The sequence below is a fragment of the Diceros bicornis genome, chromosome 1 (assembly GCF_020826845.1).
Source record: "Diceros bicornis minor isolate mBicDic1 chromosome 1, mDicBic1.mat.cur, whole genome shotgun sequence".
Taxonomy (NCBI): Eukaryota; Metazoa; Chordata; class Mammalia; order Perissodactyla; family Rhinocerotidae; genus Diceros; species Diceros bicornis.
Genome location: NC_080740.1, coordinates 340,403 through 407,163, shown reverse-complemented (window position 1 = coordinate 407,163; position 66,761 = coordinate 340,403). Strand labels below are relative to the sequence as shown.

Sequence of the window (66,761 nt, the reverse complement as noted above, 5' to 3'; positions counted from 1 at the left end):
CACTCCTGGGGGCAGGTCATGGACGCCCTCGGGAACGCCTGTCGGGGCGGGAGGGGAGGCTCAGTGAGAGCTGAGGTGTTCTCCAGAACCGAAGCGCTCAACCGGGGTGCTGGGTGTGCAGCCCCTCCCGCCGCAGGTGGGAGCCCCATCCTTCGCCCCCATTTTCCGGGCCCCCCATCCTCTGGTCCCCGGGTGAGCACCTCGGTCCGGCCTTGCCGTAGACAGTAGAGGAGATGACCCCTCGCCCCGACCCCTGTTCTCTTCGCTCCTCCCGCGCCTGGCCCACCACGCGGCTTCCCCAGGGCTGTAGTCCTGCCCTGCCCCCTCACTGCCCCCCCAGCCACGGTCCAGCCCCCACATGCCCGCCCCTCCCTCCCTGCCCCTCTCCGCAAGTCCAGCACCGCCCAGACCAGCCCTGCTCCCATACCTTGCCGGTACCGGTGCCGGTGATAATCCCGGAGGTCCCCAAGCCGGCCCCCAGGCACCAAGGCCGGGCCCTCGTCCTGGGCGAGGAGCCGCCAACCCATGCGGGCGGTCCGGGGGTCGCGGGCGAGGATGGCGGCGCCCCGGGCCTGCTCCTGCAGCGGCGCGGCCCCGCCCGCCTCCTCCGGGGCGTGGGGCAGCACGGCCCACACGCGCAGCTCGGGGCGCGGCTCCACAGTGACCTTCCGCCGGATCCTGTGCAGTGCCAGGTGCCTCTGCAGCGCGCCCAGCACCGAGCTGTCGCACTCCAGGAGGAAGGCGGGCGCCTGGTCCGTGCGCTCCAGGAGCCTGCGGGGAGAGGCAGGGGCGCGTGGGACGCGTGGGTGCGGACTGGGCGCACCACTGGGGCCAGTGCGCTGAGCCGAGCCACCGCTACAGGGATGCACCGCTCCCGGACCACCGGAACCGCTGCGCAGCACGGAGCGCTGGAGACGCAGTGGGCCCCGCAGGACCCTTCCGCAGGGGCGCAAGCAGAACCACGCGCGTGACAGGGGCGTCACGCCAGCCGGGCAGAAACCACACGGGGTAGTCCGCTCGGTGGAAGAGAGGCCGCCGCACGGCAGGTGGGGAGCAGGCTGGGGGTGCCCACAGTGGTGTCCTTCGCTCCAGGTGAGGCGGAAAGGTGCGGACGGCCACACTAAGGACCTGGGAAACCAAGGGTCCTAAGGCCGGGCGCATGCAGATTTCAGGAGGGATGTGGGTGGGAGGAGCTGGGGACAGCAGATATGCCAGAGATGAGGGACGCAATAAGGCCACACCCTGGCCATGCCCACCACCCACCTCCTCCCCAAGGTGAGCCCCAGAACCGACCAGAGCCCCAGACCATCCTAACCCGCAGGCCAGATGACCTGGGATCCTGGTGTAGTGACCAGATGGCCGTCCGGGCCCTTACGGAGAGATGACCACAGAAGAGACGGAGAAGAGGCCGCTGCAGGGTTAGACGTGAAAGGGGGACTAAGTGGGGACCTCCAGGACCCACACGAGTACATGGTGCGAGTCCTGGTTGTACATGTGGATTAAGAACCCGAGATGGTGCGAGTTGAGACAGCGAAGTAAGACCCTCCAGGAGGAGGTCCAGGAGAGAAAGCCTGCCAGCCGATGTCCCCACTTCATCCCAAGAGCCCATCAGCCAGTGTCCCCCCCTCACTCCAGGGGCCCATCAGCCAGCGCCACCCCCAACCCCAGAGGAAAGAGCTGTGGAGGCACGATGAGTGTGCCGTGTGTGTGGGCTCACCCTGGAGCGTGCACCTGTTGTCCACTCCCTGGCTACATCACCAGCAGCCCTGTGTCCTCAGGACGGGAACAAGGTGTAAGGAGAGGGGAGGGGAAGGCCGGCTCCTCACATTCCAGTCCCCGCAGAATGTCACAGATGAGGCCGAGGGGTGGGCGTGACCATCACAGAGATGGGTTCCCACGCTAGAAGACACGGCTGGAAGGGTTCAAAGGCGCCGTGGCAAGTGAGCACCGTTTGTCAGGGGCAAACACAATGACAGCAGCTGTGAGACAGCACTGCTGCACCAGGGCGGGAGTGGACACAGCAAGGCCTCGGAGGCCGGTCACTCAGCGTCTCGGAGGGGGTAGAAATGGTTCCTCATAAAACCCCAGTGTGGCCACCATGTGACACAGCACCCGCGCTCCCGGCACTGACCCCAGAGAGAGGCCAACACGTCCACGAGGACCCGACCTCCAGCGCCAGAGGGCACATTCCTAACGGCCGAAGCACGAGAGCAAGCTGTGGCCGTCCCGATGGGACACCACGCGGCAGGGGAAGGACCACCGCCAGCGAATGGTCTGAAGGGCATCAAGGGGAATGAAACACCCCATCTCAGACTCGTTTGTCAACGTTCCCCAAGTGACACGACGGAGACGAGGGAGAGCAGGCTCGTGACCTGTGGAGCACAGGGGGCCTGGTGTGACAGCACAACTGTCCTGATGGGGTGACACGGGTCCACACGCGTGATCAGCCGCACTGATGCACGCACACAGGCCCGTGAGCACCTGGAGTCTGGAGGCACCTGCATCCACTCCCTGGGTGGCCAGTGTCCATCCCCCGAGTGTGGGGAACTGGGTGAGGGTCCCTGGGACCTCCCTGTTCATTTTTTTCGCAGCTTCCTGTGAATCCATCATTATTTCAAAATAAAAAGTTAATTAGAAAAAAGGAGCTGCCTCTGGGTAGGATGGGTCCACGCCAGTGAGAAGGGAGGCAAGACGGTCATTTTCCATCATAAACCTTTTAACATTGTCGGGTTTTTAAGCCACGTGCAGGTATACTTCTATTTCTTAAGACTTTGGTAGAGACAGCAAAAACAGTATGAAATACTGGCGAGGGAAGAGTCGGGCGTGGGGGTGCAGAATGTGAGGTCACGGGGGAGAGCGAACATCAGAGGGTCCTGGCCAGGGAGGGAGGTGACCCAGCCAGGGGACAGGCCCCAGGAAGGGCTGGTGAAGAGGCCACCAGAGTGCATGGTGGATGGGCCCGGGCTGACACCTGTCTCACTTGCCAGGCGGATGTTCCACAGGGTTTGAGGCAGGCTGGGGTAGACAGGGCCAGGTGCTGGGCGCAGGCACTTTCTGAGCCACGTGTGCCCGCACTTGGCAACCCCTCAGGACTGACAGGGCTGCAGTGCACCCCTGTCCCCCCAACCCCTGCCACAGCTGAGTAACAGGGCACAGGTCAGCCAAAGGGGTGAGTCAGGGTGAGCCTGTGCCCAGGGCAGCTTTCTTGGCCTGGCACAGCCGACGTTTGGGCCTAGCATTCTCCGTGGGGCCGTCCTGGGCGCTGAAGGGAGCCAAGAGCACCCCTGGGCCTGGCCCACTCAATGCCAGGAGCAGCCACATCCCCAACCCCCGAGTGACAACCACAAATGTCCCCAGATGTCGCCCAGGGCCCCTTGGCAGGGCTGCCAGATAAACTACAGGATGCCCAGCCAAATCTGAATTTCAGATAAACAGCAGATAATGTTTTTAGTCTAAGTATTTCCCAAACACTGTGCAGGACATCCTTCCCTAAAAAGCCACTGCCGGTCTGAGACTGACCTGGGTGTCCTGCCTTCTCTCTGTTAAGCCCGGCGGCCCCTCCTGGGGGCACAACGGTAGCCACAGGAAGAGGGAGGTCGAGAGGCAGCTGTGGCCTCACCAGCCGGTCTGGCCAGGCAGGACCTGGATGCAACACGTGGCAGCAGAGTGACCCCAGGCGTCCACCCTCACCCACCCTCCAGTCCAGGGTGCAAGCTGTGTGAAAACCCATAAAGGGAGGTTCAAGCCCACCCAACCCCTCACCTGGAGGCATAAAGCACCCTCCTCCAGGAGTGCCTGCCATCCTGGTATCCACCACCCCCATATGCGCAGGGACGCCTCTCCCGAGTGCAGCCCTGGACCCCGCTCTGCCTGGGGCCAGGGACTTCAGAAATAAACAGGCCCAGGAGGACCTGGGCAGTGCCAGGCGTGGGCAGGCTCGGGACACAGGTGCCCGGAGACAGACGCGCACACCCTGCCGAGGAGTGGGGGCACTCGCCAGGGCACTGGGCTGCAGGATGATACGAGGAAGATCCCAGCAGCCTCCCGTCAGGCTGCTATGCTCCGAGTCCCCTGGGAGAGCAGCCTGCAGGGTGCCTGTGGAGGACTCAGGACGCAGCCCCTGCACGCTCCCACGAGGCCGGAAGCAGTCAGCCACGGCAGGAGCATGGGGGAGATTCGGGTCAGACAGCAGCTGAGTACGGTCCTGCGCAGAAGCACACCCAGCCCCACTCCCCACCCTCCCTCTGCTGGGGGTGCCCAGGGACCATGGTGGCCTGTGCCAAGGGAACCAGACATGGAGGCAAGGGTGTGCACCCCGCCTGGAAACAAGGGAGCAGTGGACCATCCCATCCTCAGGGGGCAGCCCCAGTGGGACGGCCCCCAGAGACCAGCAGATGCAGACTTGAGGGCACCCCACAGAAGGCAGCGCAGCCAGGACCAGAACCGAAGCATCTGCTTCAGCGCCAGCACGTGAGGAAGGTCTGCAGTGTGAAGACAGAGGCCCAGGAAACACATGGTCAGAATGACAAAAGACTTTCAAAAACTACAGTCTGAGGGGATGAAAAGACAAGCCAGGGAAGGGAGAAAAGACTTCAGACACATGAACAAAACACCATCATCCAAAACAGACCAAGACCACCTAAAACTCAACAACAAGGTAACAAACAACCCGATTAAAAAATGGGCCACGATTTTAACAGACACCTCACCAAAGAAAATACACAGATGGCGAATGAGCACGTGAAAAGATGCTCCACATCACTTGTCCTCAGGGAAACGCAGACTGAAACAACATGCCACCACCACACACCTACTAGAATGGCCCAAAACACCAAATGCCGGCAAGGATGCAGAGCAACAGAACTCGCCTTCACTGATGCTGGAAATGCAAAAGGCTGAAACTACTTTGGAAGACAGTTTGGCAGTTTTTTACAAAACTAAACATATTCTCACCATATATCCCAGCAATCATGCCCTTTGGCATTTACCCAAAGGAGCTAAAAACTTATGTCCACACAAAAACCTGCACACGGATGTTTACAGCAGCTTTGTTCATAACTGCCAAAACTTGGAAGCAACCAAGGTGTCCTTCAGAAGCCACCGAAGTGTCCTTCAGTAGGCGAATGGATACGTACATAAACTGTGGGACAGCCACTGAAGACAGTGGACTGTTCTTCAGCATGATAAAGAAATGAGCTATCAAGCCACGAAAAGACACGGAGGATCCTTAAGTGCATATGACTAAGTGAAATAAGCCAACCTGAAACGGCTCCATACTGTATGATTCCAACCATATGGCATTCTGGAAAAGGCGGAACTCTGGAGACCGGGAGAGATCCTTTCAGTGATAGTCAGGGGTTAGGGGAGGGAGGGGTAAGTGGGAGGAGCACAGAGGATTTTCAGGACAGTGAAACTACACTGTATGATACTGCGATGGTGGATCCACATCACTGTACGTTTGTTCATACCCACAGAATGCACAACACCAAGTGTGAACCCTACTATGGACTCCCCACTATGGACTCTGGATGATGAGGTGCCCGTGTCGGTTCATCAACTGTACAAATGCACCACTCTGGTGGGGTGTGGATACTGGGGGAGGCTGTGGGTGCGTGAGAAATCTCTGTGCCTTCCCGTCAATTATGCTGGGCACCTAAAACTGCTTCAAAAAGTCTACTCTAAAAACAAACAACTAAAGTTTCCTCTGAGAGAAGGTGCTGCATCCACGAAACGAGAAGAGGGTGCCTTGAGGAAGAAACAACTCGAAGATGGGAAACCAGGAGCACAAGAGTTGAACTAAAAGATCCCAGAGAGAGAGCCTGCGGAGAAGACGCCCACAGGGAGGGAGCCGGCAGAGAGCAGGAAGGCCAGGCTTCCAGGCAGGCGGCGGCTCCCCAGAGTATGGAACTCTGTGAGATCAGACATAAGAAAACAGCCAACAGCAAGCAGGCAGGGCAAGAGTGCGCCCATGAACTAACCGAGGCGTCAGGCCAGAAAAGGGGCTCGGACGGTGTGGAAGGCCCGCAGGCTCGGCCCCCAGCACCCCACGCCACAGAGCAGAACTGGGAGAGATCTGGACGCCGCCCACCAACCCCCCAGGGCCACCAATCACCCAGGCCAGGGAACAGCCATCCGAGGGGGTGTCCTGCCCTCCTCCCTCCTCCCTGCTCAGAAGTGGGGCCTCTAACTCGGGGACGTCTCTCTCTGGCGGAATGACACCCCATCCCTCCGGGCAGTGCTCCCCGCACACAACTTTGAGTTGGAATCTCAGCAGGGAGACTGCGGTCGGGGGCGTCACCCTCGGTGGCCCCCCATTCTCTCAGCACACTGAACAGCGAGTGGCACCACGGTTCCTCATTCTCAGGAATCAGCTGGCGAGGAAAACAACTCCTCTCCAGGACACATCGGGGCCCACGCCACGTCTGGAAAGGGCTGTCAAGAGCATGCGTGGGGACACGAACTGCAGCCTAGCAGCCAGGCAGACGCTCCAGACCAGAGGGAAAGCACGAGAGGGAAACCAAAAACAAAAAGAAATTGCTTGACGCTGGAGAGCGAAATAAAAATTAATAAAGGGAAACCTCATTTAAAATGGAGTCAGGAGGGGCCGGCCCGGTAGCGTATAGGTTAAGTGCCTGAACTCCTGCTGGCGGCCCGGGTTCGGATGCCGGGTGCGCACCGACGCACCACTTGTCAGGCCATGCTGTGGCGGCGTCCCATAGAAAGTGGAGGAAGATGGGCATGGATGTTAGCCCAGGGCTGATCTTCTTCACAATAAAAAAAAAAAAAAAAATGGAGCCAGGAGGCCAGAAGGGGGAGCTCCCACGCCATACTGCTCGAGGTCAATTACAGACCCCAACAGAAAGTCATCCATAAGAAAGACAGTCGATTAGAGGAAGAAATGTACATTGCATCCCAAACGACCCCAGCAACTCAGCCCATGAGAAACCATCACCACCCTGAACTCTTGCTTTTCTCCAATGGACTTCTGTTCAAAACAACCCCTCCCAACTTTCTCCTTTTTCCCTGTAAAATAATTTGTTGGATTTGCCTATGGTCTGCCACAGCCTGCACGTCCTGAATTGGAATTCTTCGGCTACTGCTCAATAAACTCATTTTGCTGGTAAGATAACTGGCTGGTTTTTTTGACAGTTAAGGAAAATTTACAAGAATATAAACTTATTATAACAAGAATGAAAAGGCAAAAAGATGTAAAGGCAGATTGTAGACACAAGGAAAGAAATTTGAGGATCAAAACAGCATCATTACAATGCTGATAAATTCAAACCAGTAATGATCAGAACAGATGCTACTGAAAATTACTGACAGAAAGTTCAAGATATTCAGAGAACGCAGTTTGTAAGACAAAGACACTACAGCACCGGAGGGAAGGGAATCCATACGTGAGACAGACGATGATGACAGCATCTTGGAAACAGGACACAGCAGGGGTCACAAAGGTTTTCTGCAGAGGGCCAGTCAATAATTTAGGCTTGGGCCACACGGTCCCTATCAGTTCTGCGACCGAGGCAAAGTTGCCGCGGACAGTATGCAAACGGCCCTGGCAGCGTTCCAGCAAAACTACATTTATGAAAACAGGCATCGGGCTGTATCTGCCCGAGGCCAAACTTTACGGAGCCTGTTCCAGAGTCATAGAGCCCACCAAGTGCGCGGCCACAAAACTCAGACGACCCAGAACTCGACACAGCATCATGAGGCACCAGCCCACCAAGATGAAGACCCCCCCCCCCCCCCCCGAAGAGCTTCCAGGGAAAAAGCAGCACACCCAAAGGCCAGCAGGGAGGCACCAGACCGCTCAAAAGAGACAGAGCGGAGCAGGGCAGTCAGGTATCAGCTTCAACTTCTCGGGGACAGTTTCCAGCCCAGAGTTTGATGCCCAGCCCCGCTGGCAGGTAGAACCATTTGCAGAGACGCAACGAGTCAAAGGCGCACCTGAAGTATCCCACTTCACAACGAGCCACTAAAGAACGCGCTCCTCCAGAAGACAGAGTAAACAGCGGAAGAGGCGGGCGGACCCACGACGGAGAGGGACCCACGACAGGAGAGGGCGGCCGTGTTCTCAGGCAGGCGGAGGCGGGAGAGGGATGGTCAGGTCAGAGGGGAGCCTAGCATGTGGCTTCCCGACACACGACTGCCTGGAACTGCAGAGGGCGACAGGGAACCCGGTGCAACGACCACCAAGTACAGCCATGATGGCATCCGCACGGAACACCGCTATCGCTGGGCACCGGGAGATGTGGGGGAAATGCGGCGTACACGGAGAACCAGGGAGGGCGTGGCACAGCTGGTCACACAGAGGCAGTTCTCTGAGTCGTGGACCGGGAGCCACGGACCCCTTTTCCATGCACTGGGGAGAGGGTGACCTAGGCAGGGCTGAGCAGGAGCGGAGGGTGCGCGCGAGAGTGCGAGTCCATGGCCCGTCCCTGGGGACCACTCTGGCCCACCTATGACCGCCCCGCCCAGGTGCCCCTCCCCCGGGGGTCAGCCCCTCCCCCCGGGGTGCCCCTTCCTCTGAGTGCCCCCCCCCCCGGGTGCCCCTCCCCTGGATGTCCTCTCCTCCCCCCTGGTGCCTGCCCTGTCCCAGATGTCCCCCTCTCTCCCTGGGTGTCCTCCCCTACCCCAGGTGCACGCCCTCTCCCGGGTGCGCCCCTCCCCTGAGTATCCCTCCCCTGGGTGCCCCCTCCCCCGGGTGTCCTCCCCTCCCCCCGGGTGCCACCCCTTCCCCGGATGCCCCCTCCCCCTGGGCTCCCCCCATGCCCTCCCCCGGGTGGCCCCCACTCCTCCCCGCCCGCCCTCACCCGTAAAGAATGACGTCATAGAGCGTGCGACCGTGGACGTTGAGGAAGTGGGCGTAGCCCGCACGCGCCGCGGGCGGGCCTGCGCCGTCCGCGGGACCCGGAAGCGGCAGCTCATTGGTCAGCAGCCCCAGGAGGAAGGGCGCCGAGTCCGGCCCGCGCACGCGCACCAGGGCGCGCTCCCCCAGCAGGAAACAGGCCCAGGCCACGCCGCCCGCGGGGTCGCCGCCGTGGAGGCTGGAGCCGTGGGTCAGGCGGCGTCTCGGGGCCGCGCGCAGCCGCCAGCGCCAGGCCGGGCCGCCGCGTCCCGCAGCCGTGCCCCGGAGCAGCACCGCGGCCGCCATCTTGTGCACGAGTAAGGCGGCGGGAAGGCGCGGCCCGAGCGGCGGCGCAGGGGCGGGCACATGCCACAGCGGCCCCTGGCGGCGGGCGGGGCGGGGCGGGGGCGGGGCATCGGGCCGTCCGTCAGCCGCCCGCCCGCCCCGGCCCGGCTGGCCGGCGGTCCCCCTGCGGGCCGGGGCGCGGCTTCTGGCTGCCACGCCGGCTGAGTGCACGTCACGCGGACTGCCCGGTCTGACCGTCTCCAGCGCACAGTGCAGGGCGTGCAGCGCCTTCACGTCGTTTGCCGCTTCCCCAGTGTCTGCAACGTCTCGTCTTCCCACAGTCAGGCTGCTCGCCCGCCGGACGCCGATCCCGGCCCCGGCCCGGCCCGCGGCCCCTCTGCCCGAGAACCCGGCTCCTCCAGGGCTCGAGCGCTGGACTCCGGCGGCGGCTGCGCTTCCATGGGCGGCCCGTGTCACCTCCCCGTGAGGATGAGTGACGTCCCGTAGTGCGGGTGGACCAGCTGCCTGTCCGCCCCGTGGCGCTCGTGTGCTTCCCCCCGGCTGTTGTGCGTGGTGCTGCCGTGAGCACCGGGGCTTGGGGGGTCCCTCGGAGACCCTGCTTCCGGTCCCTTGGGGTGTTGTGCAAGGAGACCACTCGCTTTCGCTCTGACAGGTGATCTCCATACGTGTGTGTCTGGGGGCCCCACACCATGCACTTCTGCGCCTCCCGCCGGGGGTCCCACAGTTCAACTCCATCCTGACACCGTCTGCCTGGAGGCGACGTCAGACCCCCCCAGGTACAGGGCACAGTCCCACAAGACCACCCCACTTCAGACGCCAATCACAAGTCCAGGTGTCCCCTGTGCTTGTGACCGACTGGCTCTAGATCAGGAGGTTCCCAGGGCCCCTCCTCAGGTGGATTAATTCGCTGGAGTGGCTCACAGAACTCAGGAAACATTTCACTTACTGGATCCCTGGTTTAGCAGGAAAGGATATAACTCAGGAACAGCCAGATGAAGAGACGCAGAGGGCAGGTCTGGGGAAAGGGCAGGAGCTTCCACGCCCTCTCCAGGGGAGCCACCCCTCCCAGCACCTCCACGCGTCCACCAGCCCAGAAGCTCTCCGAACCACGTCCTGTTGGGTTTTCTGGAGGCCTCATTACACAGGGGTGACGGATGAAATCACTGGCCACTGGTGATTGATTGACCCTCCAGCCCTCTCCCCTCCCTGGAGGTCAGGGGTGGGACTGGATGTTCCAGCCCACTGAACACAGGGTTGGTTCCCCTGGTGACCAGCCCCATCCTTAGGGGCTTTCCAGAGTCACCTCATTAACATAAATCGGGTGTGGTTGACAGTGGCTTATTGTGAACATCAAGACACCTTTATAGCTCTCATCACAGGAAATTCCAAGGGCTTTGGGAACTCTGTGCCAGGAACGGGACAAGCCCAAATATGTATTTATTATAAATCACAGTATCACAGGTATATACCCAAAGTGGAATTGCTGGGTCATATGGTAATTCTATGTTTAATTTTTGGAGGAACCTCCGTACTGTTTTCCTAAGTGTATCAGTCGGCACAGGCTGCATAACAAGTGCTACAGACCAGGTAGCTTAAATAGCAGACGTGTTTCTTCAAATTCTGGACGCTGGAAGTCCAAGATCAGTGTCAGTTTCTGGTGAGGTCTCTCCTTGGTGAGAGGACGACGCCTTCTCAGTTTTGGTGTCTCTTTCTCTTCTTATAGGGACATCGGTCCTATGGGATCAGGGACGCACCCTTATGACCTCATTTAACCTTAATCACCTCCTAAAGGCCCATCTCCAGATACAGTCAGCTGGGGCTGAGGGCGTCCCCATGTGGATGTTGGGGACACTCAGCCCATGATGCCAGGCATAGCTCTAGAGTCCTGTTCCCCCATTGGCTACTGTCCCCAATTTTTCCTCCGTCAGAAGAACCCTGAGAACCTGTGTGCTGTCTCTTAAACCCACACCCACTCACCCCAGCAGTGGCTGAGGCGGCAGATTAAAGCTGGCCCCAGCCTCCTGCAGCCCCTCCTGCATCTGTATCGAGGCCTGTTTCCTGCCTGCCCGGTCTCTCTGGCCTGGGCTCCGAGTCGCCCGCTGTCACACTTGCCCAGTCTACCCGTTGGAGCCCTTCGTAGCAGTGCTGCATGGAACCAGGTGAGGGGCGAGGCTCCATGGGTCCCTGCTCCACCGCTCACTCCCGCACCAGCCTCCCCCACCTGCACGACTTTCTGGACTGTTCACAAGCCAACGCTGCAAATTGATGTCTCCAACCCAGGCATTTCCTCCGATCTCAGACCCCCAAGTCCTGTCAGGCACTCCCCTCGCGTGTCTGATACCTCACACTTCGTGTACAAGCGTGACCTCCAGTCTCCCCAGAGCCCCTCGGGTCCCTGTGCTCACCTGTCCTTTGCTCAGCACACAGCCCGGTAGGCGCAGGCCAGGCCTCATTGTCCCTGTGTCACCTGGACTGCCCCCTCCCATCCCACCAGTCAGTTCTGCCCCTCTCCTGGCCTCTACCCAGCAGACCCCCAGCAGCCACGTGACTGGCCCCTCCTCCTCAAGATGGGCCCAGATGCTGCCTCCCGGCAAAGCGGCTCTGAGCACCGTGTAAGCGTCCCTCAACTTTGTATTTGGAGGTTTCAACCTACAGAAAGTGTAAGAGAATAAACCACTGGTCACCTTCCCCTGGGTTCACCAATTGTCCACATTCTGCCATCTGTCTGCTGTCTGTCTGTCTACCTGCCTACCTGTTGATCTGTCTAGTATCTACTGATCTATGGATCCTTCCGTCTGTGGAACTGTTTATTGATCTGTCTACTTACTACCTACCTGCCTGTCGCCTATCATCCATCTGCCTCACTCACTATTGATCTATCTATCTAATCTGTCCATCCATCCATCTGTTGATTGACCTAATCTGTCTGTCCGTCTGTCTGTGTCTTTCTTGCTGCACCATGGGAACTCTGTTGCAGACGGCGGGGCCCTCGGTCCCCGAGCTCCTCCCCTCCCACGGCGCTCCGCCTCCCGTATCAGTTCACGCACCGGGTGCGTCACCTCTGAGGTTCCCAGCCGCATCCTTGGTAACTGCCCCTTGGTCAGGCCGGGTCCGCGCCAGCGTCCTGCGACGCGCAGGGTGGTCAGTTTCTTCGGGTGTAGGAGGGTGCCCCCCGCCGTGGCGCTGACAATGCCAGAGCGCAGGCCGGCCCCCTGATGAGCGGCTCTGCCCAGACTGAGTGCAGTGACCACACCGGAGGATGCAGGCTGGGAGCACCGCCCACCCCGCCCTGCGTCCGTGGTGGTGATGTCTCTGCCCCATGGCCTCCTCCTGCACTTAGTGACCCCATGGCCTCCACCGGTGGTCTGGGCACTGACCCCTCGCCCTGCTCAGCCCTCGCCTCCTTCTGAGCCCTCAACACTCGCTATTTGTTGGTCCCTGCTCTGTGGTCCGGGCCCCGTGCAGCTCCCTGCGGCACCGCCAGGGCCCAGCACACAACGCGATGCAGATCACAGTGGTCAAACACACGCATCACCGTCCAGGCTGATGTCTGAACTTGGCCCAGCCTCACCCAACCCTCCCCTCCCGCCCCCCCCCCCCCCGCCCGCCCTCCTCTGCCCAACCCTCCTCACGCCTCCGGCTTCTGCCCAAACCCTGCGAGGTCCCGGATTTCCCAACCAGGCCAACCACCCGGAGGCCCCTAGGGTCCCCAGGCCCCCAGTCCCCCTCCTGGCCCGTTTCCTGGTTGTGACCAGCCAGGCCTGGAATGCGGCTCCTCTGGCCACTGGCCACTTGCCCTCCGCGGATGAAGGTCTTCCTCTGCCCAGCCTGGCGTTCTGCGGGTGACCGGCACCTCCCTGCGAGCCCTGTGAGGACACCGTGGGGTGGGCCTCGCGTTCCTGCAGCCTCACGTCAGCCTGTCCCTCAGCCAGCAGAGGAACCTGCTTCCCCTCAGCACGGCCGCAGGAAGGGCCAGCAGGCCGACCCGGGCCACCGGGAACCTTCCCCACCCCGGCCTTACCAATCTTGTGCCAAGCCCAGCCCGCTGGGCGCTGTCCAGCACAGCAGCCGCCGCCACCTGGGGCTGTTTACATGCACATTAGCTCAGATGAAGTCAAATGAAACTTCATCTTGCAATGAAGTGCCCAGAGCCACATGGCCATTGGCTGTCTCCGCCGCCTGTACTGCTCCAGGCACCTCCTCCTGGGTCTCTGTGCTAGCCTGGACATGGGGAACCGCTGCACGTGGGCGTGGGCCGGCTGCTACCCGTTCTCAGGTCCCGCCACTGCTGCTCTCATGCCCACAACTAGGGGGTCTGTGGCCTGGCCTCAGGAGGCTCCCAGGAACCCTACTCAGTGACCTGAGGTGGGTGGAGGCCAAGGCTGCAGCTGGACCCAGTGTGAGGTCTCCTCCCTCTGAGGCCACAGCCCTGGAGCTGTTGGGAGGGGTGGGGAGCTGAGAGCTGGAAAAGCGGTGGGCGTGGGGGTCCCGGACCCTGCTTCCCAGCCGCTGGGGGCCAGGAGTGCCTTCCTGTTATTCTCTCCCCGAGGCCTCCTCCCTTCACAGAGGCAGGAGAGGAAGCTGCCCCCATTCTGGGGGTATCAGAGCACCCCCACACACAGCCCTCAGCCATCTCCCCGAGCAGCCAGACGGTTGGCTCCAGCTGTGGAAACGGATGAGAAGGAGACGAGAAACCCATTCCGTCTGATGCTGCTCCAGCCGCTCCCCGGCCTGGCCCTGCCCAGTGCAGACCTGGGTGGGCCCCACACAGCCTGGGGACCCACCAGGCACAGGGGCAGGGGCAGGGAGCCTGGGCTCCGGCCGCTGGCCTGCTCCCAAGCCCAGAAGACAGTGGACGGGTGGGGGATGGTTCTGTGCCCCAGGTTCAGCCCTCCACCATCACGGCCATCCCAGGTGGATGGGGAAACCGAGGCACCGAGAGGTCGTTGTTTCTTAAGTAGCTAAGCGAGCACTGATGAAGGTTTAGTGACTGGGTGGGTTCCACCTCTGGGAGTTAACTGCCGTGTCCCACGTGGGAGATGGCCGCCCTGTCAGGGTGTCGGGGCTCAGGCACGAGATGGTGGTCATGTCCAAAACATCAAGGAGTTGGTCTCAGAGGTAGGACCATGGATGACACAGAGGTTAGTTCCCCAGGTCTGGGATGGCCAGTGACATTGGTTGGGAGGATGTGACATCGGAACCTCAGTCCCCACCATCGAAAGCTTGCAAAGCTGATAGGATCTTGGGAATGCATCCAGGCCCTCAGTCCTTAGGTTCCCTTCTCCCGTGGTGACCCAGCTTTTCATGGGGCCTCTGCCTTCTAGGAGGGGCCATGTCCTCCAAACTCATGTGCTGGAGCCACAACCCCCAGGGCCTCAGAATGGGACTGTATGTGGAGACGGGGCCTTTAGGAGGTGATGAAGGTGAAATGAGTCACTGGGGTGGGCCCTGATCCCACATGACTGTGTCCGTATGAGAAGAGGAGATGAGGACACAGACACTCAGAGGGATGACCACGTGAGGACACAGAGAGAAGACGGCCATCTACACACCAAGGAGAGAGGCCTCAGGAGGAACCAGCCCTGCCCACATCTGGACCTCTGACTTCCAGCCTCCAGACTGGGAGAGAATGATTGTCTGTGGTTTGAGCCCCCAGGCTGTGGTCTTTGTTAGGCAGCCCGAGCTGACTGAGACACCGTCCAGAAAGGAGCCTCGTTTGTAGCTTCCCTCACAGCTGGATCCCTTTTAACAAGCCCTGGCTGAGGGGATGTGTGTTAGATGGGGTTCTACAGAGAAACAGGCCCAATAGGATGTTTATAGAGAGAAAGAGATTTATGTTAAGGAATTGGCTCATGTGATCATGGGGCCAGCAAGTCTGAGAGATGGAGAGAGACACAGACAGAGAGATTTAGTATAAGGAATTGGCTCCCACTCTTTGGAGGCTGAGAAGCCCCAAGATTTGCGGTCTGTAAGCCCAAGCCCTGGGAGAGCCAATGTCGTTAGAGCCCGTGTCTGAGAACAGGAGACTGATGTCCCAGCTCAAACAGTCAGGCAGGAGCAGTTCCCTCTTCATCTGCCTTTTTGGTCTATTCAAGCCTTCAGCTGATTGGACGAGGCCCACCCACACTGGGGAGAGCAATCTACTTTACTCAGTCTGCGGATTCACTGTGAATCTCATCCAGAAGCACCCTCACAGACATACCCAGGATCTTATTGAATCTGGGTGCCCCAGGGCCCAGTCAGGTTGACGCATACGATTAACCATCACCAGCAGTCTGGAGGCAGAACTGCTGCTTTGGGAACCTCAGTCTTTGCTCTTGAGGCTGTCACCTGATTGGACGAGGCCCACCCACACTGGGGAGGGCAATCTCTTTTAAATCTGCAGATTATCAGTGTTAATCTCATGTAAAAACACACCTTCGTTGTGACATCTAGACTGATGTCAGACCAAACCACTGAGCACAGACACTCACAACCTGGCCCACATCTGACTTCGTGTTCAGGGACAGGCAGCAAACCAGCTTTCCTAGCTGTCGCCAGGCAGAGTACTCCTCTCTCTGACCCAAACTGCCTCCGATTGTATCTAAACCAGTTAGGAGTGGGGGACTGAGAGGATAGACACTCGGCAGGCTGCATGCTGGATGGAATTACAGGTTGACATCAGACTGTGGTGAAAGAAGGCGGCAGTGAGCCAGCCCTGATGGCCCGGTGGTTAAAGTTCGGTGCACTCCACCTTGGTGGCCCGGGTTAGGTTCCCAGGCACAGAACCACACCACCCATCTGTCAGTAGCCACGTTGTGGCGGCAGCTCACAAAGAAGAACTAGAAGAATTCACAGCTATGTACTGGGGCTTCGAGGGGGGAAAGAAAACAAAGGAGGAAGATTGGCAACAGATGTTAGCTTAGGGCGAATCTTCCCCTAAAAAATTAAAAAAAAAAATAAAGAGAGAGAGTAGTGGCTGCAGAGGCCCCAGGGCAAGGGGGCTGGGAGGCTTCATGTGAGGCCACGGGGGCTACCTGACCAAGGCTCACAGGGTCCACATGGCTGGGGTGTCTCCAAGAGGCCACAATAAGACTCCATGTCCCACTTGCTCTTCTTAGAGTGGCACTGGCCCGTGGGGAGGGACCCCGCTGGCCTGTGCCTGCTGTGGAGCAGTGCAACTCCAGGGCTGCAGATGAGGGTCAGTTGGCCTTTGCCGGATCCTCTTGGGCCACCGCACGACCCCCAGCTCAGTGAGTGAGGAAGTCTCTGAGCTGCCCCAGCCCCAGACACCCCAGGCTATGACTGCACGGGAGGCTCAGCCAGAGAAGGTGTGATCCTAATGTTGCTTTGTTCGCAAAGGGCCAAGGGAACAAGGTTCTGACCCCTTGAGCTTGACCTAAAGTTCCCTCTCCATGGCTGGGGTGAGCCTGCCCTGGACACTGTCCGAGTGGACAGTGTCCGAGAATCCAGAACATTCTTCCCCAAACACACACCTGCCCAGCGCCTCCCCGTCAGCTGGCTTCCTGGCTTATTTTCAGGTAGATGCTGGGGAGGCCGCACCCCATGTCCCCCTCCTCATGGACCCTGTCACCATCAGGACTGTGTCATGGCCCCAAATGTGGGAAGCTGACCTTCATATGGAGGCCAGCCTCCAGGCCTCCTGGGAGTGGGCACCTGCCATCCTCGCCAGCTTCTCTCCAACCACTAGGGTGATTCTGAATCCTGCAGTCTCCCGCCATTCCCCACCCGGGTTGCCCCCCTGTCTGGACCTCCCTGAGGTCCTGATGTCCTCCAGGGCCTCCACCAAGAAAAGCCCCGGCTGCAGGAGGCCAACCTGGAGAAGTGAGGGGCAGGGAGGCTGTGAAGGGTGTGGTGACTTGCAGTTGTCCATCACCAGCTCCGCCACGCACGGCCCAGTGGCATCGATGGGGGCCAGGCATGCCTGGACAGCATGGTCCCCACTGCAGGGACCCAGCCTCACCCATGATGATACCACCAGCAGCACAGTCCCAAATCTGGGGCTGGCAGATTCATGGACTTTCGTCTCCTGGAGAGGTGAGCAATGAGTCCCTGCTCTAGTTCCGGATTGACTTTCCCTTTGAAGCTCTGCTCCAGCATCGCTGTCCAGGACTTCATGGGGGCAGGGCTCACGTGGGAGTGGGGCTCACCTGGGGTCAGTGTTCTCCTGGGTCAAGGCTCACCTGGGGTCAGGGCTCACCTGGGATCAGAGTTCACCTGGGGGCAGGGCTCACCTGGATCAGCACTCACCTGGGTTAGGGCACTCCTGGGTCAGGGCTCACCTGGGATCAGGGTTCACCTGGGGTCAGGGCTCACCTGGGACAGGGTTCACCTGGGATCAGGGTTCACCTGGGGGCAGGGCTCACCTGGGTCAGCACTCACCTGGGGCAGGGCTCACTTGAGATCAGAGTTTACCTGTGGATAGGGCTCACCTTGATCAGCACTCACCTGGGTCAGGGCACTCCTGGGGCAGGGTTCACCTGAGATCAGGGTTCACCTGGGGGCAGGGCTCACCTGGGTCAGCGCTCACCTGGGGTCAGGGCTCACCTGGGGCAGGGCATACCTGGGGCAGCGCTCACCTGGGGGCAGGGCTCAGCTATTCGGGCCCCACAGAAGAGAGGGACTCAGCAGGCAGTTGGCATCTGACCAGAAGGCTGATTTTAGGGTGGGAGTCAGCCTAGGGTTGGGGCTGGACTGGGGGGACACCAGAGAGGGTCTACAGGCCGGGAGAGGTGGTCAGGGCCTGCCCTGGGCCTGAGGGAGGCTGGGACACAGCTGGGGTCATTGAAGTCCAAGTCTAGACGGACATGGCTCCTTTCTGACAGCAGCTGATCTCCTGCCCACGCCCACCTCTGTCTCTCACGCTGCAGGCTCTGGCCAGCGTCCAGATAATGCCAGGGCCTGAGACTGCACTGCCCCTCCATCCTCTGAGCTAGAGGCTGAGCTTGGGCTCTGCGTGTGAGCCTGGCTGTGTTCTTTGTTCTCACCATCTGTGTGCCAGGCCTGCCCCTCCCACCTACTGCCTGGCACTGAGCTGCACCCGTGTGTCTGAGGAGCTGCAGGGGCTGCAGCCTTGCTCTCCCCGCCAGCCCAAAGCTGAGCCGTGTGTCCTCGGAGGCCAGTGATGGACACACATACACGTGTGCATACACACCACACGAACACACATGTGCATGCACACACATGCATGCACACACACCACATGCACACATACAAACGTAGGCACACGCGCGCGCACACGGTTGTAAACAAGTTAGTTTTATTTTACTTTGCTTTGGAGGCTGTGTCTGAATTAGGGAGGGGCCTGGAGGGCAGAGAGGCCTTGGGTGGCAGCCACGGAGCCCCTTCCCCCAGCACCGCAGGGCCGCAGACCCTGACCATATCCCGCAAGGCGGCCGACGTCTCGGTGGAACTTCAAGTGTGTCCCCGAGGAAGGGGCTGCCCCAGGCCGCGCGGACGCTTGAGAGGGCGTGGTCCCGTCCACCTCAGGCCCTCCAGCGCCTCGCCCCAGCTCTGTCTGGGCAGGGAACGGAGGAGGACGAGGCAGCTCGGCTCTGGGCCCAGGGGAGCGAGGCGGGAGGAGGGCAAACCGGGGCTGGGCACATGGGGCTCCGCCTCCCCGGCTTCGTTTTTCTTCTGTAGGAGGAAGACCTGGGACCGCCTCCAGCTCCGCAGTAACCAGACTGCGGGCGGGGGTGAGTGCTGGGGAGAAGCCCCATTTGCTGCTGCAGGGGGTGGGGACAAGCACGGAACTTCCCAATGCCCGAGCCAGATGCCCCTGGGCATCACACAGGGGCTGCTGCCGAAGAGCAAGGGACGGGCGTGGAGGCCCACCTGGCCAGACGCCTTGTTCTGAGGCGGCGGCAGGGGCCCCAGCGAGGCTCGAGGGAAGGGGGGTGGGCAGTGCCCCAGCCACAGTCCCGCCCACCCCTCGGGTTACGAATCAGAGCTAGAGACCCTTCGTGCTTCCCAGGCCCCTCCTCCCCATCATGCGCTGGCAGAGAGGGCTTGGGCTGGGGTGTGAGCAGGGGAGCAGTGATGCAGAGCAGGGGTGGCCTTCCCTCCCGAAGGGGAGGAGGGCAGGTTGTGCTCTGCGCCCAGCGCGTCCAGCCTCCAGCCTTCCCCAAGGGACCCTACCCGGAGCCCTGGCTTGGAGGGAGGACGAGAGCAGCGGGGACGGGGCCTCAGATCCACACGGTGGGCCTCCCCTCCCTGCTGCTGGCACTGCCCTTCTCGGAGACTGCCCTGGGCTTGGCGCCCGACCGGCCCTGGCCCCCGCCCGTGCCCCCCGACGTGGCACTACCCGACCCGGAGGCGGGGCCGCCGCCCCTCGGGGGCCCCCGGGCGGCCGCGGAGAGGCCGGGGCATGGCGGGCTGTCGCGGTCCCCGAGCGCGCGCCCGTCCCGCAGCGCCTGCAGCGCCAGGCTGGCCAGGTCCTGGTCGTGGGCGCGCGCGCGCTCGGCCGCGCGCACCACCAGGCTGTAGTCCGGCGGGCAGGCCAGGCCGGGCGCGGCGGGCAGCGCGCAGGGCGGCGGACGCGGCGCGAGGCCGGAGGCGGCGGGTGGCGGGCGGCGGGCGCGCACCGCGTCCTGCGCGCTGCCCAGGCCCAGGTGCGCCATCTCGCAGAGGTTGAGCAGCAGGCAGAGGCAGCTGACCACGTACATGACCAGCAGGAAGACCGTCTTCTCGGTGGGCCGCGACACGAAGCAGTCGACCACGTGCGGGCAGGGCTGCCGGCTGCATCGGAAGAAAGGCCGCACCTCGAAGCCGTACAACAGGTACTGGCCCACCAGGAAGGCCACCTCGAAGGCGGCGCGCGCCACCAGCTGGGCCACGTACACGCGCATCAGGCCCTCGCGCTGGATGCGCCGCCGCCCGTCGTGCTGCCCGGCCGGGCCCGGGGCCCCCGCGCCCTTGGCGTCCCCGCCCGCGCCCTTGGCCGCGCCCACGTCTTCCGCCTGGTCCTCGTCGCCCAGGCCCTCGGCCGCCCCCGGCTCCTCGTCCTCCTCGCCCAGGCCCAGCATGGGATCCTCCTCGGCCAGGCCGGCGGGCTCGGGCCAGCCGGGGTGGGGTGGCGGGGGTGGCGGCTGGGGCGTGCGGCGGCGAGGGGCGCTGCGGCGCTCAAGCTGCGAGGCGCGGGCCAGGCGGTGCACGGCGTAGCCCAGGTACATGACGGAGGGCGTGGAGATGACCACGATCTGGAAGACCCAGAAGCGCACGTGGGACAGGGGCGCGAAGGCGTCGTAGCACACGTTGTCGCAGCCCGGCTGCCGCGTGTTGCACGTGAACTTGGTCTGCTCGTCCGAGTAGATGGACTCGCCGCCCACGGCCGTGAGCACGATTCGGAAGACCACCAGCACCGTGAGCCACACCTTGCCCACGAACGTGGAGTGGTTGTGGATCTCCTCCAGCAGCCGCGTCAGGAAGCTCCAGCTCATGTTGGTCATAGGGGCGGGGGGCGGGACCTGCAGGGCCACGAGGAGCTCAACCGGGGCGGGAGAGGGCCCCGCGGGGAGCTCGCCGCCTCCAAGAGAGCGCCCCACCCGGGTCCGGACCCTGCCGGTGGGGTGGTTACAGGGAGAGGCCGAGGGCTCTCCGGCAGAAGACAGACCCCGCTTGGAGGAACGACAGGCTGCCCCGCCCCCAGACCTGACCCAGACCCCGCGGCCTGGAGCGGACCCGGCCTCCCCTGCCCTCTCCCGGACGCCCAGGAAAGCCACTCCCCTTCCCCCGCTGCGGGGACCCCACCCCCTGAGAACCACAGGGAATCGACTCCGTGAGCCATCCTCGTGGGGCAGACAAGGAAACCGAGGTCAGCCTCACTCAGAGTCTGGAGGCTGCGAAGCCTCAGCGCCCAGGTCACTGGAAAGGATCCCATGGAATTCAGTTGCCAGCATCCCAGGGGCCCCCAACCTGCCCAGCCCCACAAGCCCTCCCCGTCCCCCAGCTCCTCAGCCATTCCAGTGCCCCATCAACCCCCACTCCCGCAGACCCTACGGCCCCGCCAGCCCCAGGCTCACCAGCACTGCGCCCTCCCCCCTTTCCTCCACACTCTACACAGGGGCTCTGGTCCCTCCGCCTCCACAAGGGACCGCTACACTGCTTCGCCCCCTCCCAGGTCTAGCTGCACGAGGGGCTTCTGCCCCACCGCACCGAGCAGCTCCTCCTTCTCCTCCGGGTACCCTCCTGTCCTCTGCAGCCAGCCAAGATGTCCGGCTGGGGGGCAGGGTGAAGCTGCGTGTCTGTCCAGGGCAGGACTGTGTCCAGCGAGGCACATAGACACTGTAAGGCACCTGGGACACTCAGGGACAGCCACGGCACCACTCACCATGACCAGACCAGCTGAGTCCCGGATGGGCCTTTGCCCAGGAGAAGGGGCTCTGCAGGCAGCGCCATGTGCCCCCTCATCCCCCTGCGTCTCCAGGGAGGAGGCTGCAGCCTTCCATCACCCACCCTCCCCCTCCTCCACGGCCAAGGCCGGTACCTGCTCCTGGGTAGTTTGGGGCAGGAGACCCCTGAGTGCCCGATGCGTCTAGCCCCCTCCCTCCTGGAACAGGCCTGGGAGGCAGCCTTGGCAGGTGTGGGATGGAGCAGCAGAGACAGGCGGGCTCCAGGCCCTCTTTATGCAGCTTGGGCCTCTCCCCTGGGGGGGCAGGAAGAGGGGGTAGCCGGGGTTCCTGGGGAAGTGACCCCACTTCCTCACATCTGTGTGCAGCGCCCCCTCAGAGCCACACACGTGCAAACACTCACAGATGCACACCCACATGTTCACCTAGACACACGCATGCAGGTGTACACATGCGCTTACAGACACACGTGCACACTCAGGCACACACACTTATAAACACACCCATGCACACAGTCACCACACACATGCAAACACCTAGACACACACATGCAGGTGTATAAACACACTCACAGACACATGCACACTCATAGGCGCACACACTTATAAACACACCATGCACACACACAGTCACCACACGTGCAGTCAAGTACACACGTGCGTGCAGGTGTACACGTGCACACTCACAGGTGCACAGACTGCTGCACACCTAGCCCTCCAGCGCTGCCTTCTCCATCCCTCTCCCTCAGGCACGGACACATGAAGGGGCCTGACGTCCTCTCAGGAGTGGCTCTGACTCCCTTACAGCCGGGGCTGGCTGTCCTTCCTCGGGTCTAACCCCAACTTTCTTCCAGGACCTTGACACCCCCCATCACAGGCCAATGAGGCCCACGGTCCCGCTACAAAGAACCCCGAAAAACGATGGCAGAGCGGCCCCCTTCTCTCCCTCCCCAGACGGAGGCAGTGGAGAAATGGGGGAGTCGTCATCTCAGGTGCCAGTGGAGCTGAGGGTGGTCTGCAGTCAGGTTTAACAACTGGCTCGGGTGCCGTGGAGGTGGTCCTGGTTGTGGTGTGTGCCAATTCCTGTGGTGTAAATGCTCCCACACGCCCTTGACCAACTCGAGGAGACACGCAGAGGGCTCTGAAGACCAGCTTTAGCATGGCCCTGGGTGGACCCTGCCGTGGGGTATGAGGGACGGGGCTTTGCCCTGGGAGGGCCACCCAGGTGCAATCAGAGCCCCAGAGATGAGATGTGCGGGAAGAAGAGAGGGCGGGTCAGAGCAGGCCCTCCAGGTGGTCAGCTCTGGGGGTCGGTCTGGGTGGTAGGGGTGGGGAGGGAGCGAGCCTCCTCTGTTGCTTCTCCAGCGCCATGGAGAAGCTCAGGCGGCCTAGGGGTTCGGGGGGGCAGAGGCTCTGGCTCTTCAGACCCCGGGGCCCATGCCTGCACACTGTGTACACGTGTGTGCAGGGCCTGCATCATGCACGCAGTCAGGGCACGGTTGTTCTGTGGTCGGGGGGCTGTCGCTGACCAGCTCTGGCCTGGAAGAGCCCCAGCCCTGCGTGGCGGTCCACCAATCCTCACCTCTAGCCGGTGCTGCTCCTGACACCAACACGTGGACGTAGCAGGCACCACAAACTGCCGAGGACCGATCCCCAAAACCTCCCTCCAAAGCAGCTTCCAGCACCGGGGCCTCTTGGGGATGGCTGTCTGGCCGGCACCCCCTCGGTGCCATCAGCAAACCCTGGACTGGACCCCGATGGGCCTGCCTTTCCGGGGCCTGGCCCCTTCACTGCTGCCTCCCTCCCTCCCTCAGCTCCAGGCACCTTAGGGAGCCCATCAGTCCGCCTCCCCACGGGACTCTCCCTGAGTCTGGAGTAACATCCCAAGCTGCCTGGCCCCAGTGGCAGGTAACCTGCACCCCATTCTGCTCCCACGCAGGCTGAGCCCACCCCTGCCAGAGCCTCCTCCAACCTGCGTCAGAGGCTCCCCCCACAGTCCGATACCCACTACCCGCTACCCTCTGTCCATGCAGTCTTACTGAGCCACCTCGGGATGGGAGGTGGCCTAGGTTCTCAGGGCGTGGGGGTTATAGACAGCTGAGGGGAGGGGCCAGAATGCCCCACGTGGTCATGGGTTAATGTCGGAGCCCTGAGTCTGAACCTGAGTGCAGTTTAGTCTGGACACAGATGGTTTCCCAGAGAACGGTGTAGACATGAGCATATTCATGTGCACACGTGGGTGTGTCTCCCCCGCTGTCAGTGAGAGGCCCTAAGCGGGAAGACACTCCACACAATGAGCACACCTTGGTCCCGCTCTCGAGAAGCGGTGGGTCCGGTGGCAAGAACGGCGCCTGCAGCATCTTGCGGTGCCAGAGTCAGGAAGGGGTAGCACACGGTGTGCACACATGCTCACACGCGCGCACACGCACACTGACGGGCATGTCGGAGAGACACGGGAGCCCAGGGAAGGAGCTCCCGGTGTCCGAAGCTGGATCGATATGGGCAACTGAGTAAATAAAGTAGTATTGCAGGTTAGGTTACCCAAGGTATAAAACACATGTGAGTCCACGCTGATATAAGCAACTGAATACGGACCTAAATGGGGGAGAAGGAAATTCTGAATGATTTCTTCAGCCACTGCACCCTCGAGCAGGGGAGTGTGACACCCACTCCTCAGGGGCAGCGGCTCCGAGTGCAGCAGGAGGCAGGGAGAGTAGAACATCCCCGCCCCAGGGGAGCCAAGTGGGGACGTGAGGAGAACAGCCTTCCTCCCAAACCCTCGCCCCAGCAATAGAAGGACAACAGGAGATGTGGTCCAGGAGGGGTTCCTACAAAATACCCGACCATCAAGACTGCCAAGGGCAACAGACAAGGGAAGTCTGAGAGACGCCACGGCCAAGAGTCATCAAGGAGACGTACCCCGCGGTACCTGGAGGGGACCCTGGGACCGAAGGACACGGGAAGAGCGAGGGAACTGAGTGAAGTGTGGGCTCTGGGGACTGACTGCTTCAATACCGGTGCGCTGGGAGCAGCGAGCCACAGGGACCGGGGCGTGGGGGTGCATGGGGGCCCAGATCTCCCAGATCTCCACAACTTCTCTGTACACACAATATTGTAAGAGGAAAACCTGATTTGGAGTAGTTTCTGCCCTGGGGCTCCGAGCCCCCTCCCTGTCTTGTCCCCCTGCCTGGCACACATTTGTGTGTATGGAGCCTGCAAGCATGGAGCAGGAACTTCAGCTGGTGACCTGTCCAGGACCCTTGGGGCGCAGGGAGGACCCCAACACAGACATGGGGCAGGAGAGGTGCAGGCTGACCCCATGGCTGTCCAGTGCTGCTGGAAGAGGTGGCTCGCCAGGGCTCGGCAGGGCCGCTGGGAGGGGAGGCCGTGCTGGCTTTTGCAGGGACCTTTGTTCAGAGGAATCTCACCCACAGCCATGTCAGAGCAACTGTGGGTGGGGGCCACTCAGGTGGGATCCAGGACGAGGTCTGCAGGTCAGTGTCTGGGAGGAGAAGGCCTAGGAGCAGTCAGCAAAGGGTGTAGAGTTGGGGGCGGGACAGGTGACGGCCTGGGGCCAGGCACACATGGGGGCTCTCCATGACCGGGGGAGGGGGGGGATGGGGGGGGTGTGCTGGGTCATCCCTGCCCAGAGCCGCCCAGGGAGGCAACTGACTGGGAGGAGGGTGGTGGGCAGACACCGTGGGCTCCAGCGGGCGCCAGGATGGGCCATCTTGGGGTGAGCTGGGCCCACCACACCCGGTCCTGGCACTGGCAGAGGGGCCTCTGCAGGGCTGGGCAGCCATGCTCTCCCCCTTCAAGTCCCTCTCACCCCTGGGTCAGAACAAAGGTCCTGGGGGTCAGGGGCTGAGAGCCAGGGACGGCCCAGCGCCTCCTCCCACAGCACAGCCAGGCCAGGGCCTGCCCAGCCATTTCCTTCCCATCCTGGCCCTGCTTCCTCCCACGTGCCCCCTCTTGCCAGCGGGCTTCCTCTGGCTGAGGGGGGCTGCCCAGTGGGCCCCCCAGAGTGCTCAGCTCACCCAGCGGGCCTGGGGGACCCTTCCTCAGGAAGCTTTGGGCAGCCTTTCCCCTCCTCGAGGACACAGGGACGCCCGCAGGCACCTGGCACTGGGTGGCCCCCCCATCCACACATGAGCACCCAGGAGTCAAGGCTGGCTCAGCCCTGGGAGGCTGGGGCCTCAGCTCAGAGCTGGCACCTGCCCCCGCACCCCACCCAGCCAAGGTCCTCTCACCCAGGGCTCCTCCCTCCCACCAAGGGGCTGTGTAGGGGACAGTTCTCACTCAGAGGGTGGGGTCGCAGCACTTGCCCATGCCCAGAGACACGCCATTTCTTCACCCACCACAGCCCAGGCCCAGAGACCAAGGCCACGGTCTCTTCTTCATCAGCTGGTTCTATGGGGTTCTGCCCTCCATGTCCCTCCACATCCCCATGTCCCTGAGACCGAGGCCACGGCCTCTCCTTTGTTGGCTGGTTCTATGGGGTTTTGTCCTCCATGGGCTCTGGACCCCATGCTGCATGCCCCAGTTGTGTTCTGCCTGGACCCCCTGGTCCAGTGGGGGTGTGCACTCCGGCCACCCAGGACCCTCACCCCAGCCTGGGGACCCTCTGCCCCACAGCCCCAGAGTACACGACGGCCTCCCACTCAGGGTGGACACCGGCCAGCCTCCAACCGCCAGCCTCCAGGACCCATCTCCAGGCTCCCCCAGACCCTCCCCATGCAGGCAGCCCATGCGGGGTCCTTACACCCCTGGGTGGGGTCCCAGGGAGCCCTCGCTCTCAGAACAGCTGCCATCCTCACAGGCTCCTTGGGGCCTTCCTGATCTTCTCCACCCACCCCAGAGCGGCCTGTCCACGCCTAGACTCCCTCCCTCTCACACTCATGTGCACGCACACACGCGTTCCCTTCCTCCCTCCTGGGACCCTGCAGGGCCTCCCTCTGGGAAGCTCCCTCGGGGCCTCCTGGGTGAGCAGCCCCGGCCCACGACTGCTCAGCAAACTCGGGGATGAAGGGACCTGAGCGCTGCGGCCCAGCTCTGGGGAGGGTGGGGTGAACCCAGGGTGGGCAGCCCCCCTACCGGTCCCAGAAGTGCAGATGGATGGACGGGCAAGTGCGTCCCTCTGTGGCCATGGTGGCTTTGGGCTGCATCCCCAGGGGACTCGAGGGGGCGGAGAACCTGGTGAAGATCCAGGGGCCCCTCTCTGCTGCGCCCCAGCCCGGAACCCAGGAAGTGAGGGGTGGTCCCACCGCAGGGGGGGGGATGGGGGGGGTGGAGAGGATGGTAGGCCGGGCCTGGGGGGCTGGATCCTGGGGCACAGCCTGGACAGCTCCTGCAGCTGGGCCTGGGGGCGGGGACTGGACTGGGGGTGGGGGAAGCGAGGGGCGAGGCCACACCAGGACCCACCCGGGCTCCGTGCCCTCCAGGACCTCCACAGGCGCTGGCACCCCAACCCGATTTCTCCTAGACCCCCATCACTGACTCTGCCAAGACTGCCCTCAGCAAAGCCGCTGTGGCTGGCCCTCCCTGTGTTTCTCAGCGCGTGGCACAGCGTCACGCCCCCTTCTCTGTCGCGGCCCCGGGACCCCCTGCCGTGCCCACCTACTCCCCCACAGCACCGCGGGCATGGCCAGGCACCTGGCCCCCCATGCCGGGACCCGGCCACCACTGGAGCCCTGCCCGTTCTACTCCCCACCTGTGGCCGGCCACTGCCGGCAACCCCCTCCCAGACCCTTCACTCACGGCTGTGGCACATTGGGGGCCCCTCCCGGAGAACAAGGGCTTGCTCTGCTCTGCTGACTTCTGGGGTCCAGGCCTGACGACCGAGATCCTAGCTGTCGCCCGTGAGCGTTTAAGGAAAGCAAGCCCAGGCCATGCTGTGGCCGGCCGGGCCGGTTCAGGAGCGTTGTGGACGGTGGGCAGGTGTGCCCACCCAGGCCGTTGGCCCACGCGAAGGAGGTGGGGCTCCCCAGCCTCTCCACAGGCCTGAACAGCCCAAGGCCCCAGCCTCTGGACACACTGCAGCTGCCTAGCTGGCGTGGGCTGGGCGGTCCCACATGGCCTGAGGGGCCCCAGCTGCTGGGGGAGGTGCTGGGCAGACCCCCCTTCCCCCGCTCACCACTAGCCTGAGCAGCCCCTGTGGCTGGGGGGCCCAGACTTCTGCCTCCTTCTCCTCCCTCGGGTCTTGTCGCCCCAGAACACCCAGCCATCAGGCCCTGTCCACAAGGACGGTGGGCTTGAGATGCACAGACCGCCAGAACGGAGGGTGGCCTGGCCAGGCCCAGCACCTGTCGTCTGCCAGGGTCGGCCATATCAGGCGAGGCGAGCCTGGACGGCTGGGAGCCCGGGCCCGGAGAGGGGAGGGTGGACGCTCGGCCCCAAAGGGCCCTGCCCCTGGGTCCCCACAGGGCACTCTACCTTTTCCAGGCCAGGAAATGCGAGTCTCTGAGCCCTTACACCTGCCGGCTGGACACTGGCCCTCCCGAGGGTGTGCGCACAGCTGAGTCCAGGGCCTGACCCTGGGCCACCTCTCACCACCAAGCACAATGTGGGGGGAGGGCCTTCAAGGGCTCCATTGTTCCCCTGAGGCTCAGGGTCTGAATCCCTGATTGTCCCTGGTGCTGGACAGGGCCCAGAGAGGGAAGGTGCCTCCCCCGGGCCGCACAGCAGGTCAGAGGCAGCTGGGCCCTACCTCACCTGCACTTGGGCCGGGTGTGTGTGTGTGTAGGGTTGCCCAGCACCCCTCTGCCACCGTCCCGCATCCAGGCCTAGCTCCAGCCTGGCCTCCCTGGTGCATCTGGACTATCGGACAGAGCCCAGCTGCCCCAACTATTTCCGCCCGGGCCGCCTGCTTCCTGTCTGCACCCACCGTCCTGGAGTTCCAGAGCAGGACGCAGACCAGGGCTGGGCAGACGTCCCCTGCCTCCCTACCCACCACTCCACAGCCCACCCATCTGGCCCCGGACAGCGGCTTCAGAAAGGCACACAAGGAGGTAGGAGGCAGAGGGGCAGGCCGGGCTCCCAGCACATAGGGCACCTCAGTCTAGGCCCAGGGCCATCCTGCAAGCCCAGGAATGCGAGCCCCCTGGGCACCGCACGCCACTGGGATGCCTGCAGGAAGGATGGGTGGCTGCGTGGAACCCTGGAGGCGCCTCCTTAGGGACCCCCACAACCTCCCAACCCAGGGCCACAGCCCCGTCCTCTCTGACTCGAGGCCCCCAGGTGTCCTCCCCGGGCTGGCCCTTCCTGGAGCAGTGGGGTGGGGCCATGCATAAGGCCGACCAGAGTGCCCACTCTCTGAAGTCTCAGTCCCCTCCCAGGCCAGCTCAAGGACCAGGATGGGGGCAGCCATGCAGGACACGGCCCCAGACCTCTCTCCCCCAGCTGCAGGGCACCTCAGTGAGACAGTGGGGGCAGAGGCCTGGCAGCCCCACCTGCTCCCTGTGCCCACCTGGGCCTCAGGGCAGGAAGCAGCCCAGCCCTGGGGGAACGACCCTGTGACTGGGCAGGGCAGCCCCCACTGCTCTCCCTGACATGAAGCTGGGGGCTGGCCGACGAGGAGTGGGGCTGTCGGGAGCAGGGGTCTGGTGTGGAGGGGTCCCCCGTGGCGCCCCCACCCAGCACCACAATCCAGGGGCTCACGGACATTCCAACCAGCAGCTCTTTATTAGGACGTCAGCCCAGGCCCCACAGGAGGGGGACTGGGCCGGGGGCAGGGCAGGGGAAGCTAGGGTCCTCCAACCGCAGCAAGGGAGCGAAGGAGATGGGCAGCACCCCCGCCCCAGGTGCCAGCTGATGCAAGCAGAGCACCACCTGGGAACCCTGGCCTGCCAGGGGGTGGGCGCCAGGTCCCAGGCCCGCCCGGGAGCACACAGCCGGGAATTCCGCCTCTTCAGGAGCGGCCAGTCCCTTGGGCCTTCTTGATTTCCTGCCGGGAGAAATGATGGTCTGTCCAGGGCCTGGGGCCACCATGTCCCATCCCAGCCTGCTCCTCCAAGTGGGTGCAGACAGTCTGAGCCCCCGGGGAGCCCACCTCGGAGAGTGCCTCCCTCAGGGCCCGGTAGGCCTCGTCCAGGCTGTTGTTGACGATGACCAAGTCAAAGAGGCCGGGCTCCTTGCCTGGGGGTGGAGGCAGGGTCACTGGAGGCTTGGGTGACAGGGCCTGGGGACCCTCCACAGGGACCCGCCCTGCCCTCCCTCTCCCATGGGGGGGAGACCCATGCGACGTGGGGCCTGTGGCGTGTGCTCACTGCTCTCCATGTCGGCCTGGGCGGCAGCCAGCCGTTTGGCCAGGCTCTCCTCCGTCTCAGTGTCCCTCTGCCGCAGCCGCTGCTCCTGAGCCACAGGATGGGGGTCAGAGCCTGCCCCCCCGCCCCCCCCCAGCCCCCACGCCCCGGCCCCCACCAGGACTTCCAGCGACGGCGGCTGCACAGAGATGTAGATGGGCCGCAGGTCTGTCTTCTTGATGTTGCGCACACCCTGCAGGTCCACGTCCAGCACACAGATACGGTTCATGGCCTGCACGGCCCGCACGGCCGCTTTGCTGGGGGATGGCACGAGGGGACTTCTCAGTGAGGGCTCCTTGGGCCTTCATGGCCTCAAAAAGCCTCAGCAGAACCGTCACTGTTCCTGGGGTCCTGCCTCCCCAGCCCCTTGCTCTGGGCCTGGCTGGGGGTGCCTGCAGGGGACCACGCTGGCCCCAGCATCTGCTGCCCCTTTCTGAAAGCACTCCCCGAGTGACCGTGAACGTGGAGCCCCCTGCTGGGTGGGGGGCACTGGCGAGGAAGAGCAGGAGGGCCTGGCTGTCCCTGTGCAGCCCAGGGCTCCTGGGCACCCATCGACTAAGGGGAGCAGAAGCCCCACTGACGGCCTTCGGGGGCCCACCACCCTTCCCAGTTGCAACCGGGCAGACCACGATGGGTCCCGTGGGGTCCCTGCCTGGACCCTGCCGGCGGCTCAAGGACAGGCTGCACACAGAGGCGTGCCCAGGCCCGTCTGTGCTGGGCACCACTCTGCGCCTCACAGCCAGGTGGGGCAGCTGGCAAAGGCCCGGCTCTGGGGGAGGGCTGCAGTGTGGCCTGCAGACCCGCAAGGCCCAGGTCCCTGAGTCCTCACTGCACACCAGGCGGGCAGGCCCGGAGGGGGTGCCCGGAGCCGAACCACGCCCCATCGTGACCCCTGGGGGAGCTCGGCCTCGCACCAACTGCTCGTGGAGAGAAGCCCTGTTCAGGACCCAGCATGGGGAGACCGGGCCTCTGACTCCAGGCCCCCGGGAGGCCTGGAGGGAGGAGGACTGGGGCGCGGCCCACCTGGTCCCATACAGGTTTCCTGAGAACTCAGCATGCTCGATGAAGTCGCCTGCAGCAATGTCCCGCTGCATCACCTCCCTGGTCACGAAGTGGTAATCTACAAAGAAGGAAGACGTAAGAGCTATTCGAGGTCGTCCACAGCCAGGCCACCACCACCAGAGACCACCGGCTTCCACAGGGGTGTCGGGGGGCCTGGAAACCACCTGCTTCCACGGGGCGGGTCGGGGGGACTTCTGTGCTATGTGTCAGGCAGGAACAAAAGCCCCACTGAGACTAGAGAAGACGCTGGTGATGAAAGAGCCCCAAATCACGCATGGCTATGGTTCCAACCACGCGACCTTGCGCAGGGCGGCGCACACGTGAGGAAGAGCGCCTGCAGCCTCCTCGAGTGGTATCAGTGACCCTGCCTGGCCTCTCACGTGGACACGGGCACCAGCACATGCTTTGAAGCCTATCACCTGATGAAGCCCCCCACCCTGGCGGAGGGGCCCATCCATCAGTGGGGGAGACTGAGGCCTCGAACACCCCACTGCTGACAGGTGGGGCGGCTCCGGGCCTGTGCAGGGCACTGGGGCCGCCAGGCGAGCTCACCTTTGCCGTTCTCCTCTCCCGGCCGCGGGTCCCTCGTGGTGTCTATGAACAAGCACCCGTGACCCACATGAGACACCGGGAGCCCCACGCAACCCATCCCCAGGCCCTCCCCGTCAGGCCTGGCTCAGCCCGGGTAAGAGTCAGCAGAGGGGCTCCTGGTCCCCGTGTGGGGTGTGAGGGCCTCCAGGGCGGGTCAGCAGAGTGGCCCGGCCCCCACCCCCAGCACCCCTGAGACCCTCCAGGGCCCTGCTCCCCACCCCCGGGGCCTCACGGGATACGCTGAAGCCAAAGATGCTGCCGTGCTCCTGCAGGAGCCTCTTCAGCAGGGTGCTCTTCCCGGCCCCCGATGGTCCGCTCAGGACCACGGGCCTCGGTCCCGACATCCCTGTGGACGAGAGGAACAGGCATCAGCGGGCTGGAGAAACCCGCTCCCTGTCGGGGTGGGTGCAGGCCCCACCCCCACCCCCACGGACACACCCCGGGAGCTGGGCAGAGCTGGGGGCAGTTGACTCAGAGCTGTGCTCAAGCCCTGACTGCGCCTCCCTCGGGGCACGCTATCTGCTCACACACGCGCCAACCGCCACTGACCGTGCCCGCTGTCCACTTCCACTCCACCCTGTGGGGAGGCCCTGGGAGGAGCATGTCCAGGTCCCCATCCTGTGTCTCCTGGCACCACGCCCCAGAGGCAGTCTCGGTCAAGGTCAGAGGAACCCAAACCCTGTTCTGGGAACTTCCATGAGGAAGCAGGCGGTCGACCTTGAGGGGCCACAGCTTCCTGACCCCTCTCTGATACTTGGGCCCGGGGAAGCCAGCAGGAGGGCAGCGGGGACCGGCCCCCTGCCCAGAACACAGGGCCCAGACGCCTGCCCGGAGATGACACTGAGGTTGGGGGAGCCGGGGAGCTCGGGGGCATCCGCTTTGCGCCCGCCCGACCACTCCCAGCGCTCCACACATGGGACCCACCTCTGTGGTCAGCTCAGAGCTGCTCTGGATGAGCTGGGGTGGGTGGTAATCCCTGCCTGCTCTTGCCTGTGAGCACTAAATCCTCCGGGGCGGCCAGCCCCACCCACTCAGCGTCCCCGCTTGAGACCCACCCACACGAGCAGATGGCCGAGGAAGGCCAAGTGCAGACTCTGGGGCCGGGTGCCGTGAGCCTCAGCAAGTGGGAATCGAGATGGACACTGTGCTGGGGGGCACCCTGTCCCAGAGGAAGAGCTCGGGAGGGCGTATGGTGAGCTGGAGTGGCTCCCCAGGCCAGTCAGGTCCTACAGGGCTGTCTGGGGCTGCCTGATAAGGTAAGGAGGCCTTGAAGGTGCAGTCGGCAGCCAGCAGACCGGCAGTGAGGCCCAGGAGGGATGCCCACACCCCCGGCCCGGGGCAGCTCTCCAGCAGGGCCCCCAGCAGGCACGCTTTCCTAATCCTCAATGTAGGCCAACCTGGATAATCTCGCTAAAGCACCGCTATTCTGGGGCCATGACGCCACACACACACACCCCAGGAACAGATGTCGCACCCTGCTGAAGAGACCAGGAGGAAGGGCCCCAGAGAGATCCAACTCTTGTGACCTCCACGTGGCCGACTCTGAGCTCCCTTGCCTGCCTCTCCCACCCTTCCCGTCACCAGAGCACGTGGTCTGAACCCAGCCACTGTCCTGGGCGCCCACCTGCGCTCTGGTGTCCCGGCTTCCCCCCCAGACACATGGACATGCACACAGCACACACGTCCCATGCGCTGGTGTATGCACCACACACCACACATACACGTATGCACATACATGCGTGCACGCACCTGCACACGCCTGCATCCAGCCCCAAGCCCACGGCCAGTGCCTGCCAGCAGAGCGCAGCCCCTCCCTCCCCGAGGCCCTGTCTCTCCCGTGCTGTCGCCCTTCCTGAATCCTCTTCTCTAGCGGGACTGAAGTCTGCGGGACCCTGCCCACTCCCCTCAGTCTGTCCTGACTGCCCAGGTGCCGAGTGACCGGGGACGGGGAGAGCTGCGTGAGGTGGAGGAAAGGACGCAGAAGGGCAGAGGACAGGCTGTGGGCCACCAGGTCCCCAAGCAAGGCTGCTGTTCCTAGAGGGCCCCTGCAAAGAGAAAGGCTGAGGACACAGGCGTCCGCCCACCACCAGACGGTGCCACGTCACCAATGCACATGCATCCCTCCCCGCCCAATGTGCCAGGCACCTAGATCCCCCAGGCCCCGGCAGTGTGCTGGCACTGCAGGAACGTGAGCTCCTCCAGGGCAGGCGCGGCCCCGAGCGGACACAGGGAGATGGACCAGGAGGCCTGCCTGGGCCTTGCTCATGGAGCACACCCTCAACCCAGTGGGTGCAGGCGAGGCCCCTGAACCCAATTGGGGTGTCCACCTCTAGGGAGGAGAAGATCCAAAGGGATCCCCATCAGGGACCACAGGGGGAGGCACCTCTGCCAAGGACGTCCCTGCTGGGGCCTGTGCAGAAGCCCCTCAGGAATGCTCTGCTCCTTCTCTGTGTGCTTGCTGCTGGTGGGCACCCCTCCCTGGCACCCCCACACCGCAATGAGCACCATGCAGCCCTCAACTGTAAATGCACCAGAAGGACCGAGCGCTCCTTTCCCAAGACTACCCCCAGGCCAGCACAAGTTGGCCCCAACATGCTTCCCTGGTGGTCCTTGCCCGGTCCCCCCACTGCAGGCTTGGCCAGACCTCCTCGCTGCAGCTCTGATGAGAATGCATGCCTACGCAGGGAAGACACGCCTTCGCTTGGGACCAAACGCCACACGGGAGTCCCAGTGCCTGACGGTATCAGAGGGCGTGCAGCACGGGTCCCACTCGTAACCCTGAGCTTCAGCGCTGGTTTCCATCCCACCCCCACCTGCACCGGCTGCAGGGAGCAGCAGGTGTGCACGCACGGGATCAGCTGATAGCCCAGCACCCCCCAGCCTGCTTCCACGGGGTGTCCTGCTGGGCCCCCACCTGTCCCTTGAGCCCAGGCCCCAGGCCTCCTCAGTGCTAGCCCCCCCTCAAGAACTACATCAGGGCTGACGTGAGGTGGGGACACCTGCCCAGCAGTGCTGTCTCACAGGGGTGGGGCCCAGTCGGCTTGGGCCCCACCAAAGGCGTCTGTGCCGAGTCCTGCCCCCATGCGGCCCTCGAGCGGAGTTCCCTCTCTGAGGTTGGCGCGCCCCAGCACAAGGGCCCGCACCACACAGCCCACACCGGGGCGGCCTGGCCCCATGGAAGGCACCTGGGGAGCCGCTGGGGACAGGGCTCTGGCCAGCGACCACGGAGACAGAGCACGCACTAAAGCCACCTTCGACAGCACTCTCCGTATGTGACAGAGTTCTGGGCCTCGTGGCCCCAGTGATCCTCGAGTGTGCTGGACACTGCTGAGCTTGGCCTCAGCACCTGGCAGAACTGACCTGAACGTGCATGTCAGAATGGGCATTCAGCCAGGAACCTCCTGTATCCTCTACTCCTTAACTATTCCACGATCCCAAACCCCAGCTACCTGACAAGAAATTGGAAAGCTCCCAGAAACTGCAGTAAGGATCGGGGATGCAGACCCTTTCCGTAGGAGTTGCCGGGGCGAGCCCACTTGTTCCAGAACGCTCTCTGCTGGAACCCCTGACAAGGAGCTCCCCATGCAGTTCTGCGGGTGGAATCTCTTCCTTCCGGCTTCCACCTACTGTCCTACCCTGTCCTGAAAGCCAGGCGCTGCCACCACCCTCAACTCTGTACCCATTCCTCCACCAGACAGCAAGACAAGGCGCAGCCGCTGAGAACACATGAGGAGGAGGCAAGTCCCGCCAGCCTCCTGTACAGCACGAACCACGAGCCACGGACAGACCTGGGCCAGGATGGCCAGTTGTGCCCCACCCCCAACAGGCCAGGTGGGGCAGGAGGAACACACTGGCCCTGGTCACAGGGCTCAGTGTGTGGGACACGTCCTGGCCAAGTGACCCTGAGAAACCATTTAGCCTTGGGAGCCTGGCTTGAGGTGGGACAGCCAAAAAGAAGCCAGCAATTCCCTTCTCACTTCCTCTCCCCCCACTGGGGCAGGGACCCGGCCGTCCTCGAGAGGAAGCAGGGCCTCCAGAGTACGGCACGAAGCCACACCGTGGAGAACTCAGGCCTGCCCCGGTGCTGCATGGCTCTGTCTGCATCTTTCCCGTCACGGAGGACTGGGAGTCAGTCTTGTGGGAGACCCTCTGATCGAACCCCATGGGAGAGGGCAGAGAGCATGAGAAGAAGGGGGCCCAGGCAGGAGAGCCACAGGGTAGGAAGGAGTCCAGACCCCTAACGATGGTCAGCCTCACTGCCACAGAAAAGAGAAACTGAGGCCCGGCACACAGAGACGAGGGAGGGACTCGGGGGAAACCGAGGCCCGGCACAGGCAGGGACCAGGGAAGGACTGGGGGGAGGGGAACCGAGGCCCGGCACAGGCAAAGACCAGGGAGGGACTGGGGGGGGGGGGACCAAGGCCCGGCACAGGCAGGGACCAGGGAGGGACTCAGGGGAAAACTGAGGCCTGGCACAGGCAGGGACCTGGAGCCCCACTGCAGTGGCGCTGCTCCTCACCAGTGCCGCCAGTGGCTCACCCTCATTGTTCTCCCTTTCCTCCTCCAGGGCTGGGGTCGCCTCCTTCCACCGTTAACTACATCACAAGCCCCGTTCCTTTCTGATTTCCCTCACATCGTCTCAACACGTTTCTGGGTTACCCCTGAAGGTACCACAAATGACAAAGGTTAACACTTCATGCGTTAAAAAACACAAAAAAGAGTTTGGGTGTGGCTGAGGAGAAACCATGTGTCCCGTAAGAAGCCCAGAATCGGCTGCTCCAGGAAGCTGCTCATCCCACCAGTCACACCAAAGATCAAGGGCGAAGTCCACACAAACCTGGAACTAAAGGAACGCCCAGGCAAACTGCACCTCTCACAAGTGTGGCACTGACCTGGGTCGTGAGTGGCCGTGTGTGTTCAGGCAGGTGCGTGGAGTTCTTACCAGCAGGGACAGAGTGGGGGCTCAGCTGGCAGGAAATGCCGCTTGTCAGTGGTCAGACAGGAAACCACACCCATCCCGGATCACCCCCAGGGATGGAGAAAGTTCCAGGTCCCTCACCACAAGCCATGGTCTGGGAAGTCTGACTCCGGGGGACATGCTGCCCAGGTGATGCACAGAGGCTGACCACAGGGGCAACTCTTGCCTCCCTCCTCCTGACCTGGGGGCCCCACCTCATGCTGGCTGACTACCACCTTCGCTTCCACCCTCATCTCCCAGTGTAAAACCACAGCGATAACAGGTGAGGGGCATGCCCCACCTGCTTCTCCTCAAATCAATCCCAGGTGAAAGAGGCTCCCTCCCCCTCGCTGCTGCAGGACGACGTCTAACAGCAGCAGACGCGCAGCTCCAGCAACTCTAGACTGACGTCTCTGGGCCTGAGGGAAGCTGAACATCAACCACCACACCCCCGAGTCAGGCAGGCCTGCCGCCAACAACCGCTGTTAGGCGCGTACCCGCGTCCGCACGGCTCGCAGCACTGGGCCGCAGGCAGGCCAGGAATCCGCAGCAGGCCCCGGGGCCCTCGGAGCAGCCAGCGCCACCCACCCAGGACCCCGGTGGGTTTGCAATCTGCAGTGGGGACCAAAGCTGACACAAGAGCTGCACCACCGAGAAGTTTTCCCAACTGCTATCTCTGCTGCCCCCCTTGAGCTCGGGGAAAACACCACACGTTTCCACAGGCCCCACGAGCTGGCCGGCACCGCGGGGACTCTGCCACACCAGGCTCCTCAGGTGGCCACCTAACGGCCTTTGGAACCCCGATCCCCCAGGTTTCTGGCTCTGCGGTGTGGCCGACCTTGGGGAGGGGCGCCAGGCTGCTCCGCTCTCTGCTCCTCCGCACCCTGCAGAATGCACAAGGGCATGCGGCATGGAGCCCTCAGGCTGCGCGGTTTACGGGCTGTCTGGAGCTCCCCGTGCCACGAGGACTTCCTACGTTTCGAGGACCGACACAGGCGACCCCGACACAAGGACGCACAGACGGCGCACGACCGCACACGAGGGGGCCTCCGCGCGGTCACGCCCCTCTGCGGACACTCGCTGGGCTGCCTCGTTCCCGCTCTGCTCCGGGACGGGGCTCCGGGAACCCGGGCACGCGGGGGCACTGTTCCGGCGAGCAGAGCGCAGGAACGAGCGCGCGACCCCACCAGACCCCGGGCGCTCGGTACAGGTGGCAGTGCCCGCCGCTAGGCCCCCATCCGGCCCGCGAGCCCGGAGCCCCGCCAACGGCGGCAGGGCCGCCACTCACCGTCCGAGGCGGCCCGGCCTAGGGCGGCCGCTGCCAGCCCGGCCAGCGGGCGCCGCAGCATGAAGGGCCGCCGCCGCCCGCGGGGACATACGTCATTGCGCCGCGCACGCCGTCCTCCGCCCGCAGGCCGCACGACACAGCACCGCGCCACACCACTTCCGCCTGCGGGGCTTACGTCACCGCCGCGCCGGCTGGCTTCCGCCCGCAAGGACGTACGTCAGCGCCGCTCCGATCCCGCCGGCCCCGCCCTCCCCCTCCTGAGGGCCTCCGCCACGCCGCGCCGGCCTCGCCCCGCCCCTCAGGGCCTACGTCAGCGTCGCGCGACGCTGCGCCCACGGATGACGACGCGGCGATGTTGCAGGACCACGGGGCGTTGAGTTCGTGGTGACCGTGTGCGCGGCGCCGGCCAGTCTCGCTCCCGCTCGGCCCGTGGCGGCCGGGCCGCTGGTCCTCTCGGCCGCTCCGGAGCTCAGTGAGCGTGGTAGGTCGGTGCCGGGAAGGCGCCGTCGCGCGGGCGGCGAGGGCTCCCCCGAGGGAGGGTCGGGCCCCGCCGCCGACCCCGAGGGTGAGAGGGTGGGCGGGCATCCGCGTGGGAGGGACGCAGCGTTTCGTCTGCCGGCCGAGCCGCCTGCTACGGCGGAGGGAGGCCTGCAGGCGCCCTGCCCCGACAGAGGGGTCCCCGGGCAGGCTTGCCGGTGTCGGCCGGGAGGGCTGGCTTCCTGGGTGTCAGTGTCCGAGACCTGAGAACCTCCTCCTGTCACCGGGGACAGCGGTACTGACGCTTCCTTGGCAGTCAGCGCCTAGTAAGAGTAGCCTGGGTCTTGGCTCCCCTTGTGTGGTCGTTAGCTGCCTAGATTTCGTGAGAATTGAATGACTTGGTGAACAAAGTAGGAGCCGGTCTCCGCCGTTGGCGGGCGTGTCACCCTTAGAGCGGTTTCCCTGACTCGGTGACCCACCCCAGTGGGCTCGGGCCTGCCGCAAGTCTCCTGAGTCGGAGTCTGGGGTTAGGGCCTGGGTGTCATGCTGGTCAGAAACCTCCCACAGGTGATTCTAATGCCGTGTCGGGGCTGATAGCCTAACACGTTACTGGGAGGAACCGGCGGTGACGCGGTGACACACCTGCTGGGGATGTGCTTTGGTGTGTGGCTTTGGTCATGGCTGGGGTTTGATGAGGACCAATTAGATAGAAAGTCTGTGTTTTGAGAAGACGTCTTGTTTTGTTGCCCAGGAGGTCACACACCAGGCCAGTGACTGATCCTGGACGTCCGTGTGCCGCAGGGGCTCTCAGGAGGAATGGCGACCATGGGCAGCCTGCTGGGGTAAGCAGACTTCCGGGTTCTTTGGGGTCGCTGTCATGGGGCCACCCATGGGAATGCTGACTTGGGAGTTTTAGGCTGTGCTGCTTCAGGGAAGCCGCCTGAGTCAGTGTCTGCATTTGGAGAATACAGACAAGCGTGTACGTATAGACGCCGTCACAGGGTGTGGAGGGAAGAACAGAAATGACTTGTATCTAGTCCAAAGACGGTGGTGGTGGTGGTCGCCACCTCCTCAGGACCTGCAGCTCAGTGGGCTCTGGATCCTTGGAGAAAGCCACAGCCTTCCTGCTCTTCCCACCATAACTGCCTCCCCATCTGCTCATTCTTCTCACCTCTTGGTTTCCCCAAAATGAGAAGTGCAGTGTGGCCAGGAGAAAGAAGGGGTGCAGACTTCGCCTTGTTTCTGTGGAACCGGGAAGAGGGATGCAGCTCCTAATAAAGCCACGGTTAGCATGAAGACCGGAAGGGCCTCGTCCTGGGAAAGGTGCACGTGGAACCGCTTTTATGGTGGGAGAGCCATCCACCATCTCCCCAGGGACTGGTTTTAGCCCCTTCTGGAAGCCTCCCCAACCCACTGACCCCAGGCTCTCTGGCACTGCTCAGGTGCGGGTTTTTTCTCCCATTTCTGAAGGCAGGGACTGGATTCATTCTGCCAAAATTTATCAGCTAGGGCTCTGGGACTTCGAGCAGTTTTTTGCGCTGAGGCCATCAGAGTCTAGTGGAGGAGATCAGCCCTCAGTCCAAGGTGTGGTTCGGGAAGTGCAGGGGTGGCGGAACTCCCCCCAAGGCAGGGGCTCTGTGCTCAGGTGGGCTGGCCTGTGGAGGGAGAGGTCCCGAAAGCTGGGTGGGAGCTACTGAGTGACGTGAGCAGCAAGTTTTTAGAATCACCACCCGCAGAGTATGGGAACTCGACTAGAGTGGCAGTGGGGACCAGGCAGGCCATTGGGATGGTCTGGGCTGGACTAGACTGCCCACGTGGTGAGGGGGTGGCGGAGGTGGGGGGGTGGTGTGAGGGGAGGCTTGTGGCAAGTATTCAGGACATCTTCCCACTGTGCGTGTCCAGAAGAACACTGGGAGAACGTGGCCACTTCTGGAGTGCCCACCAATTCCAGAAAGTTCTGGCAGTCATTCAGACGCGTTCATTCTCCAACCCAGCCTGTGGCACAGCTTCGGGTGTGAGTCCAATGCATGAAAGCCGGGCTGCAAGGGATTTGGGGGTCACAGGGCAAGGCTGGGACGAGGCCCCAAGTGGGTGAGAGACAGGTGTGGGGTCACGCGTCCAGATAGAGCAGTGTGAATGGGGCCTAGCCTTGCCCTTTCCTGTCTCTTTGGAGGGCGAGTGTCTGCCACATTCAGAAGCCAAGGGGACTCCAGGTGTCTTGGTCTGCTCAGACTGTCCCAAGAGAATGCCGCAAACCAGGTGGCTTATTTTCCACAATCCTAGAGGCTGGAGATCCCAGCCCAGGGTGCCAGCAGGGTCGGGTTCTGGTGACGGCTGTCTTTCTGGTTCATAGACAGCTGGTTTTTTGTATCATGTTAGAAAGAACAAGTTCTGGTCTCTGTTTTCTTACAGGGGGGCCCCGTACTTATGACTTCATCTAATCATCATCACCTCCCAAAGCCTCACTCCTGATGGATGCCATCTCATTGGGGCTTACGGTTTTGACATGTGAAATTGGGGGACACAAATGTTCAGCCCATAACACTGGGTCTTTGTTCTCCCGGAAGTCAGCTTCCTTCCCGATGCCTGTATGCAGCACCTGAGCTGCATGGCCAAGCCTCATTAGAGACGGCTGTTGATCTCTGTTCTTAGCCATCTGGGAGCTTTGTGGTGCGCTCACTCCCATGGCCTCTTCCTGGACGTGGTGGAGGACTTGCTCTGACCACATCCTGGCCTGGCCTGGGTTGCCGGTTGCCCCTATAGGAGCTGGCCAGCCTGGGCCACATGGGCACTCTGGTCCCAGCACCAGCCGCTGACCAGCGCGTGTGTGTCTGCAGCCTGGTGCGGCAGTGTGTGGTGATGGGGGCCACCCCCGCGGGCCGCCGCCTGCACACGTCCTCCCGGAGGGCTGACAGCAGCAGAGCCTGGCTCACGCGCGTGCACCGGCAGGCCTATGCACGCCTCTATCCTGTGCTCCTGGTCAAGCAGGACGGCTCCACCATCCACATCCGATACCGGGAGCCTCGACGGATGCTGGCGGTAAGCTTCTCTCCCTAGCGCTCCTTGGGTTGCAGGTCCTAGTGGGCTTGGAACCCCACTGCATGGGGAGGGAGGATGAGCCACGCAGCAGGATTGTTGTGTGAACCAGGATGGGGAGGAGGCGAACCCGGGGCTCACTCCATGCACCGAGATCACACAGCAGCAGGGAGCTGTGGGTTTAAAAAGAACCAAGTCCTGGGAGCATAAGCACAAAAAGGTTCTTAAAGGAGTCAAAGTTCCAGAGGGAGAGAACGCCATAGGCCGCCTAACCCTGACCTGTGCAGTGGAGGAGAACAGGAGGCGTGAGCACATCCCAGTGCCCTCCCTCCCTGCAGATGCCTGTGGACTTGGATGCCCTGTCCCCAGCGGAGAGGCGGGCGAGGTTCCGGAAACAGGAGGCCCAGCTCAGAGAGGAGGAGGAGCAGCCAGAGCTTGCTGATGACTTTGACGTGGAGCGGTACAAGCGGTTTTGGACCAAAAAGTGACCGTGCCTGCAAGCTGCCCAGGCCTGGGACACTTGGGGGGACGTGTCTTTAAATCATGTGTTCATGAAGCCACCTCTGCCTGTCTTTCCTTGTTGTCTGCCCCACCCCCAGCCGTGAGGGGGTTCTCTGCGACTCAGCCAACTAGAATGCTTAGAATTGGGTCAATTTGTGTTTTAGGACGAGGTCCACAGGGCATGTAAGCCATCCACATGGGAGAAACAAGACTGAGGTTATGGGTGCTCCTTCCTGTGTGGGAAGTGCCCACCACCCGAGTTGGCCCCTTGGAGCCTAGAGCCCCCTTGCCCCCAGTGCTGCCCTCAGCCTCGGGGCACAGTGGCTGTGGAAAGTGGGTGGGAAGAGACGGATACCTGGGATCCAAGGACACCCTGCGAAGCCTGCAGCAGGCCTGCCTGTCCCTCCCTGGGCTACCTCAGCCCTACCTGACACAGCGAGAACAGAGGGGCCAGGGGAAGCGCCCAGTCTCTGTGGCTAACTGCCCTTGGTTTGCAGCCCACTGCAGCTGCAGTGAGCCAGGCCTTCCACAGTTCACTAACACTTTTGTGTTCCAGGGGTTGGTTTCACCCTGGCCAGGCTTCCTGCAAGACCCAAGGGGGCAATGCCCGACCTTTCCAAGTGCAGCTGCCCGGGCCCAGGCCTGGGGTTGCTCCTCATCCTGTCCTGGGGCCTCGGGCTCTGGGGCGTTGTGGGACCCTGGCTGTCAGGCTTTTTCTCCTAAATCTGAGAGCCCGTTGCAGACCACCCCATACGGATGGGGGCTAGCGTTCCAGGCATGAGCAGGGAGGCAGGAGCTGGCAGCCTATGGGGGGGGTCACTGCATCTGACTGCAGCTGGTGGGGAAGGATGCTGGGCTGAGCACCCACCTCTGGACTCCTCCTGCAGCCCTCACCCGCTGGTCCACTGCGAGCAGCGGCCAGGTGCAGCTGCACCTGTGTCTGTGCCCTCCAGTCGCTGTGCCCTCCAGTCGTTGCCCTCTTGCCTGCTCAGGGACGTCTCCCCTGCAGTTCTTGCCTCATTCCCACCTGGAAAGCCTTCTTGGAGCCCCCCCCTTTGCTCAGGGTTGGGGCACAGCCGTGGGTGCAGGGGCCACTGTGGGCATCTAGCAGTGGGAGAGATGGAGTACAGCATGGACAGTACGGATTTGTAGCCCAGGGGCAGGATGGGGTTGGCGATGGGAAATTACTAAGGGGACTCATTTGGATGGGGGGTGGTTCTGGCTAAACCCATGTAAGGGGATTGTTGCTGAAACCAGGCTGGGTGGTCATTTGTCCAAGGGGGACAAGGAAGCTGATGAGATACCAAGGGTGAGGATTCTGGGTAAGCTGACAGTAGGGTTCTTGCTGGAAGCCGGGGGAGGCAGAAATGGACCCAGAGCCCAAGGCCTGGTTGGAGGGCTCCGGGGAGCCAGAACAGAGCACTCAAGCAGAGAATCCCATCTGTGCCAGCTCCTTCTAGGTCGTGGGGGCCTCCTGATGCGACCCCCAGCCCCTCCGAGGCCTCCTCCATCTGCTCTCGTCCCTGGTCACCCCACCCGCTTTAGGGAGTTCAAATGCTGTCTGCGCTGAGGACCCCCAATGTGCAAATCCCCGCCACTGACGGCACCCTGCTCCTCCCAGCATCTAGTCCTCGTCGAACATCGCAGGGCTGCCTCCCGAGCCTGCCTCGCCCATCCCGGCCGCCATCACGCCGTGCCCCACACCCTCCTGCCACGCCAGGCTCCTTCCTCCCGTGAAGGGACTCGGTGATGAGTCTGCCTGAGCTGGGACCCCGCAGAAGGCACGCCTGTGGCTTTGGACCTGCTGTCCCATGCTGCGGGACCTTAAGCGGGAGCAGGGGCAGACCTGGAGCACCCATTGTGGACGCCCACCCAGGCGAGCCTGTGCTCTCCGGGCCACACGTGGAAGCCTTTCCCCACCGAGAGGACTCAGTGGTAGGGCATGACACACGTTGGGAGCCCCAGAGCCCCCAAAATGCAGGCGAGGGAGTCAGAGAAGGCGGGGTCAGAGGAGAGCTGGGCGGACGGCCTGTTCTCACTTCCCTCGCCACTGCCCGGGCAACGCCGAGGCAGCGAGTGTGCGCGTGCTCGGGGCGTGCGGGTGACAGCCGTGCGACACCCTGTCCCGGTCCCTCGGAGACCCTGCCCGGCGTCCCGCGGGCCGCAGCCCTGCCGAGGTTTCCCGGGCCGTTATCGCCGGGACGCGCCGGGTCGTCGGTGACGGCAGCGGGGACCCGGGCGACACCGCCCTTCTTGGCACCGCCCGGACATCCACATGCTTGACTTCCCACAACAGCCATCCCGCCGACGAGGCGCTCGGCTCCCGCTTCCGCATCTCTGCACGCGGTCCGGGGCCGGGGCGGGGCAGTACGCAGGCGCGCAGGGCTGGCGCGGGCGTGACGTCACGGCGCGCGACGCGGGAGCGGAAACAGGCGCTGCCGGGGGCGGAGAAGCCCGGGGACCGGGAGCCCCGAGGGCGGTGGGCGGCTTCGCACCATGTTCGGCTCTAGCCGGGGCGGCGTGCGCGGCGGGCAGGACCAGTTCAGCTGGGAGGACGTGAAGACCGACAAGCAAAGGGAGAACTACCTGGGTGAGCGAGGCGCGGGGCCGTGGGCGCGGGGACGCGGGGGCCGTGGATGCGGGGACGCGGGGGCTGTGGGCGCGGGGACGCGGGATCTTTGGGCGCCGGGACTCCGGGGTCGTGGGCGCGGGGGCCGTGAGCGCGCGGACGCGGGGGGCGCGGGGGCCGTGGGCGCGCGGGTGGGTGCCGCGGGGCCTAGGGGCGCGCCGACCCGCGGGCCGAGTCCTCGGCGCTCCGTCCCGCAGGCAACTCGCTGATGGCCCCGGTGGGCCGCTGGCAGAAGGGCCGCGACCTCACCTGGTACGCCAAGGGCCGGGCGGACGGCGCGGGGCTGAGCCGGGAGCAGGAGCTGGCTGCCGTGAGGCAGGCGGAGCAGGAGGCGCTCATGGCGGCGCTGTGAGTGCGCCCGGGGTGAGGGGGGACCTCGGGCGGGCGGCTAGGGAGGGTGGTTGCGGGGCCATGGTGGGGGCGGGGGCCGAGGTGAGGCCCACCGCTCCCTGAAGCTCGCGCGCGCCCCCCGCAGAGGCTACAGGAACGTGAGGAAGCAGCCCACGGGCCTGAGTAAGGAGGTGAGGGTTGGGTCCTCTGGGAGAGGGTGCGGGAGGGGGTGGGGCTGACCCCGCGCTGCTTCTAGCCCTGCCGCCCGCGCTCCCTCACTCCCCACAGGACTTTGTCGAGGTCTGTAAGCGGGAAGGAGGTGACCCCGAGGAGAAGGGAGTGGACCGGCTCTTAGGCCTGGGAAGCTCCAGGTGCGGGGCCAGGGGTCCTCTGGGGCCCCAGGAAGCGCAGCGGAGGCCTGTGGGTCTCACTGTTGCGGGTGGCGGGGTGTGTGTGTGTGTGTTTCACCCTGGGGTCGTTCTCACTTTGGGGGGCGGATGTCTCACTCTGGGTGCATTCTCACCGTGAGGGGGTCTCACCTTGGGGGCGGGTCTCACTCGTGTCCCTGTAGTGGCTCTGCAGGCCGAGTGGCACTGTCCCGAGAAGACAAGGAGGCTGCTAAGCTGGGGCTGTCCGTGTTCACGGTAATCACCCCCAAACAACCGCAATCCCGGAGGGCATCTGGGTCCTTCTTGTTGAGGGTAGGGGGCGGCCTCCCGGCTTCCTGGCTCTGAAAACCGGGGCTGGTTCTCCGCGGTCGGCATCTCAGTGCCTTGCACACCCCCAGAGTGGCTTCCCTCGGCAGCACCACCGCGTGGAGAGCAGTCGGCCAGGGGCCTCCCCGGCCTCGGCCCGGAAGAAACCTCGATCAGAGGAGAAGACGGAGCCGGGGTAAGGGCCTCCCTGGGGAACAGAATGCAGGGTTCTCTCTCTCTGCACTTGGCTGCCTCTTCTGTCAGTGAGGTACCTAGCTCTAGTCCCTTTTTCCTTCTAGAGAGCCCCTTCGGGTTGGGAGTTGGGAATGGTTCCATGACTGTCCTCCAGCACACAGCAGGGGTCAGGCAGCCACACGGTGTGAGAGCTGCCAGGGCAGCAAGGCAGAGGGCCATGGAGGAGGGCAGCCAGACAGGGGACGTTGTAGTCAGGCCTCGGGCCCACCACCGCCTCCTGCTGTCCTCTAGGCCGCAGGAGCTGCATGTGGTGCAGGGCAGGGCTCACTGCCTGGCTGGGAGGGTGTGGGCAAGCTCGGTGGGAGGGAGGGCTGGAAGGGGCCGTGAGACCATTGGGTTGGTGCTGCTGGGCAGAACCCTCTGCCATGACGGGATGCCCGTATCTGCACCGCCCATCACGGCAGCCATTGGCGCAGGTCATACTGAGGAGCTTCACATACTGACCTGAGAGCGACATAAGCACACATGGTCAGTGGCTGTCCTGGAGACTGACATGAAGCTCTGGGCCCTGCCCCCCCGGTGAGCTCCACAGGCGCAGTGGCTCCCGGCACTCTGTACTCCCCACAGCCCCGAGAGCCACAGGAAGAGGAGGAAAGAGAAGAAGAAGAAGAAGAAGAAGGAAAAGAAGAAGCACAAGAAAGAGAAAAGGAGAAAAGAAGAGCAACACAGAGCGGAGGCGGCCTCCTCGCCACCCCCAACTCCCACCGGGTAGGCAAAGCTCTGCCTTGGGGGGCGGGCAGGGTGGGGCAGGCGGCCCTCAGACCTGTGGGCGTCACCTCATCTCCCCAGGCCCCGGCACCGCAGGCATGACTCCGACTCTTCCTCACCGTGCTGCAAGAGGCGGCGACGGCAAGACGGTGACTGAGGCCCAGTGGCTGGGGCCCTGCCCCACCACGCTGCTCTGTGGGCCCTGCCCAGAGGCCCACCCTCAGCGAAGCTTCCTGGCCCAGGAGCTGGAGGGCTGGCATGCAGGGGCCCTGCTGGGAGCTGAGAGGGGCCCAGACCCAGCAGGGGAGGACGTGCCTGCCTGGGAGGTCCAGCTGTCCAAGACCCCTGAGATGCTTAGTTGTAGCTAAACACAGCTACATTTCTATTTTTCTTTCTGTTGACTTACTCTTTGTACTTAAATAAACTTATTTTAAGGAGAAAACATCTCGTATTTAAGGGAAGGTCATTGTCATGTGTCACAGTAGAAGGAGGTGTGAAAACGTGGCGATTGTCTTGGGTTCCAGTGAGACATCTGATGCCCCATTGGGAGGGGGAACTGTCCTGGCGGTTGGCATTCCGGACCTCATGTGGGCCTGGCCCTGAAAGTGACTTCAGGCGCACCGGGAGCCCTGGGTCATCATGTTTGGCCAGCAGGGAGGTCACAGGAGCCAGAAGGTACCCAGCTGCAGGTGGGCGAGCACGGAGAGAGGAGTGGAAGGCTAGGCTGGGCCTTTAGATCATGGTGGGGGGTGGACTTGTACCCGGAACCACCCTTGTCCCCACAAGGCCACCAAGGGACCTCCTGCCCACTGTTCCACAGCTCTGCCATCTGCCTGCTGAATTCATTCTGCTGCTCCCCAGCAGGGCCGGACGAGCCCCCTCCACCTGGTCTCCTGTTTGTTTGCTCTGCCAGGAGGCATCCGTGTGGTCCCTCACAGCCCTGTCCACAGAAGAAATGAAAACTGAATCTTACAGCTGAATTGGAGTAAAAACAAAGCCCAGGCTAGATTCGTTATTACTAAGTATATTCCTTTTTTGCTTCTGATTTTAAAAGAAATGAAAACACAGAAGACATCTCTGTCTTAAGCATCCTGGCACTGGTCTTCAACCTGTTAATGGAGGCAAGTTGCCTTGGGCAGGGCTGGCCTGGGCCTGGGCCAGGGCAGGGGGACGCCTCCTTGGGGAAGGAGAGACCTGAACCTTGGCCCTGCCTGTGATGGCCACGCCAGCTAGGAGCAGGGGCACCCAGAAGGGCCCCAGGTCAGAGGGACGGCTTTCAAGGACTGGGGGGGGGCCAAGAGCAGAGGGGGCGCTGTGATCCTGCGATTTGTAAGTAATATGTATTTGGTCATTCAGGCGACCAAAACATGTCTCATCAACATGTGGTCTTTGTCCACAGTTTTTGGCTCACAGCTCCCAAAACCCTTGGAATTTCTTGTGTTTGTTAAGGAAGGTGACTGTTGAACCCCATCCAAGGGTGGGGGCTGGTTGCCAGGAGAACCAGTCACGTGATCAGAGAATTGGAACTTTCAGTCCCACCCTGAGTTCTCGGGGCTTGAGGTTTAATCAGTTGTCAATGGCCAACGACTCAGTCAATTATGACTGTAATGAAGCCTCCAGAAAACCCAAAAAGATGGCTACTTGGTCCTCTTTTTCGGAGAGCTTCTAAGTTGGTGAACACATGGAGGTGCTGGCAGAGTGGTGTGCCTGGAGAGGGCATGGAAGCTCGGCGCCCTTTCCCCAGACCTGCCCTATGCGTCTCTTCTATCCAGTTGTTTGTGTATATCTTTTACCATATCCTTTAGTAAACTGGTAGTGTTTCTCAGTTCTGTGAGCTGCTCTAGCAAATTAACTGAACCCAAAGGGGAGTTGTGGGAATCTCCGATTTATAGGCAGTCACTCAGAAGCACAAGAGACAACCTGGACTTGTGATTGGCGTCCTGAGTCGGAGGGTGGTCTTGTGGAACTGAGCCCTTTACTGGTGGGATCTGATTCTATCAAACAGGTGGGTAGTGTCAGAATTGAGTTGCATTCTCAGACACCCTGCTGATGTCCAACAACTGGTTGTTGGTGTGTTGAAGTCCCCCAGCCCCTCCCCACGTATACTGGAATTGAGTCCAGGAACTCTCTGCAGGCGCAAAGCACCCAGCAGGGGACAGGGCCAGCACTGCACTAAAGGCTCCTGAGGCAGTGACATGGAGCTCAGCCACGGGTTCCTGCCCTTTCTGGGCACAGGTGTCTGGGCTGGAGGTGTCACAGCAAGAGGGTGGACACATGGATGTGAGGAAGGGCGGGGGGGCCTCCACACACAAGCCCTGGCCCTGGCCTCCTGGGCACACCTCACGTGGTAACCCTGCTGTCCCTCACAGCCTGGCACCACCAAGATGGGGACCAGAACCAGGGCCTGGACAGCCAATGGGGAGACCAATGGGGGGTCCCCACAAGGGCTCTGGGACACACCTGCCCACAGCCAGGACGGGCCTGGGAGGGGTCCTCCCTCACTGGGGGGGGTGGGCAGAAAGAGGGAATGGGGCAGGGCAGGGATCAGCTGCACTGCCCAAGCCATGACAGCACGACTGTCCCCACCCACGTCACACCCACGTGTCAGGAGGCGGCTGCAGGTCAGTGGCACCAAGCACTGGTGAGCCATGTAATAGTTAAGAGATTTTATTCTAATTGCTATAATTACAGTGCTTGTTTGTCGAAATGAAAACTGAAAACAAGTATACAAAACAGTTGATTACTAATCGTGTATTGAAAGCAGTAAGAGGTTCCACGACACCAAATCAACCAGTTCTGAGGTTTTCCCCAAGATAAAGTTTAACAGCTCCAGCTTCTTCAGTGTTTTATCAAAATACAAAAGAAAAAAGTAGAGGTCGTCGTTTCGGTGGCAGATCTGACCCTTGCAGGCTGATGGGTGAAAGCACGTGTAGATGGGGGCTCTGAGGGGCTGGGCTCGAGGATGACCGGCTCGCCCGCGCTCCTGCTGGAGAGACCCCAGACGGCCCGGAGCGTGCACGGTGACCACAGGGCTCCTGCTCCGGCCAGAGTGCTCCAACCGGAGCGCCCACACTGACCCAAGGGAAGGCCAGGTCCCTCCAACGGGTCCATGTGCGGCGGCCGCAGCGCCCAGCCCGTCCCCTGGGCAGCCATGTAAGCACAAGCACAAACGCTAGGGATGCGGGATGACCCGAGACAGCGAATTGCAGGGGCCCTACTGTGTCCATGCATGTGCATCGTGGCTGGTTCTGCCGGCTCATGTTCCCACGGGGACAGACCAGGGGTGGACTGGACCCGGCTGTTCCTGCAGAACCTCCACCAGGCACGTCTCTCCTCTGTGTGCTCGTGTTCTCCTCGTCTTGTATTTGTAACTATTTTAAAAAATGCACTGAGTTCGGGTTAAAAACCAACCACCAAAATGGATCTCAACACAGATCTAAAGCCCAGAGGAGGAGCATCGGGCTCGTCTGACACAGCGACTCCTGGAGGCCCCGTGTGCCTAAAATCCCTTCTCAGTACTAAACAGTGGGTTGATTCTCTTTTTACAATAAAAAAAGCTGAGTAATATTGCATAGGAGTACCAGAAACTGCCTCACTGGAAACAAAACTATTTACATTAAATAAAACCCCGGTTGCAGGCTGCGTCTGCACATGTACAGCATGGTGAAGCACACTGTGACCGACCATGGAGACAGCTTCGGGCACTCACACCACATGAGAGTAAAGCGAGGGCAGGAGGAGGGAGTGAGAGGGAGGAGAAAGGAGTGGGCTCACTTCTGGTTCCGCAGCTGATTGGACAGCCAGTCCAGTCCCTCATAGAGCCCGTCCCCACTGGTGGCACAGGTGGCCTGAATGTACCAGTTCCTGTGGCGCAGAGAATGCAGGCCCAGCTTGTCTGTGATCTCGGCCGCATTCATGGCGTTGGGGAGGTCCTGTTGGGAGGGGTGGAGAGCAGTCGTGGGTCAGTGGGAAGCGTGGACCCATCCCCACTCGACCCGTGACGCCCTCAGACCCCGCAGCCCCTCGAGGCCATGTGCCCAATGTGCGCCCACTGCCCGCACACGAGGTGGATGGGTCACGCGTGGGTGCATGCGTGCGTACCTGCTTGTTAGCGAACACGAGCAGGACGGCGTCCCTGAGCTCGTCCTCCGCCAGCATCCTCATGAGCTCCTCTCGGGCCTCATTCACGCGTTCTCGGTCATTGCTATCCACCACAAAGATGAGGCCTGTGGGGCAGCAGGCATCAGTGCCAGCGCCAGACACCTGCCCTCTCCCACAGGCCACGGCCCACCCTCACCTTGTGTGTTCTGGAAGTAGTGGCGCCACAGAGGCCGGATCTTGTCCTGGCCGCCCACGTCCCACACAGTGAAGCTGATGTTCTTGTACTCCACGGTCTCCACGTTGAAGCCTGCAGGGACACACCCAGAGTGAAACCCCACCCCAGGGCTGCCCGCCAGCCCCAGCGGCCCAGCCTCTCACCTATGGTGGGGATGGTGGTCACAATCTCCCCCAGCTTCAGTTTATACAGGATGGTGGTCTTCCCCGCAGCATCCAGGCCCACCATGAGAATGCGCATTTCTTTTTTGCCAAAAAGGCCCTTGAAGAGGTTCGCAAAGATATTCCCCATGCTGCAGACAGGTGGGAGCAACACTGGCCAGAGAAACCTGCAGAGACAAGGAGTCCTGGGTCTCTTTCTGTGCTGCCCAGGGCCAGCACCACAGGAGCAACTCAGAGACCACCCTGCCTCCTACTCTCCCACCCACAGACAAACGGATGGCCACGCGCCCTGCCACCTCCTCCTGAAAGTTCACAGGGCAGGAGCTGACGAAATTCCAGTTTCCAAGCAACAGAAAGGGTCCTGGCCGCCTGGCCTCTCGAGCCCCCAAATCACCCTCAGAAGGGAGAGTCTGGGAATCTCAGGAACAGGACTGACTGCAATGGAGGCAGCTGCTGCCGCCTCAGAAAGTGATGCCCAAGGCCACACTGCAACTTGCCCCTCGGTCCCACTCACGTTTCCGCTGTGGGGCACAATGTCCGACATTCGGGAAGAAGGGATGTTTACCACCCAATAGCTGTGGTTTCAAATAAATGCTAGATCCTCTACAGTCTAACAAAGAGCTTTTCAAGGGACCAGAAACAACCACCCTAAGGACCCACCGTGTCTCCCAACTGCCCCCGCCCAAGTCCCGGTGAAACATAGCCCAAGCTCAAGACGATAACGCATGTGAAGCTAGGAGTCCCCCGCCCAGCACAGACCAGAGGCCGACCTCATTAACATGCTGAGAGCCCAGCACTGACCCTGCAGGAAGGACTGCAGATGGAGAACACCTGGGCTCGCAGGCAGCACGCTAGGACATTAAATCCAGAGTGAGACCACAGCAATGGCCCCAGGAGAGCTGTCAGGGGCACTTTCCTGCCAGCTGCGGTCACTGCCACCCCAGAGAGGAGCAGGCCCGCATGGTGTGGCAACATGCTCGCACGAGAACATGCGTGCCATGTACAGGCTGCACTCTCACCCCAAGCTCCCTCACTCAGAGCAGAAACGCGGAGATCACTGAGCCAGCTGGGACCCAAGGTCAGAGCATGGCTGCAGACCAGCAGGGGGGGACAGGCGACCACGGCCGCGGGAGAGTGGGGCTCGTGGAGGGGTCTCCTGTCCCAGACAGCCCCCAAGGCACCGGACCTACCCAGGCCCAGCTCCTCCAAGCTGCGCTTTCATTCTTCAACTCTTTTATTTCCAATCAAGGCCTTAGGGAAAAACGGTCACTTTCTCAAATGCTCATTGTTAGGAATCTGGACTTTTAGCACCTAAGCTGCCTTCAAACAGAGAAAACTGTGAGTGTTGACAAGAAACTGACCAAGCCACAGAGTGCGTGCTCCAAGCAGGTGGGGCACAAGGTACTTGCACCTGACCATCGGAGAGGGCGTTGGCAGGAGCCGCTGTCCAGGCCAGGAAGGAGCCTTGCCCTGCGCACCTGACTGCAGAAGTAACCACAAGCTCTCATCTTTGGACTTTGGACAGACACTGCTGGGATTACAGGCCAGTTCCTGGAGGACTTCGATATGGGCCCGGTGCAGGCACGCCTCACCGCACCCTGCCTGGGGGAGCGCGCCCTAGACCTCCCACCCGGTTGCCTCTGAAGATGGGCTCAGGTGGAGTCGCCAGGTCTCCACGGTAAGTTACTTTCCACCTCAGCCATCAGTGAGCACTGGGTGACTACATCCTGTTGTTCCTCATCAAACTTCCGCCCTCTAGGTTCACCCCGATATTTCCTGGCTGAACTACCGCCATGATGACGGTCAAACGATGATTTTCTACGTGGTCATTCCTTCTAGCTGTTGGTGAGCATTCTACTGTAAGGCTGGGCACGAGCTCATGCGTTCCTCCTCCACTCAGTGGGTCAGAACCAGCCACCCCATTGCAAATTAGATGTTCCAATGGTCCCAGATATGCCCAGTGGAGCCCCTTCCTGCTGAGTTCAGTGTGCTTTTGACATGTTTTTATTCTTTCTGGTTTTGAACAATATTACCTATTCAAAAAATTAAATATTAAAATTTTAGAAGATCTTTACTATGTGTCCTTTTCTGCAGACAGCCAATTTTCCTAAATGTAGAGGATGAAAAATTATGAAACACAGAATGGACTGAACACACATTTATCTCAGTTCACTCGTCAAATCACTACTAAAATAAAAATCACTAAAAAAAAAAAAAAAAAGTGGTGCCTAACCCACAAGGACAAAGAGAAAAGGAGGAGACAAACCCAGAAGCTAACACAGCACACGGGAGGGGTCTGACTGCATGCTTGTCCTCAGCCCTGCAGGAGAGGGAAGGGACCTTCTTGGAGCACCTGAACCAGTGCGCAGTGCTGGAAACAGAGGGATGCAGAGACGTCGACAGGGAGGCATGCTGCCTCACAGATGAGACCCAGAGGCCTTAAAGCAAGGACTTATGGATTCTTACATCTGGAGGCCCCCAAACCGCCATGCCCCACCTCCCTTTAAGAAGCCCATAACGGGAGAGACCAAAACAAGGAAACTGGAGGGAAGCAAAACACAGACTATCTAAAGGAAACAATAAAAAACGAACAAACAAAACTTCCAACCCACACACAGCCCCAGCATCAACAAGGTGGGGATCCAGCGCCCACAAAACAAGAACAGGGTGCTAAGACACAGAGGACAGCGCAGACCTGACAGCCAGAGTCCAACATCCACCTTGGGTATGGCGGCGACTTTTAGATACAACACCAAAGACATGATCTGTGAAAGAAAGAATTGATAAGCTGAATTTGACTAAAATTAACAACTTCTACTCTGGGAAAGATACTGTCAAGAGAATAAGAAGACAAGCCACAGTCTGGGAAAAAATATTCGCAAGAGACATGGCTGATAAAGGAGTTATGCAAATTATACAAAGACCACTTAAAACTCAACAATAAGATAAATTTAAATAAAATTTAAAAATTAAAAAATGAGTCTCAAGACTTTAACAGACACCTCACCAAAGAAAATACACAGATGGCGAATGAGCACATGAAAAGATGCTCCACATCACTTGTCCTCAGGGAAACACAGACTGAAACAAGCCACCACCACACACCTACTAGAATGGCCCAAAACACCAAATGCCGGCAAGGATGCAGAGCAACAGAACTCGCCTTCACTGATGCTGGAAATGCAAAAGGCTGAAACTACTCTGGAAGACAGTTTGGCAGTTTTTTACAAAACTAAACATATTCTCACCATATATCCCAGCAATCATGCCCTTTGGCATTTACCCAAAGGAGCTAAAAACTTATGTCCACACAAAAACCTGCACACGGATGTTTACAGCAGCTTTGTTCATAACTGCCAAAACTTGGAAGCAACCAAGGTGTCCTTCAGAAGCCACCGAAGTGTCCTTCAGTAGGCGAATGGATACGTACATAAACTGTGGGACAGCCACTGAAGACAGTGGACTGTTCTTCAGCATGATAAAGAAATGAGCTATCAAGCCACGAAAAGACACGGAGGATCCTTAAGTGCATATGACTAAGTGAAATAAGCCAACCTGAAACGGCTCCATACTGTATGATTCCAACCATATGGCATTCTGGAAAAGGCGGAACTCTGGAGACCTGGAGAGATCCTTTCAGTGATAGTCAGGGGTTAGGGGAGGGAGGGGTAAGTGGGAGGAGCACAGAGGATTTTCAGGACAGTGAAAACTACTCTGTATGATACTGTGATGGTGGATCCACGTCACTGTACGTTTGTTCAAACCCACAGAATGCACAACACCAAGCGTGAACCCTACTGTGCACTATGGATTCGATGATGAGGTGCCCGTGTCGGTTCATCAACTGTACAAATGCACTACTCTGTTGGTGTGGATACTGGGGGAGGCTGTGTGTGCGTGAGAAATCTCTGCGCCTTCTCAATTATAGTGCGCACCTAAAACTGCTCTAAAAAAAGTCTTTTCTTCAAAAAAAGAAAGCACAAAAATTCTTTTAAAAGAATCAATATAATAGAAACTCCAAAAACTAACACAGGAAATTATGGGGAAGAAATTCTTACATGTTCCAGAATGGGAGACAGAAATCTCCAGACTGAGTACAAACATAAGGACGAAACAGATCCACTTGGAGAACAGTAGGGCCAAAGCACCCCCAAGGTGCCCGAGATGAGGCGCAGGCAGCGCTCTCTTTCACCGCAGCCCTGTGCCAGCCCAAGTATGGACATGGTGAGGGCAGAAATGCAGGGCCTCGTGCATGCCTTCCTCTTGAGGCTGCAAGGGGACGGGGGACATAGGTAGGCTGCAGAGTAGCCAGCCCAGGCTGGAGCAGGAAGGTGGAGAGCTCCAGGAAATGGGGACACATTATCCACACTGTTTAAACTTGGGGATTGGCAATTCTAGGTGAATTGGGGAAAAAATGGCAAGTACATAGAAAAACCCAAGGATGAAAAACAAAGAGATCATTATAAGATTTCCTGTGGGAAATGATAAGCCAGTCACTACTTGGCTCAGCAGCAAACAATATTTACACAGTCATGACACTGTTACTGTTATTGCTTGGGCATCGGGGAGCTGAGGCCAGAAGTGGTGGTGTCAAGGGCCAACTCGCACTGTCCAAAGCCAACAAACCCCACTTAGAAATAGAGCTAACTGAGGCGATGACAGGACTGTCCCTGGGAGGCAGGATGGAGGGCTGCTATTTACACTTGTTTTAGCGTTCAAGTATCCTGTTCACACAAAGTGACACAAAAACCTGGCCACTGAGGGGTGAAAGTCTGTCCTCTTCCCAGCTCCAGAGGACGGGCAGACTCAGGTAAACTGGGGCTGCAGCAGGCCCATGCCCTGGGTGTTGGCCTCAGCAAGCAGCTGGTCGTGGCACTGGGCAGTCATGGGTCTCCTCCTCGAGACCGCCCCTGTCAGTTCCGCAAAGCCCAGCCCGTTTGCCTGCGATGTTCCTGGCCTGCCTCTGCAGGCCTCTGCCTCTGCTGAGCCCTGTTACCAGTCTGGTCCCTGTCCTCACCATGCAGTTTCTCAAGAAAAGGGGAAGGGCCCACACACTTGTGGCAGAACCAGGACGGGGAAGAGCACCAAGTCTTCAGTTTAAGAGGCTACCACACACAGCACTTGGTCTATCCCCGCTACAAGCATCTGTACTGGCCCTGCACCTGGTCCAGGGACCCTGGCGGCTCTGGCCTGTCCCCTACCAGCGTCCACTGCTTTGTCAGAGGTCCAGACCTAACACAACAGCTGTCATAGCAGAAAGGTTCCACAGTGACTACTAGAGTCATGCCGTGCGTGGCCTCTAGGCGCAGGCTCTCACCTGGAGGATGCCCAGCCCAGGCACTATTTCACCCTTTCCCCCACCAGAATCTCTTGCACTCAAGTCAAAACCTGTTTCTCAGGTTCATCGTAATGATCCTGCGTATTAATGAGCAGTAAAGACACTGACTTTCTCAGAAGACTGTCCCCCTTAAGTTTGCGCTGGCTCCTGACCAGTCTAGAAAATGTAGCATAACAAGGGTACTTCTCTTTCCTGAAATGGAGATCTCTGACCAGATGTGGCCCTCCAGGAACGATTTTTTTCCTCTGGCTAAGACCAGAAACAACAGGTGGCATTCGCATTAAAGCAAAGAACAAGACACAACTTGGTGGGCTATGTTCCCACATGCCAAGATGTACCCAGCTACAGGCCAAGGCCAACAACGGGGCCTCCCTGGGGAAGCCAGTGAGCCCTTGTGAGTTCACACCCATCCATGCCAATAAATGAACCCAACGTGACTGGTTTAGCTGAAGAGAAATAAATGTACCCATGACCTCTACCTGCGCCCTCTGTGTCTCCTAAGGAGCCTCAGAGGTTTCAGAGTAGGCAAGGGACAGCCCTCGACTACATTCAGAGTTGTACAGCTTGCCTCTGCAGAAGGAGAGTTTGCCACCTTTTCTGACACCAGTGGAGCTGGTTTATTTAACAGAATCTCTGTAACAACAAATTTCAAGATAACCTGAACTGTCGGGAAGCACCAGGAAGAAATCACCAACCCGGACCACGGCTTGGGAAACGAAAACGTGACCTAGGGAGGCAAAAATCAAAGGTTTGGGATCCATCCTGGGCTGCAGATGCAATGGGCTGCTCTGGTCTCCTCTGTAAATGGGGGTTCAGACAGATGAATCCCCTACTTGAATGAAAAGCTGGCTGACATGAGAGCTTTTTTCTTTTTGCCTTTTTTAAAGTCAAGTTTATTGAAGTATAAGTTACACACAGTAAAATGTACAGCTCAATAATTCATAATCTCAGTTTTAATATCTTCTTTGAGAAAAATTGAAAAGTGAAGATTTTCTTGAGAAACTGATACACATTATAAAACATTTTCCTTAAGGGTTTCATTAATGAGCAACTACCTTTTAGCAGTCACATATGTGCTTAGATTACAGTCCATCGAGAGCCTAGTTCATCCCTGGCACGTAGGATTCAATTTAAAGGGGGTCCTCTACTCCCACGGGCGATGCGGTCACAGACTGCAATCTGCTGCAGACAGCTCTCTGTACACGGCTCAGGACTCCACAGATTACATTACGCGTCAATCCATCACCTGCCTGTTAGCCCAACATTCCATTTCCATAGCTGACAATTCTCTGCAAGTGAGGAGGGCATCACATTTTGTCACTATTTTATAAAAATTTGTGTAAGAGGAAACTGAACATGCCAACACTAGTAATAAGCAGATACACCTCACAGGCCTGACACACTGTGACAAAGATGAATTGACAACTTGCTCAGAAGAAAGAGTATTCAGCTTGACACATTCAGTGGGTATCATGAAGTTGACTTTCTTTTCTCCCCTCAGTTCTACTCAGATATAATTAACATATGTGTTAGTTTCAGATGTATACCACAATGACTTGATACTTGTATATACTGTGAAATGATCACCACAAAAAGTCTAGTTAACATCATCCCCTTACATAGTTACAATTTTTTTTCTTGTTATGAGAACTTAGGATCTACTCTCTCAGTAACTTTCAAATATGTAAGACAGTACGGTGACCTACAGTCGCCATGCTGTACATCACATCCCCATGACTTATTTATCTTATGACTAAAGTTTGTACCTTTTGACCACCTTCACCCATTTCCCCCACCCCCACCCTGAACTTTCAACAGGAAGAAAAAGAATAAAGGAAAGAACATGCAAAAACATTCTAGAACTGTTTCATTCCGGTCTGCATCTAAAGGCGAGTTCCAATGACAGACTGTTTTTTCAGAACAAAACTTTCAGGATGTTTTGCAGGAATCCTTTAGGCATTAGGGCTGGCCTCTACGCAGAGATCTCACCCCCGCAAGGAAGGAGGATGAACCCCAGAAACCCGGGGGGCTGGTCTCTTAAGAAATAATTGCTTTGCACCGTGCCTCCCACAGCCAAGGAGGAAAGTGTTACCTGTCAGGTCTGATTCTTAGGAGGAGCAACCAGTGAAATTCAATTTAGATCCCTCTTTGCCAGCTTAAGATTCAAGATGAAATCCTTAAACCAACAGCTGGAAATGAGTTTCATTCATGAATACAGCTCTCATCTACAGTTAACATGAATGCCCAAGACCTGCTGTGCACTGTCTAATGGACCAAGCACAGCAATCACAGGGCAGACGTGGGAGCAGTGTCACTGCAATTAATCCTCCTCACCACTAACTGCAAAAACCGAAGCATTTAATCAATGAACATACTTATGTTTTGTAGTTCCTCCTTATCCAGTCTTCAAGTTTTACTTACTATTTTTTAACATAACTGTTTCAAAGCACTTCACAAAACACACGTCTTTCTAAAATCTATGGGGGGAGCAAATAACCAGACGGGCTAGCCCAAATGAAAACAGTCCAGTGTTGGGGCCACTGAACAGACCATCACATGGCCTCCAGCTGGAGTGAAACAGGATGGAGGAGACACACAAGTCGAGGCCTCGCTCCAATGCTGCCAGCAGCGTCTCTCACAGCTCTCTGCGCACTTGTCCTTGTGGCAGACACTGGCTGCTCCTCCGTTTTATCTTCTCCCTGACTTGTGCCTGGGCACGAGGCCTTCCAGAATAAACTGACATTCCTGGCCCCCTGCAGCCATGCAGGCCCATCTCAGTATTCTAGCCCATGGGATGGGGTGACAATGAAAGAAAGGCTTCCAGGTCCTGCAGGCCTGGCAGGGGCACCTAGGACCCCCACTGTGGAGCAGCCAGCACCCTGGACCCTAATGAGCACCTCTACCCCGGCAGTAAGGGCACAGTTATCCTGTATCTGACCCCAAATGCAATTAAGTCTGAAGGACTTGTTACAGGAAAAAATCAAACACCAAAAATACAAATTTGCATCAATCCAAAACATTAAAATGCACAACAAAGTAAACTGAAAAAGGAGGAAACTAAAGTAATTTAAATGCAAAGCAGGATTTAAGAAACCACAGGCAACTCTAAACCACCACACACCCTGAAAAATGTGCTACCACCAACTCCTTGCTAATTTTGCAGGTTATCAGTTAGTGGTCCTCGGGAAGTGGATCAGAATTGTATTTCAATCCAACCCAGTGGGAACCAGAGGACCTGCAGTCTGGGATCACTGTGGAGCTCCTCAGCAAGTCGCTGGGACCGGGCTCCCAGTCCCCTCCCCACACCCAAGTCTCCATGCTGTGCCCACTGAGCCCTTCACTCAACTCTGAAGCCAGGCTCACATGCCCCTTCCACAAGAACGGGTCCGTTTTCCTCTTTCTTCTTCTCAGCACGCCCGTGACACACCGTGGGGCTAACAGTCACCACACATGATGAGAACACAGAGGCCCTACAGCACTCAGTGACCCCACTGCCGGATGATGAAACTGCAGTGCAGGAGGACAGTGCCCACCTGTCACCTCGCCTAGCAGTCACCCAGTTCTGAGAGTCCCCTGGGTCAGGCAGCACAGAGACGGATCCACAGTGACACTGTGCCCCTCTCAATGCAGCAAGACGCTTCAGCATGCAGACACAAGCACACCCACATCCCTCTGGCTGCTCACGTCTCCGTCCCCACAACAGAAGGGCAGGCGCAGGGTCGCGTGTTTCAGTTCTCTAAGTGAGAAGACAAAGTGCAGGAGATTCAGGATTCTGATTTCTGTCGTGAGGTGAATCACGCTCCTCTGTTTTTGTCACTCGTCTTTAATTGTGTGGTCACCACAAATGATGTGCTAAAGCCTCTGCAGCTTCTGTTCCCGCAGCTTCTCAAAGAGGCCACTCTCGGCCCCTGTGCACATGCAGGGCCCTCTCCCAACACAAGGGTGAGGCTCTGGGGGAGCGAGGTCACTGAGACCCCCTCCCCACCTCGAGGAAAAGGGAAATGCAACCATGAGCTTCTTCTCAAACCTCTCAGAGGGGCGGGAAGCCCCCAAGGCTTTCTCAGCACAGGGGCTTGGTGAGTGAGGAAGCCAATCTCCAGAACCTGACTTTCGCCTTCAGGGAACTTTCAGTGTGAAAACAAAACAAAGAATTGAGCCCATCACTTTTTCTGAGAGATGGGCTTCCAGTGGACACAGAAAAGGAAAGCGCAGCGGGGGTTGAGAGCCTCTGCTGTTAGATCCCTCCACCTTTGGGGCACCCCCCCATCTGCCCAGACCTGCCCCTCCTCTGCGACCCTTCCCAGGGTGGCAGGGGGCAGCCAGCGACAGCACGGAGCCCTCAGCAGGGGCCTGGGACACCCTCTGCCTCGCCCTCCAAGAAACTGGTCTTGCCCTGGGCCACTGTCCTCTCGGGACCTTCTCAGGTCCAGCCTAGATAGCCACAGCAACCTCTCAAGGAGCCTCTTCCTACTTCTGGTCACACTTCAGACCCCAGCAGCCCTGGGGACAGGGAGATCTCATTCACACACCTGCTCACGCCACCCTCTGCTTGCAGCCTCCCAGCAGTCCCTCCTGCCGCCTTCAGGTGACCAGAGATCCAATCACACTCAGTGTCTCCCACGTTCACACTCGAGCCCTCTCCAGCCACTCACTCCCAGAGGAGTGCAGCCCCTACACAGGACCCCCACGCTCCTATTCCCAGCTAGACCCTCCTCCCACCTCCAGACTCCTCTCTTAACACCCCCTCGACACACAGTTCTCCCACCGAAATCTCACCTTCAAACATAAAGGGCCCGGCCTTCCCCACTTTAACACCAGCAACGTCCTCTCGCTTCCTCAGACCCAAACCCCAGAGACACCCACGACTCCTCTCTCTGTCCCTCTCATCCCCACACCTGCCTGCTTTACCAGCAAGTCCCATCATCTCTTCCTTTCACAAGTGCATCCCCACCATGACCCGCCTGTGCCCTGGGCCCCTTATCTCCCTTCTGGCATCCCAACAACAGCATGTAGCTTCCACCCAACAACGTGTTCTCAAGGCCAGTGAGAGGGGCCTGTTAGGAAAAGTCAGATGACAGAACGATGACCACATGCCAAGTCAGGGTCCTTACAAAGGTCAGAGCCGACGCCCCCATGGCCTTTCACAGTGCTGGCAGACAACACAACCAACGCGCACACCGACAGCAAGACTGGTGTCCACAGGAGACCATGACGTTGCCCCAACTCTAACGTAACAGGGAAATGAAGGACAGCGACTTACAATAAAGCATGTGCTTCAATACTGGGCATGACCACCCTACAAGCCCTGCCTGGTCAGAGAACCAGCTAATGGACACTGCTGCCTACACATGCGGCAGCTCAGATGCTCAGGGACCCTTGTGTCCATGAAGCAGTTCTTTTTTTTCCTAGAAACAGAAAACAACTCTTGGTAAGGTTCTGCAAAGAATACAATACAATCACCCTTGATTTATAAGGTAGCCGCATTCCTGGAAAATTCAAAACATCTAGTAAACCCAAGCAAAAAAAGAAGTGTTGTTTCTGTACATAAAACAGAATTAGATTTAAGATATAAACAGATTCTTACCTACCTACGTCAAAGTCACACAGAATGCATTCTTGCCGCTGCCACTAAATGCCAGTACTGCCTCCCACCTTTGACAGAGCTGAAAATGCTCCCAAAATACTGTCTCTGGGGGGCTAGCCTCTCCAAGGACCACTGGCACAACCAGCAGGCTTCCTTCACCTCCTCACCCACCCTGCTCCTGGCAGGCCTCCAAAACTACCAAGTGCACTCCTACCCCAGGGCCTCTGCACTTCCTGCTCCCCTGCCTGGGAGAAGCCCACATATCACACCTCTGCTCAAATGGCATGCCTCCCCCCATCCTCCTGACAGGTCTCACTCAGGGCACTCAGCGCCCACCCCTATTCCTGTGTGCTGTTGGCCTGCCTTCCCGTTCTGCTTCCTGCCACGGCCCTGCATCTCCACCGGGCCTCCCAGTCTGCCAGAGTGGCCTCCCCTGCCCAGAACTCGCCTTCCTCCCCACCTCCACCCGTCTTCCTCTGCTGGGCACCCAAGGGATTCGCCATTAGGAGAGGAGAGAAGAACTGTAAAAGAACATTTATCAGGGCCCTTAGGAATTAAAAAGCAAAAAGGTTAATCACACGTGTCTACAAATACGCTTTTCCTAAAAGTCAGTCTATCGGGAAACACGTATTAAGTTAACAATGAATTTCATGCCGGTTTAAAATGCTATGTGAGTGTGTCGCAGTGTGCATGTCATTCTTTTGACACTCCAGGGGGGAAACCAGGGCTGTAGACTCTGTTAACTACTCGGAGCAGACGTGTGCGCCTCAGCCATGTCCAACACCATGGGGGTGTGTGTGCACTCTGCCTCCTAAACCTGCCCTCAGGTACCTGCAACTGATGACTAGGATACATCTTCATGGATCTCCCCAGGAATTGGCAAGTTCTTATATTACTGTGACACAAGAGAAATGCTAAGAGCTGTAATTATCTTAAGCAAAATTTCACCACAAAAATCAACACAAGATGTATTTTAAATATAAATCATGGATGTGATCAGTTAATCAGGAACTGTACACTCATCTACAAACGAAAGAAAACTCCACAGAAAACACAGTTAATAGCAATTTTTTGTGTGTGTGTGAGGAAGATCAGCCCTGAGCTAACATCTGTGCCCATCTTCCTCCACTTTATGTGGGACGCTGTCACAGCATGGCCTGACAAGCGGTGCGTTGGTGCACGCCCGGGATCCGAACCCAGGCCGCCAGTAGCGGAGCGCGCGCACTTAACTGCTATGCCATGGGGCTGGCCCTTAACAGCAATTTTTAAAGACATCTTTTGTTATGAATCTTGTGACCAAAATGCTGGCACACCTAATTCCGCCTTCATTCCCACTCTTCATGCATGAGTCTCGACAGAATCTTGAAATCATTTTTTTGGCCATTTGCACCTAGGTAAAAATGACAGGCTACTCAAAGAACTTCACATTAAAAATTTTCAAGATCTTAGGGAACCAGAACCACTAAGTTTCCTACTTAGCTCCCATATACGGCACTGCAAAAATAATTTGATGTATAATACAAACTAAAAGACATCAGCTATTTCATATATAAACTGCCCTTTGGAAACAAATCCTTCTAGCTTGCTAGCATCCCTCTGAGAAGCAAAACTTATTAAATTCTGATTAAACATTAATTAATGCTTCCAAAATATAGTACATGCTTCTAACTTCTGAAAATGTGCATGGATCATAACTGGGCTTCCCACTAATTTATGCTGCATGTTCAGTCGCCGCCTCCATGGCATTAGAGATGTGTAAAAACGTTTGCCTCCTGAACAGAACCACTCCCAATCGCTGTGTGTAAAATCTGCCTGCCTAGTATGCTTTTCTCTGTCTCTTCCCTTTAGTCAGGACCATCGAGGAGCCCCACCTCTTCCCTTTCTGTTTGCCCAAGACAGGCTGCCAAGCTCCTGCTGCCACTGTGTGCAAAAACTAGGAAACCAGGGTCTGTTTGGAATAGACGTTAGGTCCCCGCAACCGACAGCCTCGCCCTTCTCTCCAACTCACGTAAGGAAGCTGGGGTGAGAGGATTTGGGATGAGGGCCTAAGACTCTCCTAGGAAGGAGGAGGAGTTTTGATGTGTCTGTGTTCAATTCTGCCACATTTTTTTCAGCTAATCAGCCCACGTGATCTATCTGAGAATGCTGAACTGCCTTCCAGAATTGTGATACAGCTGTATAGCTGTAAGATGTGGTGCAACTACATTTTAAAGAGTTTATAACAATCACAAGAGGACAAGAACCTGAGATGAAGAAAACGAGCTGAGGTGTTGTGTGTGACCTGGAATCAACCCCCGACACTCTCACACTCACAGCCCCCCAAGCCATCCTTTACCTGCCAGTAGGAAGGGTTACACCCAACCCACTATTATGTCAAAATCATATCCAAAAGACCACTTCACATTGTGCTGGGAAGATGTCTCCAGCACTGTCCATGCCAATGCAGTGCACAGAGCACAAAAGAAATAAGGTCGTATGGATCTCAGGATCCCAACCGAAGAGAATTTTTCAAGTCTCTCTCCTAACCACCTCACAAGTATGCATTTCGTTTCCTTTCACTCTCCTAATCCTATGAAGGGTGGAAGGTCCAACAGGAGACTACCTATGGGACAACGTGCACAGGGAAGCCATGAATGGTACGGCAAGCCCGGGCGAGCTGAGGTCTCGACACCTGCTCAGTAAACAATCACAGCCCTCAGGAAGGCTACAGAAATGCCAGGCGAGCCTGAGCTGTGACCATGGGCAGATTTAAACTCACACACCTAGGAAACGTTCGATTTCAAGAATCCGAAGAAAACTAATTCAACTCTCACAAACCAAGTTAATTTATTATTCGTGAACTTGCAGAGGGTTTTCCCCCCGGGGCAGGTTTCTTTCTCTCATCATTTGACTCTGGAGAGCCCCTCAGCGGCTGGCGGTCCACACTGGACGCCATGCACATCAACAGAAAAGCCAAGCCTATCTTCCTGTGGTTCAAGCCCGACGGGTCTGGCCTTTGGCAGAGGCGGCTTAGCAGGTCTGAACGTCCTCTTTACATTGTGCAAGAGGCAAAGCAAAGAGCCAGACCACATGATTTAGAAACCAGAACTGCAACACAGAACCAGTTTTTGCTTTCTACTAACTTTCTTTCAATGAGTGCACAGCATGTGAGTCAGCTATTGTCCAAACCAACTATTTCAAATCTTTTTGAAGTGCAATTCTGTGCCTCTTTATCTGAAGATGGCCCTTAACAAGAAATCGCACGTTTCTACACCAGGTGATAAGGATTTATCTCCAACAGCACGTTCCTGAGGACAGCGACACCCGTGAGGAGGCGCACCTACCTCTGCCCATCGACAGGCGAAAACCCTCGTGGGAAGACGGCACACTCGAACCAGTGCCCAAATTTGTGATTAACACGTACACACTCGGTTCCCCCTAACTTTGGAGCGAGCTAGTAACACCACGCATTTCAAGTTCTTACCGTTTTGGCTACTCACGGCGGCAGCTGAAAACTAAGCGAGGACACCACACACGCGGTCCCGTGTCAGCCACCGGGAGCTAACCACGGCGGAGGGCCACAGAGCACCCGGCCTCTCACCGCCCTCCAGACACAGACACAGACACACACACACACACACACACACTGTGCCGAAAGTGCAGGACCCACCACGCCAACAACCGGCACGAGAAAGCGCTGACCACTAATTCTGAAACAAGAACTAGAGCTGACCTTTCCAACACTGCCGCGGCACTAGCTCCACAGCTCTCAAGGCTGCCTTCCCGGACCAGCCCAAGGCGTCCGAACCCCCCTCCCCTTCCGCCGACGACTTCGTGTGCAATCCTGCACCATTCCTTCGAAAGAGCAACTCGGTATCTTCAAGGAATGGGAGAGTGCCGCCCGCTCGGAGGCGCGGTCCGAGGGAGCCAGGTGACATCTTGAGCACATTGTCGTCGGCAGGCTGCACTAACAAAGCCACAGGTTCGCCCTCCGGAACCACCGGGGTTGTGCAACGAGAAGGCGCCAGGGCGCTCGGCTAGGGAGGCGGCCCCGACCCGGGCAGGCCGCTGCACTGGCGGGTCCAAGGTTCGCCCGCCCGGAGGCGCTCCCGCCCGCGCCAGCGGACCAGGAAGCACCGCGGGCGCGGCGGCACCGACAAAGGGCCGCAGAGCTGCCGCCGCGGACGCCCCCGCTCGGACCCGGGCCCGGACGGCCGGCCCCGCCCCGTCCCCGGGGCCAATAGGAACTGGCTCACACTCCGGCCCTCGCGTGACCTTGGCCGCGTCCCGGCCGCGGGCCTCGGTTTCCTGGCTCGCGAGACCCCGAGGCGGGAGGCCCGGCGGGGCAGGAAGAAGCGGGGCTTCCGGGGCCGCCGCGGCCCGGCCGGACTTCCGGCGCCAGCCCCGCGGCTCGGGGCGCGGGCCGCGTCGGGGACTCCGGGCCGACGGCGCGACCGACCTCAGCGCGGCCTTCCGCGCCGACCCCCGGCCCGACCTCGCCTGGACGCCCCCGGCGCCCGCCGCCCCAGCCTCACACCCCGTCGCCGCGGTGGGCACGGCCCCGGCGATCCGACCCCTGCGCCGGCCCCAGGCCCGGCCTCCGCCCGCCCCGACCCCCTCCCGGCCCGGCCTCGCCTCGGCCCTCACCGCCCCGCCGCTGCCGTGCGCAGGGCCTCGCGCAGGCCAGGTCGGCCCGCGCCCCGGCCCCCCGCGCCCCGGCTCGGCCCGTCTCACCCTCGGCGGCCGCCGCGCTGCTGCTGCTCCGAGCCAGGCGTTGGTTTCGCTCCCACAAGATGGCGGCTCTGACGGCGGCCACGTCAGTGCCTGCCGCCGCGAGGGACGCTGGGGAACGCCCGCGGCCCCGCCCCCTCCCCGCCACGGCGCGCACGCGCAGACTTCGGGTGGGGGGGTGGAGCCGGTGGGGGGCGCGCGGGAATCCGACGAGGCCACGCCCCGGGACGCGCCCCGCCCACTGCCGCGCGTGCGCACCCCTCCCTCGCCAGAGCGGAGTCCGTCTGCGCCTGCGCTGCG

The 66,761-nt window shown here is 60.1% G+C and overlaps 6 protein-coding genes across 12 annotated transcripts in view; 2 read left to right on the top strand and 4 right to left on the bottom strand.

Annotated features, from left to right (window-relative positions):
- IBA57 (iron-sulfur cluster assembly factor IBA57) overlaps positions 1-9,172 on the bottom strand; it is a 9,672-nt gene extending 500 nt beyond the window's left edge. Inside the window, exons 1-3 of one of the 2 annotated variants that reach the window (XM_058554486.1) lie at positions 8,817-9,172; positions 428-771; positions 1-38 (exon numbers count right to left, since the gene is read on the bottom strand). The exon at positions 1-38 is cut by the window's left edge and continues 500 nt beyond it. In XM_058554486.1, coding sequence (XP_058410469.1) covers positions 1-38; positions 428-771; positions 8,817-9,157 — 723 coding nt within the window. In that variant the 5' untranslated portion in view covers positions 9,158-9,172. Of the gene's footprint in view, positions 39-427; positions 772-1,717; positions 6,512-8,816 lie in introns of those variants that run through there. The other variant, XR_009222004.1, reaches the window with a different exon arrangement.
- Positions 9,173-19,319: 10,147 nt separating this feature from the next.
- Positions 19,320-20,730, bottom strand: GJC2 (gap junction protein gamma 2). The gene has a single exon (XM_058561728.1). It carries the CDS (start codon positions 20,602-20,604, stop codon positions 19,342-19,344), a length of 1,263 nt encoding a protein of 420 aa, XP_058417711.1. The 5' UTR covers positions 20,605-20,730; the 3' UTR covers positions 19,320-19,341.
- Positions 20,731-29,160: 8,430 nt separating this feature from the next.
- Positions 29,161-37,780, bottom strand: GUK1 (guanylate kinase 1). 2 transcript variants are annotated; one of them, XM_058553871.1, is made up of 8 exons: positions 37,702-37,780; positions 31,689-31,802; positions 31,418-31,459; positions 30,827-30,923; positions 29,922-30,060; positions 29,768-29,852; positions 29,551-29,636; positions 29,161-29,445 (listed from the first exon to the last, which is right to left on the bottom strand). In XM_058553871.1, exons 1-8 carry the CDS (start codon positions 37,760-37,762, stop codon positions 29,410-29,412), a joined length of 660 nt encoding a protein of 219 aa, XP_058409854.1. In that variant the 5' UTR covers positions 37,763-37,780; the 3' UTR covers positions 29,161-29,409. The 2 variants fall into 2 exon arrangements, with proteins under 2 accessions (XP_058409854.1, XP_058409827.1); XM_058553844.1 differs by lacking the exon at positions 37,702-37,780 and adding an exon at positions 37,252-37,429.
- A 313-nt stretch (positions 37,781-38,093) lies between these two features.
- On the top strand, positions 38,094-41,770 carry MRPL55 (mitochondrial ribosomal protein L55). Of its 3 annotated transcripts, none has more exons than XM_058554098.1 (4): positions 38,094-38,182; positions 38,930-39,020; positions 41,016-41,217; positions 41,553-41,770. In XM_058554098.1, the coding sequence occupies exons 2-4, from the start codon at positions 38,995-38,997 to the stop codon at positions 41,700-41,702; spliced, it is 378 nt and encodes a 125-aa protein (XP_058410081.1). In that variant the 5' UTR covers positions 38,094-38,182; positions 38,930-38,994; the 3' UTR covers positions 41,703-41,770. The 3 variants fall into 3 exon arrangements, with proteins under 3 accessions (XP_058410081.1, XP_058410160.1, XP_058410007.1); XM_058554177.1 differs by having other exon boundaries at positions 38,096-38,186; XM_058554024.1 differs by lacking the exons at positions 38,094-38,182; positions 38,930-39,020 and having other exon boundaries at positions 40,922-41,217.
- Positions 41,771-44,144: 2,374 nt separating this feature from the next.
- On the top strand, positions 44,145-46,776 carry C1H1orf35 (chromosome 1 C1orf35 homolog). Of its 3 annotated transcripts, none has more exons than XM_058553542.1 (8): positions 44,146-44,305; positions 44,542-44,692; positions 44,820-44,865; positions 44,963-45,045; positions 45,246-45,318; positions 45,462-45,565; positions 46,192-46,332; positions 46,414-46,776. In XM_058553542.1, exons 1-8 carry the CDS (start codon positions 44,212-44,214, stop codon positions 46,487-46,489), a joined length of 768 nt encoding a protein of 255 aa, XP_058409525.1. In that variant the 5' UTR covers positions 44,146-44,211; the 3' UTR covers positions 46,490-46,776. The 3 variants fall into 3 exon arrangements, with proteins under 3 accessions (XP_058409708.1, XP_058409525.1, XP_058409616.1); XM_058553633.1 differs by having other exon boundaries at positions 44,148-44,305; positions 45,480-45,565; XM_058553725.1 differs by lacking the exons at positions 44,820-44,865; positions 44,963-45,045 and having other exon boundaries at positions 44,145-44,305.
- Positions 46,777-48,983: 2,207 nt separating this feature from the next.
- ARF1 (ADP ribosylation factor 1) lies at positions 48,984-66,559 on the bottom strand. Its single transcript, XM_058553920.1, has 5 exons — positions 66,465-66,559; positions 50,812-50,996; positions 50,630-50,740; positions 50,434-50,558; positions 48,984-50,264 (listed from the first exon to the last, which is right to left on the bottom strand). The coding sequence occupies exons 2-5, from the start codon at positions 50,957-50,959 to the stop codon at positions 50,103-50,105; spliced, it is 546 nt and encodes a 181-aa protein (XP_058409903.1). The 5' UTR covers positions 50,960-50,996; positions 66,465-66,559; the 3' UTR covers positions 48,984-50,102.
- Between the last annotated feature and the right edge of the window lie 202 nt (positions 66,560-66,761).

Coding starts and splice junctions, on each gene's coding strand:
- GJC2 (XM_058561728.1), bottom strand. CDS start 20,604: ATGACCAACATGAGCTGGAGCTTCCTGACGCGGCTGCTGGAGGAGATC.
- GUK1 (XM_058553844.1), bottom strand. CDS start 37,318: ATGCCCTTGTGCATTCTGCAGGGTGCGGAGGAGCAGAGAGCGGAGCAG. Junction 30,061..30,826: donor GGAAACCTGTATGGGACCAG/GTGGGCCGCGCC, acceptor GCCATCCCCCAG/CAAAGCGGCCGTGCGGGCCG. Junction 29,853..29,921: donor CGCCGTCGCTGGAAGTCCTG/GTGGGGGCCGGG, acceptor CCTGTGGCTCAG/GAGCAGCGGCTGCGGCAGAG.
- MRPL55 (XM_058554024.1), top strand. CDS start 40,963: ATGGGCACTCTGGTCCCAGCACCAGCCGCTGACCAGCGCGTGTGTGTC. Junction 41,218..41,552: donor AGCCTCGACGGATGCTGGCG/GTAAGCTTCTCT, acceptor CCCTCCCTGCAG/ATGCCTGTGGACTTGGATGC.
- C1H1orf35 (XM_058553542.1), top strand. CDS start 44,212: ATGTTCGGCTCTAGCCGGGGCGGCGTGCGCGGCGGGCAGGACCAGTTC. Junction 44,306..44,541: donor GCAAAGGGAGAACTACCTGG/GTGAGCGAGGCG, acceptor TCCGTCCCGCAG/GCAACTCGCTGATGGCCCCG. Junction 45,566..46,191: donor GAGGAGAAGACGGAGCCGGG/GTAAGGGCCTCC, acceptor TACTCCCCACAG/CCCCGAGAGCCACAGGAAGA.
- ARF1 (XM_058553920.1), bottom strand. CDS start 50,959: ATGGGGAATATCTTTGCGAACCTCTTCAAGGGCCTTTTTGGCAAAAAA. Junction 50,741..50,811: donor GACCACCATCCCCACCATAG/GTGAGAGGCTGG, acceptor GTGTCCCTGCAG/GCTTCAACGTGGAGACCGTG. Junction 50,265..50,433: donor TCGTGTTCGCTAACAAGCAG/GTACGCACGCAT, acceptor CCCTCCCAACAG/GACCTCCCCAACGCCATGAA.